Source organism: Neofelis nebulosa, chromosome 13 (assembly GCF_028018385.1).
Source record: "Neofelis nebulosa isolate mNeoNeb1 chromosome 13, mNeoNeb1.pri, whole genome shotgun sequence".
Taxonomy (NCBI): Eukaryota; Metazoa; Chordata; class Mammalia; order Carnivora; family Felidae; genus Neofelis; species Neofelis nebulosa.
In genome coordinates this window covers 72573028-72633975 of record NC_080794.1, presented here as the reverse complement: position 1 = coordinate 72633975, position 60948 = coordinate 72573028, and the positions used below count along the sequence as shown (strand labels likewise).

Genomic DNA, 60948 nt, shown 5'->3' with positions numbered 1-60948 from the left:
ATATGGGGCTCAATCTCACAAACCATGAGATCATGACCTGAGCTGAAATCAAGAGTCCAACACCTAATGGACTGAGCCATCCATGTGCCCCTTACATAACCCTTTTGAATGGGGACCTACACAGAATATTTCTTACACCCAATTCTGTCAAGGAAGATCAATTATATCATAGCAAAACTATAAACAATATACTGAACATTTAAACTCTAGATTAAGCTAGTCAAAATGAAAACTCAAAGTGAATGTAGATTTTTAATTTAAATTTACAAAACTACTTCCTCATTTTAAAAATGCCTCTTTAGGGGGCACCTGAGTGGCTCAGTTGGTTAAGTGTCTGACTTTGGCTCAGGCCATGATCTCACGGTTTGTGTGTTTGAGCCCCGCATCAGGCTTTGTGCTGCCAGTTCAGAGCCCGGAGCTTGCTTCGGATTCTGTATCTCTCTCTGTCTCTGCCCCTCCCCGCTCACACTCCGTCTCTGTATCTCAAAAAATGAATAAACGCTAAAAAAGAAAAATTAAAAATGCCTCTTTAGGGATTTCTGGCTTCCACTAATGGGAGGAGTAGCTCCTAACAAACCAGCCCTCCTGCAGATGACTATAAACTCTAAGGGGAAAAAAAATCAGCAAGGAAAAATACAAGGTATATATATTGAAGAAGAAGAAATAAAACTGTCTCTATTTACTGATAACATGATTTGTCCATGTAGAAAACCCCAAAGAATCTACCAAAAAAACCCTACTAGAATAATGGGAGATTTTCAAGGTCATAGGAATAGCCTTGACCGAACTCGAGTGGGGCAGGAGCAGAGAAAAAAGGAGACACAGAATCTGAAGCAGGCTCCAGGCTCTGAGCTGTCAGCACAGAGCCTGAGGTGGGGCTCGAAGTCATGAACCACGAGATCATGACTTGAGCCGAAGTTGGATACTTAACTGACTGAGCCACCCAGGTGACCCTCAAGGTCATAGGAATATCCTAATGTGGACTGCACTTAGTGAATTGCTTCCAAAGAATAGAGTTAAATAGAAAAAAAAAATGTGACTTTACAGGGAAGAAACTGGCAAATGATCTTAGGAAGGTGATTAAGGTAAACATCAAGGTAAAACATGTTAATAATAGGCACCACTGATATGATGTGTTGGGAACACTTCACCCCTGTTGTATTATTTAACACCAGTCTATCTAGGAGAAAAATAATCACAGAAATCCCAAATGGGAGACATTCTATAAAATACATGAAAAGTACTCCTCAAAACTGTCAAGGTGGGAAAAACACACGAGAAACTGTCACAGACCAGAGGAGATATGACAACTAAATGTAATGTACTGTAAATCCCCCTGAGGAATCAGAGAAAAAGGGCATTAGTGGAAAAACTGGCGCAATCTGAATATAATCTGGAGCTTAGATGATAAACTAAATGCACCCATGCTGAGTGACAAATGCACCATGGTAATTGTTATGGGCTGAACTGTGCCCACCCCCCCCTCCATTCATATGTTTAAGTCCTAACCCCCAGTACTGCTGAACTAATGGATGGATAAAACATGGCATATATTCCTAAATGCGATTTCATTCAGCAATAAAAAGGAACAAATTATGGATATGTGCTACAACATGGATGAACCTTAAAAACACGCTAAGTGATGAGGCACCTGGGTGGCTCAGTTAGTTAAGTGACCAACTTTAGCTCAGGTCATGATCTTGCCGTTTGTGAGTTCAAGCCCCGCATTGGGCTCTGTGCTGACAGCTCAGAGCCTGGAGCCTGCTTTGGATTCTGTGTCTCCCTCTCTTCCCCTTCTGTCTCACAGTCTCTCTCTCAAAAATAAATAAACCTGTAAAAACAAAACAAAAACACATGCTAAGTGAAACAAGTCAGTCACAAAAAGGCCCCACACTATAGGATTCTATTTATATGAAATGCCCAAAACAGGCAAATCCATAGTATCAGACAGAAACTCGATTTATGGTTGCCAGGGAATGCAGGGAGGGGGAGGTACAGAGTGAGTACTAATACGTATAGAGTTTCTTTTTAGGGTAATGAAAATGTTCTAAAATTAGACTGTAGAGATGGGTGCCCAATTTTGTGAATATACTAAGAAGTATTCCATCACACAATTTTAACAGGTGGACTTTATAATGTATGAATCTTAGCTCAACAAAGCAGTTTAAAAAACATAATAAAAAAAAAAAAAGACCTCATCTGAGGGGGGAAAAAAAAAGTTTCAAAAATAAAGTTTCCCAAACTTTTACTTAATCAGTAAAACAAGGACATTTTATGGCTCAATGTTTTGGCTTTAGTGTTCTTAGCTACTCTTAACACTATGTTCCCAAATTCTAGTAAATACATTTTCCTCTTAAATTTAAAGTAATTTTTAAAGGACTGTTACCATGAGTTAAAGCAACTATTCTAATCCTCACCAAAGGTCATAATCACCTGGGAGAACTTTAGAACCAACAATGACCAGAATCCCACTCCATAAAGATTTCGATTCAACTGGTCTAGGGAAAGATGTCAGTCAGCAGTGTTACTCCAGCAGTTTAAAGCTCTCCCATGGATTTAAGCATGCAGCCAGGATTGGGAATCGCCGATGTATTTTAACAGAATATGAAGCCATGTTTAAAAAATCTTTTAGGTGAGGGCAGACCTTTTCTTAGGCAAAATAAAAAGCAGATATTTAAGAAAAATTCGTTTCTAGTCACATAACTATAAATAAAAAGCCACATAAAATACTAAATTAGTCATAAAACCAATTTAATTGAAGCTATAAAAAAAGAGGCAATATAATTGATAAAATAATTAGCAAAGAATATTTAGCATGTTTCAAAAGATTTAAAACGGGAGCAGGACACTTTACAAAAAGTTGTGTGGGAAATAAAATTCTTAAACTATAAGTAGAAATGTAACATTACAGAGTATCTTATAAAATACAAGGACAGAAATATAAAAGGGCTGTATATGCTCTAAATCTGAAAACTATTAATAGTGACTAGATATTTAGGTTTAAATGTACAGTTCCTGGGAATCAGAATCATATTACTATACACATCTTCCAAACCAGTAGGCAATATTTTCCAATTAACCATGAGTAGTATCATCTTCTACAAAGTCTTTGGCCATCTCTGCTGTGATCACATCAATATGACTAACCTGAAGAATAAATGTTAAAAACAAAGTCTGTTAAATCTTCAAGACAAAATCAATGTTCTCACTGTATAGAGTAATATTTAAAACACATGGCCTATCACCTATAAATTTTATAAATCTGGACAAATGATTCTAAAACACTGACGGTAAGACTTTTTATAATGGTGTTTGTTCAGTACATTTGTTTATAAAATATTCTTCATTTTAATACTCTGAAGATCCAGGTAAGTACTAAGTACTATTGAGCCACATTTTTTCAGTTTTTATTGTTTTGCTATTTCAAAGAATCTTGAGGCTGAAGAGATCAAGAAGAGCTACAGGGACAAAATATAAAGGAGTGTATCTAACTGTTAAAAGCTGTGCACTAAATAGACAAGACAGGAAAATATTGTCTCTTAATGCCAATGAAAATAAAATCAATGCAATGGATGCTATAAAACTAATTGCTAAACTTCGTAGGCATTTGAAGGAAAAGCTTTTTCTTTACAAACTCATTGTAAGAGAAGCAACAACCTTCTAGGTTTTCTTTCATGATTTAAGTAACATAAAACAAGAATTTGACAAATATGAACTTAAATTTCATGTAAAAAAAATTTACCTTATTTCTAAACTTTACACCATAGAATTTGTCAGCTGACTCAAGCAGTTCAGGCCTAAAAGTAGTTGTAATAAATTGTGCATGTACGGCAAGTTCCATAATCATATCTGTAAAAAAGAAATAGTAACTTAATAAAACCCTTTTCCCAGATCTGAACATTTAAATATTATTTGATTTTATTTTATGAAAGAGAGAGAGAGAGGGAGGGAGGGAGGGAGAGGGTAGGAGCACATGCGTAAGGGGGGAAGGGGGGCAGAGGGGGAGAGAGGGAGAGAATCCCAAACAGGCTCTATGCTCAGCGTTGATCTTGATGCTTGGATCATGACCTGAACCAAAATCAAGAGTCGGATGCTCAATCCACTAAGCCATCCAGGTGGCCTTAAGCAGATCTGAACATTTAAAAAACTATCTTTACTCTTTACCTAAAATCCAAAACAGCCTGTGATTTTATTTTTCATGCATACATCTGCAAACGTTACCAACTTAATCTTTTAAATTAGGGGTAAATCTTTAGTCCACGAACTTACAGAATATGAAGTAGCAGCTACTTACCAACACAGTATTAAAAACGTCAGAGCAAAACAAGCTTTCTCACAAAAAAAGAACAACCAGGGCACCTGTGTGGCTCAGTCCGTTGGGTATCTGACTTTGGCTCAGGTCGTGATCTCGTGGCTTGTGAGTTTGAGCCCGGAGACGGGCTCTGTGCTGACAGCTCGGAGCCTGGAGCCTGCTTTGGATTCTGTCTCACTCTCTCTGCCCCTCCCCTGCTCATGCACTGTCTCTAAGATGAACAACAATAACAACAACAACAAAAGAACAACCTTCCCCTGCTGCCCACTTCTCCAAAGAGGTTTTGAGTTTACTAAAGATTAAATTTAGGTTTTTAAAATACAGAATCAACACTTTATGCCAGGAGCTATTCAAACATTAAGAAAAGCAAGTTTTAATATAAGAGACTTCTGTGTAAAGTTTAATGAAGTTAGGATTTTCAACAGACTCCAAGAAACACGTTGGCTTTTCACAAAACTAAGCTTTGTAAACTAGTCTAAAACTAAATTTTTAAAAACTTTTAGAAGAAATTTTATTTACTGAATATATACCCTGTCTAGTCCCAAGTATGTTAGGCAACAAGAAGTCACAATCAAAAGAGGCAAGCTATCATTGTTAAGTTCTTGTCCAGTATAACCCAAAATTACCTGACACAGCCTTTCTGTGCTGGGCATCCAGAGCCTGGTCAATCTCATCAAACAGGTAAAAAGGAGCTGGGTCACATTTCTGAATGGCAAAAATCAGAGCAAGAGCTACCAAGGATTTCTGTCCACCGGAAAGCTGTTGCATTTCTCTCATTTCGCCTTGTTTTCCTGTAAATGATACCTAAAAAAACCATTTAATTAGTAACCAAAAGGGGTAAAATCATAATCTCCTCCTAAAATTAAGTCACATACAACAATGCACCAATTTAATCTATAAAACATTCTACAAATCCCACTATGGTAGTACTGAGGGAAACTGGATATAAAGGTTTGTTACCCTAATTCCAACTCCAGTGAACTGGTCGACTGATGGGACACTGCTTTGTGACCCAGAACCCCTCTCACTTTCACCGCTTCCTTCTCCTTCATCCTGAGACTGACTGCCCTCCACGTCTCCTTTCTTCATCACCAAAGTAGCTTTGCCACCAGGTACCAATTTCTGGAATACTTCACTGAAGTTCTTAGATACCTTAAAATGAAGGAAGGAATGAATGAATAAGTGTCAATTCAAATATAAATTTTGCTTAGGTGGAACTGCACATATTATTTCTTAAAGCAAAGACAAATATTTAAAAACAATCATAAATACTGTTTAATCTTAAAAACAAGAGTAACAAACTAAATTCTTTTAAGAGCTGTGCAGGATATTCTAGTTACTGTGTTAGAAAACTGTATGCGGGGATTTGTTCATGTGTATTAGATCCACCTATCAGTGGAAAAAAAACCTTTAAAACCTTTGCAAACTGAATAATAAACTAAAAGCTGAAGTTTTTGTCTTGTGTACATATTAACTACAAAATAGAAACATACCTGTTTGAAAGTTAACTGAATAGCTTCATATTTTCGAAGTTCAAGTACATTCATCAGTTCCATGATTGATTTGTATCCCCTATCCAATTCTTCTTGTCGTTTTATTAACTTTTCTTTTTGCTCAGAGAAATTTACAAACTGATCTAAAGCTTTTTTGTTAACATGGCTGTACTTCTTCAATTCTGTGTTGCACTGTTCAAGTTTTCGAAACAGCTATAAAGAGGAAAAATGTATAAATAAATTCACATGCAGAGAAATCTGCAACAAGACTTCACATTTAAAACCAAGAAGATTTACCTGTTTGAGGCTCAGCGTCTGGTACTTTTCAAATGCTTCCTGGGGAAGTGACCCAAGTTCACGAATTTTCTTCATGCACTCTTCTTTCTTCTTCAGCAGCATGCCTTGTCGATTTGTCATCTTTTCCAGTTCCTTAGTATCATGATTTATAGCATCCATGTGTTCTTTTTCCATATTTTTCCAGCGTTCCATACTCTTCTGAAGCTCCTTAATTCCAGCTTCTGTTTTATCAATGGAATTGTCCAAATCTAAAATGGGGGAAAAAACCAAATTAGGCCATAATACCTATTTTAAAGCTAGATTGTTATTTAACCAAAGATTTTAATGGCCAAATTTATCAAAATAAGTAGATTTTAGTTTTTCATAATGTTTGTTTAAATTTTACTGTGTAAATCTATGAAACACTTAATTCAGGACAAAATAGGAGTATACATTAGTCACTCAAGTATATTATTTCACATTATTGAATGTTTATGTTTATAAAAAACTAAAAAAATAATTTTCTTCTCAGCAACTAGGTGATAAGAAACTAGTTCGGCTATTTCACACTTCTGGCAATAAAATTAATAATTAGAGTCTCTCATAAAATTGTCACAAACATTTTCCAACAAAACAGAGATTACAATTTATAACCAACCCACTAAATTCCATCCACTATAAATTATTTATGCTGATGGAAAACAGAAAAAAATATTAGTATATGCTTTTGCCTATTTGGGTATTTCATTGTGTAGTAAACAATTTTATCAAATAACCTAAATTTAACAAACTACAAAAAAATTTAATTTTTTAAAATGTTTACTTATTTTGAGAAAGAGCATGTAAGCAGGGAGGGGCAGAGAGAGAGAGAGGAAGAGAGAGAATCTGAAGCAGGCTATGTGCTGTCAGTGCAGAGCCCGATAAGGGGCTCAAACTCATGAACCATGAGATCATGACCTGAGCTGAAATCAAGAGCTGGATGCTTAACCAGCTGAACCACCCAGGCACCCCCCCAAAAATCTTTCTACTAAATAAAAATTCACCTTCTGATCGTGCCATAGTATCTTTTACTCTTTTATTGATTGCTTCAAGTTCTGAAGTTGTAGCAGTGAGAACAGTACCCCCTTCTGTCTCTCTCAGTTCATTAAGTTCCTGTAACATAAAAGGAACTTAAAACCATTAAACCACAAAATATGAATTCTGTTAGTTTCAAAATGTTATGACTTCAACAGTTTCTGATAGCGGTTATGTTGAATAAACATTCAGGAGAACTAGAAAGTACACTCTGTATAACTATAAATATTTACAGTATTCATTAAAAGGGGGGAAAAAGTAATATAATTAGAAAATTTCTCAGCATGGGACTACTACTGAGAAAACATTAATAACTAACATTTACTGATCACCTAGAATGTGCCAGGATAATCATACACAACAGGCATTACTGTTATGCTTATTTTTCACAAGAGGAAACTGAGGCTTAGTAATATTAAAGTACTTGCTTGCACAAGATCATACATTAGATGGCAGTGCTAGAACTCCAACCCAGGGTAGGGGGGTCTTTCTGTCCCCAAAGCACATGCTCTCAATCAGAGCCACTTGTGTGTAAGTACTTTCAAAAGGTTACGGTCATCAAAGAACCCTCAAAAAAGAACATACCTGTTCCACTTGGTCCAAGCGTTTTCTCAAATTCTCATTCAGGTATGTCTCCACTCGAGTAATAATACCTTCTAATTTAATTCTTTCATTCAGCAACTGTCTGTTTTCCTAGAAAAAAAAAGTATTATCTGTCTACATAGGAATTCACATTTCCCACACAGGAATGCTGTTTATTTGCTGTCCTCTCCACTACTTGTGTTCAAATGAGCTGCAATCGAGTTTTACATCCTTCTAAAAAGCCCTATATTTTCTTCATTTTTCTCTCTTATCTATTCAGAATGCTAAGTTTGTGTGCTTGGTTCATTTTTTTTTTCTTTTTAAAGATTTTGTTTTTAAGTTATCTTTATACCTAACATGGAGCTTGAACTCCCAACTCCAAGATCAAGAGTTATATGCTCTACTGACTGAGCCAGCCAGGCACCCCAGCTTGGTTCTTTTTATAAGACATCTGCAAAAAATACTTTACCTACTTTTCATTTTTTGGACTTAGTGTTTACATCTCCATATTCAAAAATCAAATGCTATTAAAATGTTTAATCAAAACAATATTATTACATGCGTAAAAGTGGTCACATCAATAAAGACAGCAAAACTAACAAGTCAATCTTACTAATAATAAATGTACATTAAATAAGATGGAAGAAAATGAAGATTTCTTGCATAATCCTAACATACCCAGAATGCTTCAGAAAAACCTATTTACTCTTATGGATATTAGAAGTCCAAGTCTCACATACCTATTTTCTCAAGGTTCCCTTTTTTACAATCCCTTAGTAGCAAGAAAATTTTCACAATAGCCAATTATTAATTAGAATTTCGTCAGTTGTACTTGCCTGCTGAAGTTGACGAATTTCATCATTGAGTGCATCTACTCTCTTCTGATCTTCCAGACTAAGTTGAGAAAGCAAGTCCGTTCCTAGTTCTGCTTTCAATGATTCTCTGGTGGACTCCATAGCATGCAAACTTGCCTCCAAACTTTGTAAGCTACGTTGCTATGTGACAGATCATACATTTATTAATAAAGGTATTAGTCTGTATTACTTACAATAGTGAAAAACTGAGAACAATCTATATTTGATGTTAAAGTGAACTAAATCATATCAACTCAAGTAACTATTAGGTATCCACTAAATTTGAATAGAACTAAATAGCAGTAAGAAAAATATTTATGATACAATACTATCAGGGTATGTGGAATAAATCATATTCCATGACCAAATTGTATAAAAATCTTCTTGAATATTAATAAGAACAAAAAGAAAAGACTGCTAGAATGTGTTAGGGTGGTATAGTTGGAAAATTTTTTTAAAAAACTGTTTAGTACTAGTGATCATCTAAACAGTTTTTGTCAAAACTGCCTCAAGTTTCTGAGACATACGTATTATCACTTGTAATTCAACAGTAATAGTTTAGTTTCTACCCTGTTTTAATATAATCTGGATAAAATGCAACCACATATTCAACTTCATAAGCAGTGCTTAATAGACAAAAATGATTACTGACAGGACAACCAATATAACACGTGGTCCACCCCAATTCTAAGTAATTAAATCTGTAGTGAATGGGACATACTTACGAACCTTTGGCATAAAGGTTTTCTCTGACTGCTGCCTCTTCTCTTTGAGCATCTTCATTTCTGATAATATGCTATCTCGAGATGCTTTAAATTTCCTTTGCTGCGTCTCTATCTGCTGCATTTGGTTCATCAACTGATCAATTTCATTATTAATCCATATACAAGGCTAAGGAAAATGCGCTCTAAAAACATCTCTTAAAAACACTGTGTATCCCCTTCCTTTTCTTTACCTCCAAATAAAAGTTATTTCCTCAGATTTATGGACCATAACAATGCTGAATTAAATACTACACCAAATGTGTTTAATCATAAAGAAGCTTAAAACATTTCACCCCACCATTTCTCTCTCAAAATAACTTACAGATTTTCCTTAAAGTTACATATAAAATATATATATAAATATATACAAATTTATATATAATTTTACTTACATAATGTTTATAAATTTTATATATTACATGTATGTATTTTATATATATTACATATATATATTATATATATTACATATATACAATAAATATATAAATTCTTGGGAAATCCAAGGAGAATCTAAATATTATCTTTTACATCTCTCATTCAAAAAATATTTACTGTGTAATCTATTATGTTTAAATCACCACATAAGGTAGTTATGTATGAAGAGGAGGCCTTGCCCAATGTAGACAAATAATACCACCTCACTGGATTATTAAATACAGAAGGTAGTGGATGTATGCTGTCAATATCCTCCTTTCTTAGTGTTTCCCCATGTTTTCTTTGTGCCAACATCTTACCAAATTTGGGCAGTTCTAAAGATGCTCTACAGACCCTTGCAGAGTCCAGACTAACATGTTTATTTACCTTTTTCTCTGTGCTGCTGCTTGCACTGATGACACAGAAGCTATAAAATCACTTAAAAAAACTGCCAGTTTCATTGAAGAATATCCCAATGATTCACTCACTCAGTAAAAATGATTGTTCTTGATGCTGAATACCTATATATATATTTTTAAGTAATCTCTGCACTCAATGTGGGTCTTCAACTCATGACCCAGAGATGAAGAGTTGGATGTTTTACTGACTGAGCAAGCCAGACACCCATCAAGTACCTATATTTTTCAAATTGTGTGACATAATGTGAAGTACATACTGAGCACTTTTGCCTTACACCAAAGTAGCATGGTTATCTTAAGAAAATGCACAAGTACAACGCTCCTGCTGTGAGCTAAACTAGCCACTCGTTATGGAACACCAGCTTTATTTAAAAGAACGGAGAATACTGTTTACTAAGACTTGGACTTTGACAGCCATTTCCTCCACTAATACTAAATCTGTATCAAATGACTCTGAAGTAGTAAAATCGAATGCACGTTTTCAACCCCTATATTTAACTTCTTTGCAGTATAATGGTATTACTGATGCCCCCAACCCTTCTTCCTTGAAGCAATAACCTGGTTTTCTTTCTACAATTCTGATTGATCTTCTTCAGTTTCCTCTGTCCCCTTAAATTTTAGTGTACCTCAGGTTCTTTGCTCTCATAAACAGACTCACTGCTATCACCTATTTAATAGCTAATCAAAGAATCAATGTTAAAATAGTTTTTTCCCCGTCTTCAGGAGTTAATAAGTTTTGACAAATAAGCTTCTATGCTTAAAGAAAAGTCAAATATGAAGAATCTTTTTCTCACTGTATGTCTGTAAGAAAACACACCTAACATGCAAAAGATTATATATTCTAACCCAAACACAGTTCTCCACAGCAACACAGGACAAAAAGATATTTTCAATATTTCTGCGAAGGTTTTCATTGAGCTTTGCTTCAAGCTCACCTAGTTCTTCTTCTGCTTTTCTAACATCTTTCTGCAGTTCAAGTCTAGATTTCCTTGTGTCGTAATAACCTCCAGTGAGAGCACCCCGATGACTGACTTGGTCACCTACAAACAAAGCATAAGAAAGGTAGATATTCTGTATAACAACTTCTTGATTCAATGATAAATTGATTTATAATCAAACAACTATTCTAAAGCTTTGTTTATTTAATGAGAATTAGAAGGGATTTAAGTCAGCCTGAAAAACTTTTCCTTTCCAACTGTTAAAATCTTTGTTTAAAAAATGTGCCTTCTAGGGGCACCTGGGTGGCTCGGTTGGTTAAGCATCTGACTTTAGCTCAGGTCATTATCTATAAGCAGTTCAAGGATGTAGGCCCTGTCTCCGGTTCTGGGCTGACAGCTCAGAGCCTTGGGCCTGCTTCTAATTCTGTGTCTCCTTCTCTCTCTGCCCTTCCCCCACTCATGCTCTGTTTTTCTCTCTCTCTCAAAAATAAACATTAAAAAAAAAGAAGTGTGCCTTTTAGATGAGTCTGAACATCTGCCAGAAAGGAAAGAAGTGCTAATAAAAACTAATGGGGACATGTCAACAGGACACAGGACTTGGGAGCTTGGAATTCCCACTGGCCATATTTGGGAAAATTTGAACAGCAAACAATAATGGCAATGCAGTAACACAATAAAAAAAAAAGTCACGAATCACAGTGCTACTTAAAAAATAAAAAAAAAAGGGAAGAGGTTCTTCTTTACAGAAGAGTGACAGTTAGTAAATACAGAAACCTTGACAGAATTTAAGAATCCCGATTTGGAATCCCCTGGTGTATTAACTGAGTCAGGCAAGGGCTAGCAAAGGAAGCTAAACCATTGGAAAAAAAGTTGTCAAGGAACCTGATATTCATGTTTTCTTAAAGGATAGTCCCACATATCACTTACTAATTATGAAGAAGAAACGGTACCTTTATAACTCAGAGATTGCTACTGGTCAAACTTAGCATGATTAACAGTGGGACGGACATTGTGTGATGCAAGAAGTATACACCTTGAATGTTTAAATTGAATCTAATGATGAGGAAGCAATAAGACAAATCCAGAAAATGGAAGATTCTATGAAAAAGTCAATTTCCTGAGGGTATGAGAGAACAGGAGGAGCTGTCCTATATTGAAAGAATCCAAACAGAAGACATTCCATGCATCCTTGATTAGATCCTGGACAGAAAAATATTTTGGGACAACTGGGGAAAATTTTACTGTAGATACTTTTTAGATGATATTATTGGGTTAATGTTAAATTTCTTAGGTGTAACAGTTACGATACCTGTGGCCATTAAGGAGAATATCCTTACTCTTAGAAGATACACATACTTAACTTTAGAAATAAAGTATCATAACTGTATTTATTTTATAACTTATTCTCAGAGGTAGTTCAAAACGAAAAAAAATTGTCTATAGAGATAAAGCGGAGGGGGGGGGTTACTTTCTTTCATTAACATATAAATTATAAAGAGAAGGAAAAAAATTAAAAAATGAAGGCAGGTAAACTTATACACCAGAGGTTCGTAACCTAGACCCTAGACTTCATGGATAAAATTCAGGAAATCCATGACTTGGTAGGAAAAAAAACTTACTTGTTTATTTTTATACTAACTTCAAAATGAAATTTACCAATTCCCTCTGTAACAAGAACTATAGTGCTAGTATCAGTACTTGTAACTTTGTTACCAGGAGAAATAACAGCTATTTTCTATATAACAGCTATAAGATTATACTTGCTGGAAATCTCAAAATATTGTTTACATGTATCAGTACTTCAAAATTATATTAGATTCACTGCTAAATCTTGTTTCTGAATACCTTCAAGAATAAATTACTATGTCATATTTGAAAAAATACTGTGATTACCATGCCAATACAGTTTCTTTAGTGATCCAAAGTATTTTATGCACTTAAAAACATTTTGAGAAAGGGTACACAGACTTTACTCAAGAGCCAAAGAAGTCCACAGTGCAAAAAAGGTTAAGAACCCCTACTATAGACCAAATGATTATACTTAAGACAGACATCAACTAAATAAAATTGTGGAACCTGTTTGGACTCTGACTTAAACCAACTATTTAAAAATGACAAAGGCACATGAATTTTGAAATACTTAAAACTAAAACTGAATTTATTTGTTCAAAGCCAAGAATTACTATTACAAACCTTCCAGGGTAATGCAGTCCATAGTGAAAGCACGTGCTAGCTGGGTTGAAACTTCCATGCTACGACAAATAAGTGTTTTCCCAAACACGTGTTTGAAAGCTTTGTCAAATCTGGGATTGTACCTCAGTTTACTTATCATAGGAATAGCATCCTAAAATGAATATTTTGGTCAGCAAAAAGATCACAACACAGTTAATTAAAACATGCTAACAGAATTACGAATTACATCTTTATGAAATACAAAGAAACATAAATGCCTATTTCAAAACTATTTTTACTCCGAAGGAGTTAGAAAAATCATTCTACTGAAATATCTGGGAAACTGTATTCATGTACAGATTTTCAAGATCAGGGCATAGTGACAAAGAATTCAGTGGTTCCACAGTCAGTGGCACAAGTTCAAATCCTAGTTCTGACACTCACTAGATGTATACTTTGGACAAGCTGCTTAACTTCTCCATTTAATAGTTATTTCACCTACAAAACTGTGATAATAGTACCTTCTTAAGTTGTTAAGACCAGACAAACTAATAATATGTAAAACACACAGGACAGCATCTGTCACATAGAAAGGCCAAATAAATGTAAACTAATAGTATTTCCTCAAAATGTTTTCATTATATATATGTCTTAGATTTTCAGAAAAATATTTTTTCATATAAAATTTTCTTTTATACTCTTCTAAACTGTTAGAAAAAGACTTATAATTTTCACATTAGGAAATATATCCTATACACAGAACAATGCAACAAATATGTTAGGCTTAAATCAGTAATTATAAAGAGAACACCAATATAGCTACCATGGAAAACAAGAAATAAAACGCCGCGGACACTTAGTAGTGTGGACCCTTTAAGAGAAGAAAAAAGAAGAAGAAAAAGCTGGACCCTTTAAGTAGCTTATAAGATTCTCACTGTTCCACCTAAGTTGTTATCATTCTCATAGACTTTCAGCTTTAACCTTAGAGGATAGAACCGTTGCTAATACATCAACATTCCGAAACCAAATACCCTCAAAGCAATTACATTTTTTTTAAGAATTGTATCTGAGGAATATTTTGAATCCATTTATAAATGTATGCTAGCAAGTAACAAAAGCAACATTATGCTTTCAGGTCCTATCATCTTGGTAGACATTTTTATTTATAAGTCATTTAAAAAGCATATTCAGAAAACTTAGAATATATTCACTTCAAATGATAGTTCCTCAGGAGTTTCTTCTTAATTTTGTCACCTGGGATACTCTCTCAAAGTACCCTGTGCTTATGTATTTTAACATTTTACACATTTGCAATGATTTGTTTCATGTCTTGGCTGTGACCTGTCTCCCTTCCCATCCCTATGCTACATGGGAAGAAACCATGCTTATCTCACAGATCAGTGAATCCTAATGCACAGTGCCCGTGCACTAGCATGGACTAACCATGAGAAAAAATGACTTATTGAAAGGTAGACCTTCACACACACCAACTCACATTGGTCTCAGGATAGGCAGTATCCCTGACATCTAACTTGTTAAGAGGCAGAAAAGTGACCTCTCCAGGAAGATTCATTTTATTGAACTCCATCAAAATCTTCGTGCTGACTTCATCCGAATCAACAATGTGATAAAATAACCTTACAGGTAAACAAAACAAAACACATTTGTATTGCTAGACTTTAAAGTGCTATAAACATTTAAGCAAACAACTCAGTTTTTTTCTATGCAACCCAATTTGAACTGGGGTAGGGTGGGAGGGAAACTACTTAGAAAATTCCAATGGGGGTAGGGAGAGAACTACATTAGGAACACTTAACGCCTACATCTTTAACCAGAAAGTTAAATAAGCAACTAGGATAAAAGGCAATGGGAGATATATTGTACTAAAACTCCAAAAAGCTTTTTATTCTTATTCCTTCTTTCCTTTAAAAATTCAAAATACCAAACAAAAACCTCACCTGTTGCCCGCAGTGACTTCCACGCATGTGTAGAAAGCAGGCTCACATTCGAAGTTATTCATCACAATGCCGTGATAGCCATTTTGAACATGCTGGTTTATTCCTTTCCTACGAAAGTGGTCCAGTACTTTGTTTATGCTGTCTATTCCATTTAAAATAGCCTGTTAAATTGTCAGAGGTAAAGATTTTTTAAGTAATACTGCCAATGGCACCCCTCTGGTAAGAAATAAACCCATTACTCTACACGTTAAAAAATATTCCAGAGATTAAACTGAACACCCTCCCCAACAATACCTCACCCCCTTGAAAAATGCCAACTACATGAAATACTTTTATATTATGGGTTCTAGTCTATGATACTAATATTAAAAATAGGCTCTTCATCTAAACATCAAAAGTGCTAGAATTAACAGTATGGGTGGTAGTAAGGCTGCTTAAACAAGACCCATCATTTCAAATTTATAGGACAAGTGATTTGTACTCTTATTTACTACCTGGAACCAATGACTTACAGCTTGAAAACTAATATTCTTGTGTAATTAACTGGCTCATTGTAAAGTGAAGTAATGAAAAGAACCTGCCCACCTTTCCTGTTGCTGCTCTAAGAAGTTGCTGTTTCTTTTCAAGATCTTCTCTTTTAGCAGCAAGCGCTTGCTGTTCTGCATTCTCCTCTCTCCACAAATAACTGATCAATAAAAATTAGACTGTCTTTAATTACAAAAGCATTAAGAATAGGCACCAACAGTATATAATTGAGGATAAAATACTGAAAAAAAAAATCAAACTTGAATAGTTCATTTATAACTATTTTTTAGATTTTAAGTAATCTCTATACCCAACATGGGGCTTGAACTCACAACCCCGAGATTAAGAGTCGCATGCTCCACCGACTGAACCAGCCAAGGGCTGCCAGTTCATTTATGACTTAACGACCATTTAACACCCAGTAACTTGCATTACTCAAAAAAATTAAGGCATATTTTAGTCTATACTAACTTTCTTTCACTTTGTAATTCATCTTTCTTATTTTTTACTTCATAGTATTTTCTGTCCAGTTCTTCTACTCGAGCTTTGACTTCATTAAGATCCTGATCCAGTTTCTATGGAAATAAAAATAATTCAAATTTAAAAACCAATTTCATGCAAACTAATCCACAGCGACAGCAAGATCAGTCATTGTTGCTAGGGGATAACACAGGAGAGAGGAATGGGAGACATGTTGGGGTGATGAACAGGCTTGTTATCTTAATTGTCGTGACGATTTCATAGATGTAAACACATATCAAAACTTATCAAGTGGTACATTTTAAACACATGCAATTTATTGTATGCCAACTGTACCTTAATGAAGTTGTTAAAAAATCCAACTCTATTTTTTTAAAAATGTGTTTAGACAAGTGCACATCAAGAGAAAACATAAACCGCAGAATGAATTACTCTGTAAAATACTGCTAAAATAAAATTAACTTGCTCACTAATGATCTAAACCTTTCTACTTGATAGTATACACCGCAGAATTTCAGAAGAAAAAATACATTCACAAATTCTCAAAATACCGCAGTCAATACTTTTCACACCACTCCCTCTACACATATACAATAGAACACAAGAGTTAGGATTATACTAAGAAGCAAAAAGTTATTCTGCATAATGCAATCAGCACTATAATATTATCTCTATCCAGTATAAAGGTCAGACTTCATCAGTGGAAGGAGTGGCTGAAATACTGGAAAATAATGAAGTTCAAGCTTGAGAAAGAATGAATAAAAACTGAAAAATCTTCGCTCATCACCAGGCTGTTTCAAAAAGGCATTTGTTGAGGTTGTTTCCATGAACTCAAGAATAATACATTTTCTTCATTCCAAGAAAGGACATGTAGCTATCACAGCTAAAAACTATACTAATCAATTTCCAAATAACTAACTACTGGGATCAACTTGTGCTTTCCATTCCCTCCATAAAGTATCCTGACACTGGAATTTTGAGCCTAGGAGATATTTTCTATTACCCCTGATCACTTTTCTACCAGTTATTTGAAGTTTGTTTATTTATTTGGAGATAATGTGCATGTAAGCAGGGGAGGGGCAGAGACAGAGAGGAAGAGAGAGAATCCCAGGCAGGCTCTGCACTCTCAGCACAGAGCCCGAAGTGGGGCTCAATCTCACAAATCCATGAATCCAGAGATCAGGAGCTGAAATCAAGAGTCGGACGCTCAACCTATTGAGCCTCCAGGGGCCCCACTACAGTAATTTATGATTACAGAACCAGTCGTGTTTGCTCCCACTATGTTTTCATTTTGTTGTTTATGCTGTGATTACATTAAATATTAAACTGAGAATATGAAGACAAAGGAAAGAGCTGTTTCTTTAAAAACCTGATTCAGTTTTGGATATACTTAAAGATGACTCCCTAAAAACTGAATTAAATGGGGAAATTAACTCTAAAAGACCAGGGTAAATAACTATATAACACATAAATGCATGTATTAACGTGTAATATAGAATACATAGCAAAAATAAGACTAGGAAACTGATCCAGATTAAAAAAGAGAACAGAAACATGACAACTAAATGTAATGTATGATCCTAGACTGAACCCTGAATTCTGTTCTCATCCAACTTTAAGGAGAACTATATTTACATGTGTGGCTCATAACAAAAAAGTCCCTGGCAACTCCAATCACTACTCATACTCAAACATTGTGGACTCTACATCAAAAGACTGGTACGTACTCTGGTGGGGTGTGTTGATAATGGGAGAAGCTATGCATGTGTGGGGCAGAAGGTACATGGTAAATCTCTGTACCTTCCTCTCAGTTTTGCTGTGAACCCAAAAATGCTCTAAGAAAGTAGTCTTAAAAAAAGAAAGATTGGAAAAAAAAAAGATTAGTACATGAGCATACATTTGCCTGTTTAAACAAAATACTTAAGATATATATAAATATATGTATGTTTTACATGTGCATAAATATATGTATTACTCATAAAATATAAATATACATATGTATTAAAATTTTATGCATTTATGGCTTTTCTGAAAAATCAAAAACCAATTGGGTACAGATCTCATGGGTAAGAGGGTTCTTCTGTGTATGTACATATATACCTACCTCACCCTACACTTACTTGTCCTAAACACTCCCTTCTCATCACTTCTATCACCCTCAAGTTATCTATATATAGCCACACATAACACTTACCTAAGCATTTTCCCCCTTTCTCATTTTGAATGTCACATCTTTTTTACTCTAGAAATGGTTTTATCTTCTACTTCAATTTTTAAGGAAATACTAAGTAAATATGTAAATAATGTTTAATTCATTTAGAAAATGTTGTAAAATCACCATTACTTTAACAAAAAATATATTCTGTAGTAATTTTTAAATTGAAAGAGAACTGTGAAAGAATATAAAAATGGAAAAAAAAATTTAAATAAGTTATTCTGAAGTTGCATTTTAGATTTACCATGTTAAAATTAAGGGTAGTTCAGGTACATTCTACCAATTCATAAAAATGTATTTTAAAATACGCTCTATCTACATGAATACTCACGGATATGGAAAAAAAAAAACTTCCTTGAAAAGGAAAATTACCATATAAATATTAATTTATATGTATAAATATTGTTATATGTATAAATGTTAAAAAGTGCTGGTCTTTTTTTTTTTAATGTTTATTTTTGAGATACAGACAGAATGCGAGAGGGGGAGGGCAGAGAGACAGGGACACACTATCGGGGCAGATTCCAGGTTCTGAGCTGTCAGCACAGAGCTGCATGTGGGGCTTGAACTCAGGAGCTGAGAGATTATGCCCTGAGCCAAAGTCAGATGCTCAACCAACTGAGCCACCCAGGCGCCCCTGTGCTGGTCTTTTCTAAGTAAGTACCTGTGTCTTGTATATTTTAAGAATAGCAATGTAAACTGAAAATAAAACTTAACTAGATGCAACTGTACACGTTTAGGTCTTCTGAAAGATTGTCACAGAGCAGCTATAAAAGTTCTTACATTGTATTGCTCCAGGTTTTTCTCTTTATTTGCCTCAGTGTCTTCCAGATCCTTATGGATAGCAGCAATCTGTCTTTTCTTGTCATTAATAGCCTGATCTAACGACTTGAGTTCCTTTTTAATCCATTTATCCCTTTCTTCTTTTGATGTAAACTGGCTTCCTCGACCTTGCTTTGCATAAAGATCTGTTCTTTCCTGGGTAGCTTGGGCCAATCTATACAAGACAGAAGAAAAGAATGATTAAAAAGAAAAATAGGAAATAAGCTAGTTTAACTGCAATCGATATGTCAAGAATACGTAGAGACAATAACCATTTTTTTAAATTCTATAAAAAAAATATAAAAAGGAACTGGTATCTAATAGAGCTCCTCGAACTAGTACTATATAATATACATTTTATTTTGAAAAGTCACAGTTAAAGGTGAAATAGCCCATATCCTAAGGATTTCAGGCAGACAATGTATTTACTCCAGGTCTGAGTTAGTCACTAAATCTAGACACAGGTTCTAATAGCCTATCTCAGGAATTTTAAAAAATGCTCCAACTATATGTAACTATATAAACACTTCCAACTCCTTACAATAAGACACTATCCAAGGTTAAGAGGCAAGGGAAAAAAAAGGTTAAAAGGCAAGAGAAAGACAAAGAAAACATTTAAAACAAGTAGAATACAAATGTCTAGATTACATACAATCCTACCAAACAGCAGGGGGATGCGGGGATCAGAAAAAAATGGGCAAAAGAAATAAATAATTCAACAAAATATAGGTGGCATAAAAACATACTAATGCCCTAAACCATGAAATGAGCAAAAGCTGGCATGTCCAACCTACAGCTAGATATGAAAATGTCTAGCTACTAAAACAACAGTGAAAAAAGGAAATAGGATGAAACACAGAATAAGATGTTGAGTGGGTAGAAAAACAGAAACGAAAACAAACATCATTCATGTTTTAAAAAGCCCAACAATATCTCACTATGTTGTCTCAGGTAAGTTAACTTCTCAGAGCCTCAAGTTTGTCAAACCTACAGTGATCTCCTAAAGTTTCCGAATAGAAAAAAAATGTATGCAATATGTATACAATAACGCTTGGCCCACAATAGTTTTTTAATATAGCCTATTACTTTGAAATGGAGTTTAACTTTTGCCCTCACTGTCTTAACTCATAAGTATTTTTTTATAGAGGAACTATGTAGAAAGTTAGAAATGCTGGTGAAAGAAATCCCATACCGAGCAATTCCTCGCTCTTCTTTTTCTTTCACACTGTTGAATTTAGGTTCTGTTTCTGCCAGTTCTTTCTGCTTTTCTTCTATTTTTTCAAGCAGCTTCTGCCTCTCTTTTAATAAGCGTTTCTGTAAATAAAGGAGAAGTACAAATGTAATCTTTTTTTTAATTAAAAAAATTGTTAAGGTTTATTTTTGAGAGAGAGAGAGCGAGCGAGCGAGTGGAGGAGGGGCAGAGGGAGAGGGAGACACAGAATCCAAAGCAGGTTCCAGGCTCTGAGCTGTCAGCACAGAGCCCAACATGGGCGCAAACTCACAAACCGCGAGATCATGACCTGAGCCCAAGTCAGATGCTTAACCAACTGAGCCACCCAGGCGCCCCAGTAAAAATGCAATCTTAAATTTTTTAAGATTTTGTGCTTAAGTCTAGCATAAAATATTTTCTCGTGAAAAGAAATCATCAGAAAACTGATCCTTCAACACAAAACTAATATTTATTTGCCTATTTATTTACTTTATTAAGTAATCTCCATACCCAACATGGGGCTAGAACTCACAACCCTGAGATCAAGAGTTGCATGCTCCACCAACTGAGCCAGACTGGCCTCCCACAAAGCTAATTTTTAAATGAAAGAAACAAGGAGACAGTACAGAGTTGCCACTTGAGTAGAAATTATTTTAATGTGCCAGATCTTTTACAAAAATTCAAGCATGCATCCTTGTCACAGAAAGGATGGTCTTCTGTAATTCCTATTCAACTGAATGTTTATGTCTTTCATGTTTAGTATTTTAACTCACCCTTTGTTCACTATTGCCAGCCAATTCATCTTGTAAGTCCTTGGCTTTAAGCTCCAACTTCGTCCTCTGCTTAATTTGTTCTTGTCTTTCAGCGCTGAGCTGCTCCTTTTCTTCTTTCATAGCTGAAATTTTTGTTTTCAGCTCTCTAACTTGACGTTCAATATCCTGATCAAAAAGTATCAAATAGAAATGAGTCAGACAATTGAAAGTACAACAGCAGAGTTTGGACACCACTAGTTCTATCCCTTCTTTTTCTTTCAATTACACTTTCAGTACTATTCTGTCTTTCCAATACTCAATCTCAATGACATTCACTTCAAGTTACCATTTCATAATTGTTAATTTTGTTTAATGTTTAGAGAGACAGACTTGAGCGGGGGAGGGGCAGAGAGAGAGGGAGAGACAGAATCTGAAGCAGGCTCCAGGCTGTCAGCACAGAACTTGATGTGGAGCTCAAACTCATGAGCCATGAGATCATGACCTGAGCTGAAGTTAGATGCTTAACCAACTGAGCCACCCACGTACCCCTTTAGCTTTTTGTTTTTGTTTTTTTTTAAACCATTCCATAATTCTGGTACAAAAGGGGGTTTACTGTGGTCGAAAAATATAAGCTAACCTAAGCCTTGTTTATAATCTTACCTCCATTTTATCTCTCGCATCCTGCTGCGCATCTCTTAATTGTCTGGATTTTTCCCCACTAGTCTCTCGCTTAGCAGAAAGCTGGGGGAAGAAAAAAAAGCTATAATTTCTAACTCATTTTATATTTGTTTCATACTTCACAACATAATAGTAAAATTTTAAAATATCTTCTAAAATAAAAATCATTCACTTAAAGAGTTTTTATAAAACAATTTTTAGTGGTTTTAAGTAAAAAGTCCTTTAAGTATTACCTAAAGCAATTTTTGGACAAAGTATCAGCAATATTTACAAAATACATTTTAAAAAGCCAACAGAAAAATTCATGAGGCTTTTTCTTTTTATTATCAAGTAAATTCTACCCACAACATGGGGCTCGAACTCACAACTTGAACTCCAAGATCAGGAGTCCCATGCTCCCCACTGACTGAGCCAGCTAGGCACCCCTTCTTCATGAAGCTTTTAAAGGTGGCTGCCCTCATTTTGGTTTGTCTTGCATCACCACCTGATTATATTTCAGATACAACTACAGCAAGGACCACACAGACCTAGGCATTTTCCTTGGAATAATTAAAAGAACAAATTCACTGACCAATGAATTTATTAAGATTAAAAAATTTTTAAGGTCCTATTTAAAAACCATTGAAAAGTATAAATATAGCATGAGCTTAACTTACTCATTCAAATAAAATCACTCATGAATTTAAGTGACAAAAGTATTTTACCTCATCAAGTTTAGCACGAGTCTCATTAAGTTCCTGATTGTAAATGGTATATTCCAGGGCTCGTCTCATTTTATCCCACTTCTGATATTGAGCCAGTTCTTCCTTTTCTTCTTCTAAGGTATGTAATCTCTCTTCAATGTATTTTAACAACTCATTGATTTTTTCGCGTTTGCCCTCTTAAAAAATGAGAGAGGAGTGAAGAAGTTGAATGAAATTTTGATGTAATATCTTCTCAAATATACCATGAGTTAAAATTAACCTTAAGAACTATAGCATTATTTGAAAGTATGTGGTAACCAAATCTAAAACTAAAATGACACGATGCTTCATTATGAAAAGCATCAGAGAACAGTTACACATGGTGACACTTTAAAACTTTTTATTTTAGTTGACATACAATGTTATATTAATTTCAAGTGCACAATAGTGATTTCATAATTTTATACATTACACAATGCTCACCGTGATAAGTCTAGTTACCATCTGTCACCATAGAACATTATTACAATATCATGGACTATATTCCCTATACTATACTTTTCATCTCTGTGACTTATTTTATAACTGGAAGTTTTTCCTCCTAATCCCTTTCATCTGTTTCACCCATCTTCCCCCTGCACCACCACCTTGGCAACCACCAGTTTGTTCTCTATATTTATGAGTCTGTTTCTATTTTGTTTGCTGTTTTTTTTAGATCCTGTATATATGTGAAATCATGTGGCATATGCCTTTCTGTCCGACTCATTTCACTCAGTATGATACCCTCTAAGTTCATCCATGTTGTCACAAATGGTAAGATCTCATTTTTTAAAAAATGGAGTAATATTCCCTTGTATGCATATACCACATCTTTAAACATTCATCTGGGGGCGCCTGGGTGGCGCAGTCGGTTAAGCGTCCGACTTCAGCCAGGTCATGATCTCGCGGTCCGTGAGTTCGAGCCCCGCATCAGGCTCTGGGCTGATGGCTCGGAGCCTGGAGCCTGTTTCCGATTCTGTGTCTCCCTCTCTCTCTGCCCCTCCCCTGTTCATGCTCTGTCTCTCTCTGTCCCAAAAATAAATAAAAAAATAAAATAAAATAAAAATAAACATTCATCTGATGGACACTTATCTGCTTCCGCATCTTGGCTACTGTAAATAATGCTGCAATGCACATACATATGGGGGCATATATCTTTCCAAACTAGTGTTTACTAATTCTTACAATACATGTAGTAAGGCCTCTGTTTAAACATCCTTTAAAGGCAACTATGCCTTCCCACAACATTACAAAATTAAAAACCATAACATCATTGGTGTCACTGATTCTCAACTTTTACTACAATAGCATTATCCACAGCTGCCGTATATTGAACACCTACTATATTCTAATCATGGTACTACTTTGCTCCTCTATTTATCACCATAAACTATGAAAAAGAATTTTACAGATGGAGAAGCTTTAGACCAGAGAGATCAAGTCTAAAGTCACATCGTCAGTTAATTATTAGTCAGATTTTGAACTCAGGACTATCTATGGAATGACAAACCATAGCAATTGAAAAGCAAAGAAGGGTTTCCATCATAATGTACTAAGGAAAATTCTTAGTTTAAAGTTTTCCATTTACTTGCTCCTGAACAACTTAAAACCTAATGCCAGCTGATACTTCCAGAAATGCTTTTTGAGGTTTGCATCCAAATCTGTTATCCTCACTAACAATGAGGACGTTAGAGGCACAAAACAGTTGACCTATAAAGGCATCATTATCTAACAGTAATTCTTTATTTAAAGAGAGAAATCACTGGAAATCTCAAACCTTAAAATGTCTCAAACTAATTTTCTCTCCATTCAGTACACAGGCAAACTATCAAACAGTATACTCTTGAGAACAGATTGAACTCCCCTCAACCATCATAGCACAATGAATATGTAATTCACAACAAAAATAAGGCAGAATCACATTCATTTTACCTGTTTCTTTCATTAAAGATATGCTTTCTTCTTTTCGTTCATCATACACTCTAGTACCAGCTACTTCTCTTAATAGTTTTAGTCTCTGAGAATCTGGTGCTGTGGCCATCTGGTTGATCTAAAAATTTTAGAAAAATAATTATTACGTAGCTATAGACTGTTCTTTAAGAACTCTACTTTGAAAGAGTACTCACATGCTAGGTTTTAAGTAGAGCATGACTTCAATAATGCAATTCGTACAGTGCATTTACTTACAGACCTCTATCTCATTTAAATAAAATTTATTAAATAAAAATCCAAATAGGATTGATACATTCATAAGTCTAATTTATGAATAAGACTCTCTAAATTAAAAATAAAGGAAAAATGTGGCTCCTGGGTGGCTCAGTCAGTTAAGGATCCGACTCTTGATTTTGGCTCAGGTTCTGATCTCGCAGTTTTGTGGGTTTGAGCCCCACTTTGGGCTCTGAGTGCTAGCTTCCTGAAGCCTGTTTGGGATTCTCCCTCTGTCCTTCTCTCTCTGCCCCTCCCCTACTTGCGCTGCCGCTCTCAAAATAAACTTTGTAAAAACAAAACAACAAAAACAAAAACGAAGAACATTACATCACCATTTTTCCTCAGTCAATATGATAAAATATAAAAGATGAACTCCAGGGGTGCCCAGATGGCTCAGTTGGTTAGGAGTCCAACTTTGGCTTAGGTCATGATTTCAAGGTTTACGAGTTCGAGCCCTGCATCGGGCTCTCTTGGCTGTCAGCACAGAGCTCGCTTCCAATCCTCTGTTCCCCTCTCCTCCTGACCCTACTTCGCTTGCATGCATTCTCTCAAAAATAAATAAATATTAAAAAAAAAAAAAAAAAAGATGAACTCTGTTCTAAAAGAACAGTATTTTTACAAGGGGAAACTATCACTCTACATTTTAAAAAAGTTATGATACTATTAAAAGTATAGCAAAAATGGTATGCTTTATTATTACTATTTAAAAAAAATGTTTAATGTTTATTCATTTTTGAGAGACAGAAACAGCGTGAGTTGGGGGAGGGGCAGAGAGAGAGGGAGACAGAATCTGAAGCAGGCTCCAGAATCCGAGCTGTCAGCACAGAGCCCAATGTGGGGCTCAAACCCACAAACTGTGAGTTCATGACCTGAGCTGAAGTCACATGCTTAACTGACTGAGCCACCGAGGTGCCCCATTATTACTATTATTTTTTAAGTAAGCTCTATGCCCCCAAGATCAGGAGTTGAATGGTCTACCAACTGAGCCAGATAAGTGCCCCCAAAATGGTATTCTTTAAATATAGATAGGTAAAAATAACTGTCTATCACAGGTAGTAACTAACATTAAATAAAACAAGCAAAAGCATTTTAAAAATCTTATTTAAAAATATATGGTGGGGCACCTGGGTGGCTTAGTCGGTTGAGCATCCAACTTCAGCTGAGGTCATGATATCTCTCAGTTTATGAGTTCGAGCCCCACATCGGACTCACTGCTGTCGGCACAGAGCCTGCTTTGGATCCTCTGTCCCCTTCTCTCAGACCCTGCCCTGCTTATGCTCTCTTTCTCTCTCTCAAAAACAAACAAACATCAAAAAAAAATTTTTAAATATACGGCAAAAAAACACAGAGTGGTACAAACTATGTGCCATGCAACTTTAAACAACAAGCGTGAGTTTAACATATTCATAAAAATAAAGTTAGCCACTAAATGCAAAAAATGCTGTCATAGCATTAAAAAAGTGAAGTTACTCTAACACTTTCACATAAAGACAGAAATCAACTCTGGGAAAAATGTGGTCTATCAAAAGTATAGACATCAAAGAATCTCCTTTCAGATCCTTATCACTGGTTACCCCAATTATGCATGTTCATTCAAGTTACTCACTTCAAAAATATTGAATAAATGTTTACAACATATATGCCACTCTGCTGGGCACTGGGAAAAGAGCAATGAACAAAACAAAGTCTTGCCCTCATGGAACTTACATTCTAATGGAAGAAGAAATAAGTATACCAATACAGTATAACTATTATGAAAAAAATCAAATTAGAAAAAAGTGAAGTGCCTTCACTGGGGTGAAGGCAACATTCTTTTAGATGAAGTAACTTATGGATGGCTTAATATGAAATGACATGAATAGAAACTGAGAGTCTAGGGGCCTATGCTGTATGTTTGCAGGTAAGACTCAGATTAATTAGTCTTTCGTAATCAGCCTCTTTAAATTTTTTGTTTATTTTTGGAGTAGAGACAGAATGTGAGCGGGCGAGGGGAAGAGACAGAAGGAGACACAGAATCCAAAGCAGGCTCCAGGCGCTGAGCTGTCAGCACAGACCCCAATGCGAGGCTTGAACCCACGAGCTATGAGATCTTGACCTGAGCCGCAGACACTTAACCTACTGCGCCACCCAGTCACCCCGTAATCAGCCTCCTTTTTTTTTTTTCTTTTTTAATTTTTTTTTAACGTTTTATTTATTTTTGAGACAGAGAGAGACAGAGCATGAGCAGGGGAGGGGCAGAGAGAGAGGGAGACACAGAATCGGAAGCAGGCTCCAGGCTCTGAGCCATCAGCCCAGAGCCCGACGCGGGGCTCGAACTCACGGACCGCAAGATCGTGACCTGAGCTGAAGTCGGCCGCTTAACCGACTGAGCCACCCAGGCGCCCCTCAGCCTCCTTTTAAAAAAACTCCTTGCTTCTAAAGATGGTCTTCAAAAACTTGTTCTGCATTTCCCAAATGTGAAACACCATACGTACTCTTCCTAATCAGTTCGGAATGCTAAGTTTTCAACACATATCTAAAAATGTCTCCAATATGAAATAAGAAGTGGACATTTAAAAAGAACTTTCCCCTAGTCCAAAAAAACACTACAGCAAACTATGTGAACAATGCAGGGTATGTTCTAAGAAAAAGAAGTTATCTTAGATAAAATTTAAAGTATATGAGGAAACAGAATAATCAGCTGAAGTATGCAACTACTAAAAACTATAAAGAATATAATCTCTACAAGCAAAAACAATATACAGCATTATGGTAGATTTCTGGCAATGTAAGCTTTCCACCATTTTAACTCTGTGATATATTAAATAACAGAGTATTACTTTTAGGAAGTAATTTTTTTCAAATGCTATTTTTAAAGAATTTCTACAATATTCTTAAATATTTCCATTGTGACTTTCACAAACCAAAATGTCTTCCAGTATAGGACACCTTATTAAGTGATACAGGTCACAACGAAAACAACATCCACTAACTGCTGAAAAAATTGAATCCCATTACACAGTGGATCTACTTTGTAATTTTATGGCCACATAAAAGGTAATACTAATATCTATACAAAATAAATCAATGAAAACAAGAGACAGTAAGGTCCATTTTTGCTTCAACTTAACCACTAGAATCTATAAGCAAATTCATCATTCAAGTGAATATACTCAGAAAACATTCTATAAAAAAAGGACATACAATATTTTTACCTTTCCTTGTTTTACAATATAATAAGGATTGCTTCGAGAAAAACCAGCACTTTCAAGGAGATTCATCACATCATTTTTCCTGTTAATAAACATTGAAAATATTTTTTCAGATTAATCGCCCAATAATAAGCAAAAAAATGAAGGGTAACTGCTGGGTTAAGGAACATGAGGGAGTATAGAATAGTCATGAAACCATTTATTCTACTGGCCTCAAGAATCTTGATTCTTCTGTTAATGCTCTAAATATTGGTTTGCTGAACACGAGGCATATATAACCCATACAGGAGTTAAGTAAAATACTTTTACTCTTTCATAAAGAAATTATAAATGTAAAGAAATTGCTTACGTGACCATTTTCTTGTCTAAGAAATACTGATCCTTTTTGGCACCAATAACTCTTCGAAGTGAAACTTCTTCTTTATCAATCTAAGAAAGAATGTAAAAGCCTGAAGTTAATTTCATAGTAAAAATGGAGAACTTTTCAGTTAATAAGGTCATTCTAGAGTCTGTAACCATAACACTTATTTTGAAATTTCAATTCTCACTAAAGATTTGCTATGAATATCAATTCTTATGACAAAGATATTTTTTCACAACAACTTACACACCCTATTTGCTAGAATGTTCATTACAATTTTAGGACAAAATGAATATGTAAACCGTATAGCTATTTTAACATAAACTAAATTATAAGAACTGTATTTAATACAGTTATGAATGTTTCAAAGGTTGGGAAAAAAATCAGCTGCATCAATAAAATTCTCAAAATTGTGACTAGAAAAAAAAAAAGCCATTACTCACTGGCAACCGGTTGTCCGAATTATCAAAAATAATCTCCACAAAAGCAGAAATAACACGAGGACCAGTACCCTCCTAAAACGTGTAAAAAATAAAATTGTCATTTAAGTGGTATTTTCACATTCTTTTTTTTGTTTTTTCTTTAAACACCTTTAAAGTTTAGTGCATGGCAATAAGCCTAATTCAATGGAAAACAATTTCTATTGGGCTAGTATATATCCTAGAGCAAAGACACTGGATGAGGATAACAATACTTGTCAACCAAATGGCTTTAGATTCTGACTAAAAAAATGAAAACTATGCAAGAGATATCAAAGTCAGATGTACTTAGGTCTTGTTCTGAAGACCACTTTATTAGAACATAAGACCCCATGCCCACCTAATTCTACTTATTTGCTAATATCAACACCACTTTGAGGCTTTTCTCTTACAGACTCACTTAATGCTGGAAAGGAACCCTAACAAATCATATAATTACTGGAACTCGGCTTTTTTTAATTTTTAAGTTTATTTATTTATTGTTGAGAGAGACAAAAAGCGCAGGTGTACAAGAGAGCAGGGGAGGGGCAGAGAGGAGAGAGAATCCCAAGTAGACTCCACACTGCCAGCGTGGAGCCCAACGGAGGGCTCGATCTCACAAACCAAAGATCATGACCTAAGCTGAAATCCAAGGTTGGATGCTTACCGACTCAGCCACCCAGCTGCCCTGGCTTTTAAAACTAATTATCTATTTTTATTTACTTGTTTAAATTTGCTATATCCTATATAATTTTAAATCTGCTATGAAAACACACACAGTTAATATGTCACATATACACCAATTTATGACGCTGCCACTCCTTTACCAAGTTCAGATAATTTCCAGATTCTAGAAACTGTTACTACACAGTGATTCAATATAATAAAGAATGATACCTAAAGAAGTTATTCTTTCAATGCCTATCTCAGAAATCTAAAAAAAATTTTTTCTATAGGCAACCAGTTGATAATGGTAAGAAAACAAACAAAATAAACCACCTTCCTAAGTGTGAGAGACTCTGTTAAGATATACTAAGGAATCTCACTTTCTCATTTTAAAACTAATTATGTCATATTCAAACCGACAATAAATTTATTATTTTGTTATAGCCTTTTATCATTTTTTATCCTAAAATTTCTTTAGTTCATTATTCATAATGATCCAATGAAAAATTCTAATAATTTTCATTACTATAAATATACTTATCTTTCATATTGGGAAATGATGTGACCATTTGAGTTACAAATATGGATAAAATTATAACATGTTATGCTGTTTAGTTTGCAATGGTTCCTTCTCTATGCTCCCAATTAACTTCTGGTTCTGAGTCTCAAAGTTCCTAATTCCCAATTTCAAACTCTTTTCTCTTCAGCAAGCCTGTTTCCAGAGCATCACCAGACCATACTCTTAATAAAGAATCTGTATTTATGGGGTGCCTGGGTGGCTCAGTCAGTTTAGTGTCCGACATCAGCTCAGGTCATGATCTCATGGTTTTTGGGTCCGAGCCCTGTGCTCTGCGCTGACAGCTCAGAGCCTGGAACCTGCTTCAGATTTTGGGTCTCCCTCTTTCTCTGCCCCTCCCCTGCTCATGCTCTGTCTCTCTCTCTCAAAAATAAACACTAAAAAAATTTTTTAAAAAGAATTTCTATTTATATGGAAGACACACCCATTTATAGGAAAGTCCTACAATTTTATTGCCATTTACATAAAAATTAGGCCCTTATCATGCATTAATATAGTAGGCTAAATTCCATAGAATTAACACACTTAAGAGAGACTGTACCATGTTTACTAAGAGAGATTATATCATGTTTACAAAAGATCTGAAACTTGAACAAGTGATTTTATTTACCAGAATCAACAATATAGTTTTTAAAATACATAATGTCAACACGTATTGACAATCTCAAAGCAATCTCACTCACGTGCAACAAAGCCAATCGCTGTTCCGGACGAAGATGACTGAACTCATCACTAAGAACAAACTGAATTGCTAAAAATACAAAAACATTAACTATTACTATAGTCTCAAAGAAGCTTTATGCCTTAATTTATAACTTCCCATACCTCTATCAGGTAATGAACAAGGCAGATAAAAACAGATTATCTATTTCATATATGCAAAAAATTGCTTGTATTTTAGACTAATCAGCTTAGAAATGACAAGAAAAATACTAAGAAGTTTGCACTGAAACATTTAAGGGAAGAAAAAGAGAACATTGAGGTAACAAAAAGAGGTAAGCAGAACTAAAATCTACCTCTTGATCAAAGTATACACTGAGTGATTAACACTTTGCTTTTATCCACTAGAAGTAAATAATATACATCAAAATATTTATTAACAAAATAGGACATATTCTTACCATATCCTTAGCAGGATAGTTTTGTCAAAAGAAATTAAACTAAGTGGGAAACACAGGGAAACAGTTCAGATTCCCACATTCTACTGCACTGTTTGCACTGCTCTTATCTTCTGTAAGAAGTCACTGCTGCTTCCATATAAAGTACCTAACTGGACCACCCTGCCCTAGAAATGAAACTCTACTCAGCTGTCCTGTTACCAGTTCACCCAAGAGACCTTTGACATTCCAAGAGTTGAGTACGCATGTATGAATGTGTATGTTGAGGGGAGAGTGTTTATCTTTCATAATCACATAATCACCTTAGGGGAACAGATTCAAACTGCCTTTATCCGCCTGGAGATCATGCAATACTTCTACTCCAATCCCACTCACTTATCATCACCAAATTACAACCACTAAAGGGCTATAGATTTGTAAGCACAGAGGGATAGAACCTTTGCTCCTGCTAAGCCCCACCCCCTTTCCCTCAAGCACTACTCAAACAAGAGGTTCAAAATTTTTTCAATCTACTTCTGGTATAGTTCAAACCTGTTCAGATGTTTTCTCTCTCCAAAGGATTTGTTAACAGAGGCATTATACTTAAATGTATTTTATCTTTAGAATTTTCAAAGCTATTTACTATCTTCAAACTGACAATAATCTTTGTTGAGTCTCTAATTTTTTACACCCATCTTTCATAAAAGTGATTTAGAAAACACTTTTTTAAAAGACGAAACAGAGGGATGCCTGGCTGGCTCAGTCAGTAGAGCATGCAGTTCTTGATCTTGGTTGGGATTATGAGTTCAAGCCCCATGTTGGGTGAAAGGCTTATTTACTTACATACATACATAATGAAACAACAAGATGAGTCATTTTCCAAAACAATATTAACTATGTTGTTGCATTTACACTTGTATAAATATGCATCTGCAACATTTACATACAGCATTCAAGTTTAAAAAGCACTTCCATTAGTATTATCTCATGATTCCCATAACCCATCAAAGTAGACAGGTCAAGTACACTTTTAAATTGCAAAGAGTACCCTGAAAGATTGTTTTGCCCAACCTCTCAGCTACTTAATCACTAGGTGTAGAGTAGAACTCAGATCATTATACTCTACACTCCCTACACTAAACTGCAACCCTGTACGAAAAAGTATTTCTTGAGTTTCATACAGACATAATCTCAGAAAACCAATCTTTAAAATAAACTACGCGAAGATACCCAGGTCTTAATATATTTAGAATTGAAAAAACAACACTTACCGTAAAAAAAGTTACTTTTTCCAGATCCATTTCTGCCCACTATAAAATTTCAAAAAGTACATGTTACTTTCTATAAAAACCAATAAAATTAAAACTTTACCGTAAGTATTAAAAAATTTATATTCAATTTTCTAACTTAACATCTTAATATCTGAAATTAAATACAAAAAACAGTGAACAAAAGAAATCCATAAACAAAACAGCTTTAATCACCAAATGAATGCGATTTTTGTAGAGACTTGAGGTATTTTTTTTTTCTTAAATTTACTTCATTGTTTATTCTTTTGCTTTTTCCTAACAAATAATATTTGGAATAACTAATATGTTACTAGGTTTTCATAATTTACAATCATTACTATGGACACGCAATTTTTTTTTTAATTTTTAATGTTTGTTTATTTTTGAGACAGAGACAGAGCACGAGCAGGGGAGGGGCAGAGAGAGAAGGAGACAGAATTCAACGCAGGTTCCAGGCTCTGAGCTGCAGAGCCCGACAAGGGGCTTGAACTCACTGACTGAGATCATGACCCGAGCCAAAGTTGGACACTCAACCAACCAAGCCACCCTCCCACTACTTGTACATGCTCTCTCAAAAGAAGTAAATTAAACAACAACAAAAAAAGGAGACATCATTCACTTCCAGATATAATATATTCAGAAGGACACGTCATTTATGTAGTATTTTTTAAAAACAATGTTAAAAAAGACAAAGAAAGGCTATGGAAATGATCCAGATTAAAGAGACTAAATAGATATGACCACCAAAAGCAATACCTGACCCTAAATTAGGCCCTGTACTGGAGGAAAAAATACTATAAAGAAAATTTGGGGGTCAATCAGTACAACTGGAAAACAGATTATCGTATTAATGTCAAATTTACGGAAATTTACAAACTCTACTGTGATTATGTAAGAGAATATCCCTATTCTTAGAAAGCATACATTGAAGTCAATGGTAAAGGACAAAGACCTACATAACTTACTCTAAGAAAAAAAGTGTGAGAGTGGGTACAAATGATAAAGCAAAAGAGGAAAAAGTTAACAGGTAGATTTGGGTAAAGGAGATCAGCGTATTCTCTGTACTGTTCCTATTTATACAACTTTTCTGTAAATTTGAAATCATCTCTAAATAAAAGTTTAAAAAGAGAATTTAGCATTCAAAGAATTACATATAGTTAAAACTGTAATCTATTCATAAATAACTTAAAACTTTAAATTTCCCTTTAATTACTCCTACCCATCAGTGGAATACTGTAAAGCAATTTCAAGGATGTTGACTATTTAATAAGGAAAGAGATTCAAGACTTATTCTTTTTAAAAAAAAATTTTTTTTAACATTTATTTATTTTTGAGACAGAGAGAGACAGAGCATGAACAGGGGAGGGGCAGAGAGAGAGGGAGACACAGAATCGGAAGCAGGCTCCAGGCTCCGAGCCATCAGCCCAGAGCCTGATGCGGGGCTCGAACTCACGGACCGCGAGATCGTGACCTGAGTCGAAGTCGGACGCTCAACCGACTGAGCCACCTAGGCGCCCCAATTCAAGACTTATTCTTTAAAAAAAATTTTTTTTTTAACGTTTATTTATTTTTGAGAGAGAGAGAGAGAGACAGAGCATGAACGGGGGAGGGTCAGAGAGAGAGGGAGACACAGAATCTGAAACAGGCTCCAGGCTCTGAGCCATCAGCACAGAGCCTGACGCGGGGCTTGAACTCACGAACCACGAGATCATGACCTGAGCCGAAGTCGGACACTTAACCGAATGATCCACCCAGGCACCCCAAGACTTATTCTTAAGTAGAAAAAAACAAATTACCAAAAGATTATACTACAAGCCCACTTTTATTTTATTTTAAAAGGCTTATTGTGGGGCACCTGGGTAGCTCAGCTGGTTGAGTGTCCAACTCCAGCTCAGGTCAGGATCATCCTCATGGTTCAATTTGGGGATTCCAGTCACCGGGCTCCCTGCTGTCAGCACAGAGCCCACTTCACATCCTCGGTCTCCCTCTCTCTCTGCCCTTCCCTGTTCTTGTGTGCACACTCTCAAAAATAAATAAAAATTTTTAAAAATTAAATAGGGGCGCCTGGCTGGCTCAGTTGGTTAAGTGTCTGACTTTGGCTCAGGTCACGACCTCACTGTTCTTGACCTCTAGCTCCACGTTGGGCTCTTGTGCTGAGAGCTCAGAGCCTGGAGCCTGCTTTGGATTCTGTGTCTCCCTCTCTCTCTGTCCCTCCTCCATGCATGCTCTGTCTCTCAAAAATAATAAATGAAAAATATTTTAAAAATTAAAAAAATAATTAAAAATTAAATTAAAATGCTTAGGGGGAGCCTGGGTGGCTCAGTCCGTTAAGCGCCTGACTCTTGATTTTGGCTCAGGTCATGATCTTACTGTTCATGGGAATAAGCCCCACGTTGGGCTCTGTGCTGACAGCTCAGGGACTGCTTGGGATTTTCTCTTCCTCCCTGCCCCTCCCTCACTTGTGCTTTCTCTCAAAATAAACTTATAAAAAAAAAAAAAAAGGCTTATTTATGTAGATGTACACAAAGACTGGAGGCATATGGGGGTAGATCCAGTTTATATGTGCCCCAGAATCACCTGCCCCAACCCAAGCCTTAGCTGCCTGTCAATGGAGAGATTCAGTATTCCATCACCTTTAGGTTGTTTCAGCCTACCCTGGGTGTGCACTCAGGTCAGACCTGTGAAAATCCAAAAGACACTATATAGTTCCCTGACTACTTTAGGGGGTTAGTCCCCAGAGTAACACAATCCAAAAGCATGGAGGAATTAATTAATGCCCTGTGTGGTAAACTCTGACCAATCAGAGAACAGGAACTAGCAGACAAAGCCGTCTCCATTCCTTTCCAATCTGATCTTTCCCAGGCGTGGTGGGTTCACAAAGTCTGTCTGGAAGTTATCCAATATGACCACAAACCAGCTGAACCTTCTTTATAAAGCTATGACCAACTTTCCGTTTTACTCTTGCCCTCAGACTGAACCTTCCCATTAAAGTCTTATTAGTTGCTGAGTGGGCCTTGGATTCTGTTTTCTAGGAAACCAAGGCTAATACAAGCATAGGTTGTTAATATTAAGAATGGCTATTGCTGGGCAGGATTACAGTTTAGTTTTCTCCTTTCAGCTTTTAAACTCTTCCATAACGTTCTACAATTAACATATTTCTTTTGTTAAAAAGCTAGAGACAAAGTAACCTTAAAAAGGTGTATGTTTGGTAATTCAAACATCATTCAACTGTTCAAGCAAGAGATTAAAACACTGAAGATCACCAGAAGATATAGTTGCCTTCAAATCTTTTTTTAAGGGTCAAATCATTAAATAATCAAAGTACTATGCTTTCACAGGATATTTTTAATGTCAATCTCAGTCTACACTACTTTGGGTCTTTCCTGTCTTTAAAACATGTTTAAGCAGTGGGGTGCCTGGGTGGCCTACTTGGTTAAGTGTCCAACTCCTGAGTTCAGCTCAGGGCATGATCTCACAGTTCCTGAGATAGAGCTCTGAGTCAGGCTCTGCATTGACAGTGAGGAGCCTGCTTGGGATCTTCCCTCTCCCTCTCTCTGCCCCTCCCCTGCTCATGTGGGTATTCTCCCTCTCTCTCACTCAAAAAATAATAAATTTTTTAAAAAAGCTTAAAAACCTTAAAAAAAAAACATGTTTAAGCAGTAAAATCATATTAGGTTTGTTAAAACAAAAGAAAAAACACTTAGACAATTTACTCTGTAACTGTTACTATTAACAATACTAATGTAAACAAAGTAGTAAAACAGTGGTCTCTTAATAGCTAAAACAAAAATACTTGATAGATTCTACAAACATAATCTAATCATCATAATAAAAAGTCATCATTTTACAGCTCATAAAATTATACCACTGATCTAATTAAGATATTCATCTAGTTTAACCTGTAATATAAATCTAGCAATTATATTTTAATAGAATATATAATTTTTAAATAATTTATATCTAGTAATTATTCATTTTTTTCCATTTCCAAAGATTTTCTGATTGATGAAAATCAGAAGGCACTTGTGATCAAAATATAAATAAAATACCAGAACAATCAGGCTATCCTTGTGGCACTTTAATTAAATTAACTATTCAACAGGTACAGCAGAGGGTAAATAGTGTTTTTTTTTTATAAGTTTATTTTGCACATGTGCACGGGGGTGGGAGGGACAGAGAGAGAGGGAGAGAGGATCCCAAACAGGTTCTGCACCATTAGCTCACAGCCCGATGCGGGGCTTGAAACCTCGAACCGTGAGATCATGACATGATCCAAAACCAAGGGTCAGATGCTTAACTGACTGAGCCACCTAGGCGCCCCCAAAGTGTTTTCTTTATTCTCAACTACAAGGCTGCAACTAATGTACTGAGGGCAGGTTTTGTTTTTGCCTCAATTTTTATTTATTTTTTATTTTTTTAACATGAAATTTATTGTCAAATTGGTTTCCATACAACACCCAGTGCTCATCCCAACAGGTGCCCTCCTCAATACCCATCACCCACCCCCCATCAACCCTCAGTTTGTTCTCAGTTTTTAAGAGTCTCTTAAAAACTCCTCCTCCTTTTTTTTTTTCCTTCCCCTCCCCCATGGTCTTCTGTTAAGTTTCTCAGGATCCACCTAAGAGTGAAAACATATGGTATCTGTCTTTCTCTGTATGACTTATTTCACTTAGCATGACACTCTCCAGTTCCACCCACGTTGCTACAAAAGGCCGTATTTTATTCTTTCTCATGGCCACGTAGTATTCCATTGTGTATATAAACCACAATTTTTTTATCCATTCATCAGTTGATGGACATTTAGGCTCTTTCCATAATTTGGCTATTGTTGAGAGTGCTGCTGTAAACACTGGGGTACAATTGCCCCTATGCATCAGCACTCCTGTATCCCTTGGGTCAATTCCTAGCAGTGCTATTGCTGGGTGGTAGGGTAGATCTATTTCTAATTTTTTGAGGAACCTCCACACTGTTTTCCAGAGCGGCTACACCAGTTTGCATTCCCATGCCTCAATTTTTAAATTTTATTTCAAAGTACAGTTGACACTTTTGCTCTCAATTTTTAAAATTTATTATTTATTTCAAAATAAAGTAGATTCTCTGGGAACATTAGCATTTAGTGTTTGCCTATTACTGATCTCTATATAAATCTCACCTTATCCCATGCTACAGAATGAACTGTGTCACCCTCTCATTCATATGTTGAAGCCCTAACCCCAAATGTTATGGTATTTGGTGGGGGGGGGGGGGAGCTTTCGGAGGTAATCAGGATTAATGAGGTTGTGAGGGTGGGGCCTTCATAATGGAATTTGTGCTCTAATGAAGAAGAGGGAAAGAGAATCAAACAGTCACACGAGCCTGATGACAAAGATGGTGACTTTCAGGGGATGCCTGGGTGGCTCAGTTGAGCGTCTGACTTTGGCTCAGGTGATGATCTCACGTATCACGGGTTCGAGCCCCACGTCAGGCTCTGAGCTGTCAGCAAAGAGCCTGAAGCCTGCTTTGGATTCTGTGTCTCCCTCTCTCTCTGCTCTTCCCCCACTCACACTCTGTGTCTCTGTCTCAAAAATGAACATTAAAACATTAAAAACAAACAAACAAAAAAGATGGCGACTTCCAGAATGTGACTATGCTGGCAGCCCGATCGTGGATTTGAGCTACCAGAGCAGTGAGAAGATAAATTCCTGCTCTTTAAGCTACCCAATCTATATTTTATGGTGGACTCAGCAGTCTAATATACCAATATACCCCTCAAGGAAGACAATGTATAGCTTAAGTCCATTTATAGCACATTGTTTCATCTAGCCTTTAAAAATTCAGCAGAATGCCAGAAAACACTTTTGCTGGCTGTATCAGCAAAAAATGGACACTATCCTATCAACTGAAGAGTCTTTAGACTAAATACTGTACTGCAGGACAATAATCGTTTTAGTCCTTTATCCTCATACGTATACTTTCTCATTTAATTTTCCCAACAGCCCCTATAAGATAGGTATCATTAGCTCTTCACTACAAATCAGAAAACTAAAGCCCCTCAAGGAGTCAAGTTTGAAAAAGAGTATGTGTCAGAACTGGGACGTGAAACCCATTCTGTTATGCTCCAAAGTTTATGCTCTGCCCACCAAGCTGCATGGTCTGACCTTAAATATTAGGACAGGAAAGAAAAAACCCAAGAACAATCAAATTTGTGAATAAAGAATGGTCATCTCTGAAATTAGACAACAGTGGGCGTTTTAACCAGGAAATGACATATCAAGAAGAGTACAGCTCAAATGCTAATTTTAGTGTCATTCACTATAAACGTAAAGCTATTAAAAGACACCTTCACACCTACCAGGCTACCCAAATAAAAATGAGTAAGTTGTGCAAACATTTTAAATGTATAAAGTAAGCAATTCATCAGTGCAGATTAAAAAAAAAAAAACATGTTATTTCATATAGAAGAAACATTATAAATTCATAGAATATTCAAAGCCAATTCCCATCTCAAGCCTAAATACAGACCGAATTTAAATGGCTCTATAAATATAAATCTGATCTTGGAAACCATGAACACTTACCAATAACATTATGCTTTGAACTGAAGGGATCTACAATTGTTTGATCTCTGTAACTCCGAAAACCCTGGATGATAACCTAATAAATAAAAGATACTTTTCAGAGAACACACACTACCAGAAGAAACTCCTAAACATTCTTCCTTGGCACTTCTCTCTCTGGTTTCTCATTTAATGCAAGATAGAGAACTTTCCATTTCATAGAAGAAAAATTCATTTTGGAAAGTGGCGATTAAAAAATCTTCTAAAACGTCCGCGTTTATCGGTAGCCACTGCCAGTGTTGTAAGTCACCTGTTAAGGAACTCTCAAGAGCAAGTACACTGTGTAAGTAAGGTTCGCTGGAACGCTGAACATCCCCGAGCTACAGCGAAAAAGTGTGTCAAGCAGGCCGGTCGGCCCCAAGCTTTCCTGACTCCAGGAGCAGTGGGCGCTTCTCTCGGACACGCCGACCGGCCAGAAGGAGCAGACGTTCCAAGAAAGGGGTGCTGAGAGTCCAACACATCCAACAGAGAAACTTTTCCAAGAGTGCGGATGGGTTCATCTTTGGGGTGGACTCTTGCGCGGGAAGACCATTTTGACAGAAGTAAACAAGTGAACGAGGCGGCGCTACATACTCTGCAAGGAGGAGGGTCCCTTTCCCGTCTCCTGTAATTCGGGGACAAAGACCCCGGGCTAAGCTGACACCCCAACCTGAGCCCCCCCCAGGGATGCCCCCGGGCCCGGGGGACCACCTTTCCACACACCCCGCGCAAAGGGCCCGCGCGGGGCTGGCCCCGGCAGGACGACACAGCTTGCCCGCCCCGCCGCTGCCGCCCCCAGCCCGCCCCCGACCCACTGGGAAGGCCCGGTCCCTCCAAACCTCTCGGAGATGCTATTCCCGCGGACCGGCGCCCGGCGGGGAGGCCCGCGCCGCGGACCCGCGCTGGCGGGGCGGGGCCTCTCCCCTCCCCCGCAGCCCGCGTCTTGGGTCCACCCTGCCGGGAGGCGGGAGGCCACGGGTCGCGCCGAGACACCCCCGCAAGACGGAGCTGTCCTCACAGGCCCGCGAGGGAGTGGGCGAGACGCACAGGCCTCACCTGTTTTATGTACATGATTCCGCGCCCCTCGCCGGGGAGAAGGCCTCCCCACCGAGAAGCGACAGCGCTGCCGTGGGGTCCAATGAGGCGCCTACGAGACCCCTCCCCCAAAGCGCCGCTCGCTCCCGTCCAGCCAAACAAAATGGCGGCGCCCGCGGAGGCGGAGTCCGCGCCTTGAACGGAACCATACTCGCGGTCCCCTCAGAGCGTAGGGGGAGCCGGGGTCCCGTCTTCTCTTTACTTTTGGCAAAAGAAGCCTTCTAAGGCTCTATTGAGTGGACTTCATTTGGTTGTTGAATTTTTAGCTGAACATTTCCGGAGAATCAGTCTGAAGCTTCACTCGAAAAAGCCTTGATCGTGAGATTTGCGCAGAGTCCCTCCGAGCGCGGAGCCAATGGTTGTGCCCACATGGGGGGAAAGGTTCGGCGCCAAAGCCAAGTGTTAGAGTCGGGGGGCCAATAGCGGAGCTTGCCGGTGGCCACGTGGTCTCGGGCTTTTTAAAAGTGGGCACCCCCGTGCTGCCGCAAGGGTCCCGAACTGGTGGAGTATAGGATTCGGTGGTCCGAATCCCGGTTGCTCTATTATTCTCCGTCGCCTTGGGAACTTGTGTAAATTTAGAATGGCTCCTCTTAGCTCTCGACTGGACACTCGTAGGACAGCCCATAAGGAACTTGGCGCAAAGTTTGCTTTAATAATGTGATCATTAATAATCCTGGAGCTCTTACTATGCCATTTGCTGTAAATCTAGGCCGACTTGAACAATTGCAACAAAAAGAGGTTTAGTTAAGGGGCGCCTGGGTGGCGCAGTCGGTTAAGCGGCCGACTTCAGCCAGGTCACGATCTCGCGTCTGTGAGTTCGAGCCCCGCGTCGGGCTCTGTGCTGACAGCTCGGAGCCTGGAGCCTGTTTCCAATTCTGTGTCTCCCTCTCTCTCTGCCCCTCCCCCGTTCATGCTCTGTCTCTCTCTGTCCCAAAAATAAATAAAAAACATTGAAAAAAAAAATTTTAAAAAAATAAAAAAAAAATAAAAAAAAAAAAGAGGTTTAGTTAAAATTAAAAGCTCTTTTTTTAAAAAACAGCCTGAAAGAGGTGCTAGTAGCCCCCTAGATGATTCTAATCTAATCAATATTAGGGGAAAAATATTTGTTAGAAATTGGTAATTAAAATTTGTTAGAAATTGGTAATTAAAATTACCTGCCATTTAAGTCGGTAGGTCCTTGCTTCCCCTCCTGCTGCCGCGAGCTGTTCAGCCCTAATTATTTCTAGATTGAACTTTTTAATAGTCTGCTAACTTCATCCTTGTCAGTACCCCTTGGTGCTGGCAGAGTCAAATCCTTTCCAACCCTTGGTGTAAACAAAAAATCCCAAAACTTTTTAAAAACTTTTTTCTTTTTAATGTTTACTTATTTTTGAGAAAGCGAGGCAGAGTGGGGGGGGGGGGCGGGGTGGAGCAGAGAGAAGGAAACAGAATCGAAGCAGGCTCCAGGCTCTGAGCTGTCAGCACAGAGCCCAATGCAGGGCTCGAAATCACTGACCATGAGATCGTAACCTGAGCCAAGGTCAGACGCTTTACCGACGGAGCCACCCAGGCGCCCCCAAAAAACCCCAAACTCTTAAACATTTCTCTGGGAGTAGTGTCTCTACTCTGGATTTCTAGCTGTGGGCTTATAGGCATAATAATATTGAACGTTTGAAGCCCCTACTTCCTATTCTATAAAATGAGGATAATAAAAATCATGTTTAGAATTAAAAACAGGATGCATAAAATCTATTTGCCCAAATTATAGAGATGGATGCCCCTTAGGCTAAAATAAAATTGCAGCCTGACTGACATCTTGATTTTAGCTACATGAGACCTGAGGAGAGGACCCAGTTATGCTGTGCTGACTGCTGACCATATTTCTAAGAATTCTGAGGCTGTAGACTTTCTCACAAAAATTCAGCCTGGTGTACAGTACCTGAAGTAGTAAAGACTCTAAGGACAATGCAAGTGAAGTACAGGACAAGGGCCAAGTTACCATGTAAGACCCCGGATGTTATAGTTTCTCATTCTCCTCCTTATACCCCTCTATTGTTAAGACATTCCAAAATAAAGCTTTGTCTCTAAGCTATTTTCAGTTCACAATCTTTTACCATCCCAGGAAGGGATCACAGACTGATTTTTATCTATTTCTAAGTTATTCCTCCCTATCTCTTAAAAAGATTCTTTTTTAATGTATGCCCTATCTATCTTCATTCTTAGGCTAGGCAGATTTTCTGTGGGTATCTCCCAGTCCAGTGATTAGGAAGGAGATTTCTCATTATCACTCAGTTCATATTCTTTAAGTTTGTTATTTTGAGAGAGAGCACTCACACAGAACGTTAGGAGGGGCAGAGAGAGGGAAAGTGAGAATCCCAAGTAGGCCCCGCACTGTCAGTACTGAGCCTGATGTGGGACTTGATCTCGTGAACCCTGAGATCATGACCTGAGCCAAAATCAAGGGCAGACACTTAACCAACTGAGCCACTCAGGTACCCCTCATATTCAATTCTTATCGTCCCTAAGAGATAGAACTGGCACAATAGGGATGATCCCAAATTATAGTTTTCTCTTGGTGACTCCTGGGACTTTCAAATGCCAAATCACTTAAGAGGAAACCTAGAAAATTCTCATCCAAGCAGGATAGAACCATAGCACTGTGGGAAGATGAGGCTCACAAAAGACAAAATCTTTTATTGCTTCCCTCATGGATATAAAGGAGACATCGCAAAACTTTTATTAGGGAAGCTTAGGGAAAAAACTTGGGAAGAAGCCTTTTCAGGTACCAAGCCCTAAGAGCTAAGACTAAAACCCTTAGTCTCTCAGGAAGTAAAGATGCTCATCCCTCTACTGGATGATGTTGGGGAAATTGTTATTATTGGAAAACCCATTCAAAAAACAACTGCCTGAAAAACTACCAATAACCTTCACTTTGCTTCCCTATTTTTATTATATTTATGCCACCATACTCTTCATGTTATTTTTAAAAAAACTCTAATTCTCACGTAAGCTTGTGTCAACATTGTATTTAATTCATTAAGGAGAGATTTGGTAAAATGACAAAGCTGGCTTAAAAGATACGAGAAATTGAAATTTAGATAGTCATTGGGGGAAAAATGCTAAAATATTATTCCTAAACTAGACACAAAACTGATAAATACTCTACCAGCTGATAAACTATAACCTTTAAGATGATCTAGTCTAGGGGTACCTGGGTGGGTCAGTCAGTTAAGCGGCCGACTTCAGCTCAGGTCATGATCTCACGGTCTGTGGGTTCGAACCCACGTCAGGGTCTGTACTGACCGCTCGGAGCCTAGAGCCTGTTTTGCGTTTTGTGTCTCCCTCTCTCTCTGTTCCTCCCCTGCTTGCATTCTGTCTCTGTCTCTTTCTCTCAAAAATGAATAAACATTAAGATTTTTTTTAAAAGATGATCTATTCTATTAGTCAAAAGAGATTCATCACATATCAGTTTTCTTCCAGTTTTTACAGAATAGTCAACTGTTTGGGCCCTAATCAATTGTGAATACCAAGTTGTTAGTAACATTAAAAGGTCCTGCAAACTTGTAGCTACAAGTTTGGGGGCATTTTTCTGAATAAGGACTCTGAGAATAAAAATAAGAGATTAGCTTTCTTGGGTACCTTAAATATTCCCAACAAGTTGAACTCTTACACCTTAGAAGAGGTACAGTCACTGTCCCTCCATAGAATCAATCATGCTGGGGAAATTGGACCTGTTATGAAAAACCTGATCAGTGGAAAAATAACTTCCTGACTAAGCCTTGGTACACCTCCGTAAGCTGTTTCTACACTTGCACCAAATCCCCACGGCCTCCATATTCCGTATAAATTGAATTACAAAATATGTGGCCTTTTGTGTCTGGCTTCTTTCATTTAGCATAATGTTTTCGAGGTTCATCCATGTAGCATATAGTAATGGTGCAGGCTACATTCTCTTTTATGGTTGAATAATATTCCATCGTACGGGCAGATCACATCCTGTTTGTCCATTCATCAGTTGATGGACATGTGGGTTGTTTCCACTTTCTGGCTATTAGGAACAAAGTTGCTATGAGCATTCATGTTCAAGTTTTTGTGTGGATGTGTTTCCAGTTCTTCTGAGTATATTCCTAGGTGCTGAAGGGCTGGGTCATATGGTAACCTTCTTTCACTTTTTTTTTTTAATATGAAACTTACTGTCAAATTGGTTTCCATACAACACCCAGTGCTCATCCCAACAGGTGCCCTCCTCAATACCCATCACCCACCCTCCCCTCCCTCCCATCCCCCATCAACCCTCAGATTGTTCTCAGTTTTTAAGAGTCTCTTATGGTTTGGCTCCCTCCCTCTCTAACTTTTTTCCCTCTTTGACTTTTTGAGAGAGTGCCAAAGTGATATCCAAAGGGGCTGAACCATTTTATCTTCACATCAGCAGTGTGAAAGTTCCAGTTCTCCTTGGCAAAGCTTGCTATTGTCTTTCTTATTTTAGCCACCTAGTAGGTATGAAGTGGTATCTCCTTGTGGTTTTGATTTTCATTTCCCCAATGACTAATGATATTGAGCATCTTTTCATGTCTTTCATGTTAATTTTTTTTAAGCTTATTTATTTTGAGAAAGAGAGAGAGATAATGAACTGGGGAGGAGTAGAGAGAGAGAAAGAGAGAATTCCAAGCAGGCCCTGCGCTTGCCCAATGCGGGGCTCTATCTGATGAACTAAGAGATCATGACCTGAGCTGAAATCCAGAGTCAGACACTTAACTGACTGTGTCACCCAGGCCCCCCCTTTCATTTTAATTTATATATTTTATTTGGAGAAAACACTTTGTCCATTCTTAGACTTGTCTTATAGTTGCATTGTAACAGTTGTTTATATATTCTGGACACTCGACCTTTAGATCGAATATATGATTTGCAAATATTTTCTATTTCTTTGGGTTGTCTTTTTACTTTCTTGATAATCTTCTTTGAAGTACACAAGTTCTATATTTTAAGGTCATCTGATTTATCTATTTTTTTATTTGGCTGCTCGTAGTTTCGGGGTCATATCTAACAAATCATTGCCTAACTTTTAGAAGTTAGGCAAATTTGAGAAGTGGAATCTATGAAAGGAGTCACATGACTACTTCACACTGCTTGGAAAACACTTCCATCAGAAATCTCCAAAACTCACCCCTCATCTCATGTAGGCCTTTGCTCAATTGTCAACTTTCCAGGAAGTTCTCCTTTGACCACCTTACCTAAAACAACACTACCCCTTGGTCGCTTACCATACTTTATACTGCTTTATTTTTCTTAAAGTACTTCCTGACATTCTTTCTCTCTCTCTCTCTGTCCCTCCTCTTGTTTATTTTCATTTATTGTATGCCCCTGCTCTCACATTGGAATGTATGCTCCTGGAAGAAAGGAATTTTTGTTTGTCAACTGCTGGTCACTCAGTGTCCAGCATAGACTTGTTATAGGTGCTCAATAATAATTTGTTAAGTTAATGACTCCCCAAATCTCCGACAGAATATTCACAAATTTTTTATCTTTGCCAATTTGAAATATGAAAAATGACATTCCAACATTTTTAAAGTTGCATTTTTATACCTGTGAGTGAGGTTTAGCACTTTCTCATACATTAAAAAAATCACTGGGGTGCCTGGCTGGCTCAGAGGGTAGAGCATGTAACTCTTAATCTTTTTTTTAAGGAAAAAAACCTCAATAAAAGAATTAAACAAAGATAAACGATATGCCAGATAAAGAATTTAAAGTAATGATTATAAAGATATTCACTGGGCTGGAGAAAAGAGTGGAAGAATTCAGTGAGAACTTCAATAAAGAGATAGAAAATATTTAAAAGAACCAATATTAAAAGAACCAGTTTGTTGAAAAATACAATAACTGAAATAAAAAATACACTAAAGGGAATAAATAGTAGATCAGAGAATGCAGAAGAACGTATCAGCAATGTGGAACACAGATTAATGGAAAATACATAAGTTGAACAGCAAAAAGAGAACAGGATTTTTAATTTTTTTTAAATTGTTTGTTTATTTCTGAGACAGAGAGAGAGGCAGAACATGAGCAGGGGAGGGGCAGAGAGAGAGGGAGACACAGATTCCGAAGCAGGCTCCAGGCTCTGAGCTGTCAGCACAGAGCCCGATGCAGGGTTTGAACTCACGGACCGCAAGATCATGACCTGAGCTGAAGTCGGACGCTTAACTGACTGAGCCACCCGCATGCCCCAAGAACAGGATTTTAAAAAATGAGGATAGATTAGGCTTAATCTGTTACGTCTTTGACTCTTGGTTTCAGCTCAGGTCATGGTCTCAAGGTTTTGTGGGTTCAAGCCTTCTGTATCAAGCTCTGCAGTGACAGTGTGGAATCTGCTTGGGATTCTGGCTCTCCCTCTCTCTCTGCCCCTCTCCAACTCACCCTGTCTCTGCCTTTCTCAAAATAAATAAAATTTAAAATAATTTTTTAAAAAGAAAGAAAAAATATACTTTTCCTACCATGCAAGCAGCAGCAATAACAAAACAAATGATGACAAATGAAAGTGGTTCTGAAGAAATTAAAACCAAAAGAATTTGTACTAGTTTTACTTGGGAGTATGATTCCTCATGTGTTGAGCTCTGTTTTGTTTTATTTTTTTTTTAACTTTTAAATGTTCATTTATTTTTGAGAGAGAGAGCATACGTGCGATTGGGAGAGGGGCAGAGAGAGAAGAGACAGAATCTGAATCAGGCTCTAGGCTCAGAGCTGTCAGCACAGGGTCTGATGTGGGGCTAGAACCCAAGAAGCCGTGAGATCATGACCTGAGCCAAAGTGGACACTTAACCGACTGAGCCACCCAGGCTCCCCTTGAGCTCAGTTTTGTAGCCATAATTCATACTGAAGTACTAAAACCATAGTGTGTTATTTGCAGAGATGTGCTAGCTGATCAAGCTCATAAATAAAGCCATCAAACTTAGGTAGCACTTACATAGAAAACAAAAGAAGTAAGTTCAAAATCTCTTCACTTTAACAGAAATACCATTGAATTAGAAAAAATTATAGAAACAGAGGTTCACTATTTCACAGGTAAACATTGGAAATTTGTGTCTTACAAAGTAGCGTTTTTAGATGTGAAAATTAAAAAAATAACAGACGTTAGTGAAGACCATATTAAAGATCTTGGAAATTATGGCTGAATCTGTGGCAAAAAAGGTAATGCAAATATCATTTTTTCATAACTAGACAAATTCATCAATTAGCTAATGACATGGAAGATTAACTTACAAAAGAAATACAGCCGTCAAAACCACAATGAGATACCACCTTACACCTGTCAGAATGGCTAACCTTAACAACTCAGGCAACAACAGATGTTGGCGAGGAGGCCCAGAAAGAGGATCTCTTTTGCATTGTTGGTGGGAACGCAAACTGGTACAGCCACTCTGGAGAACAGTATGGAGGTTCCTCAAAAAACTAAAACCAGAACTACCCTACGACCCAGCAATTGCACTACTAGGCATTTATCCAAGGGATACAGGTGTGCTGTTTCGAAGGGACACATGCACCCCCATGTTTATAGCAGCACTCTCAACGATAGCCAAAGTATGGAAAGAGCCCGAATGTCCATCGATGGATGAATGGATAAAGAAGATGTGGTATATATATACAATGGAGTATTACTCAGCAATCAAAAAGAATGAAATCTTGCCATTTGCAACTACGTGGATGAAACTGGAGGGTATTATGGTAAGTGAAATTAGTCACAGAAAGACAAATATGCTATGACTTCACTCATATGAGGACTTTAAGAGACAAAACAGATGAACATAAGGGAAGGGAAACAAAAATAATATAAAAACAGGGAGGGGGACAAAACAAAAGAGACTCATAAATATGGAGAACAAACTGAGGGTTGCTGGAGGGTTTGTGGGAGGGGGGATGGGCTAAATGGGTAAGGGCCCTTAAGGAATCTACTGAAATCATTGCTTCACTATATACTAACTAATTTGGATGTAAATTTTAAAAAATAAAAAATAAAGTTAAATTAAAAACAAAAAAGAAATACAGCCAGTAAAGTGTTTTTCATTGCAAGCTTTGAATGCACACATATTACTAACATGACAATTAATTTGGTATATATGCAATTTGAACATGGTGGAGAGATGAGGAAGATTTTTTTTTTTCAGTTTCACTGATGACAAACACAACGAGCTCTGAACTGTAGACAACTATGAAGAATTACGTTGTTAGTGAATGTGGTTTCAGTTTAAGTTTGGTGTAGGAATACGCTCTAATGGTGCAGCTGCATTGACAGAAAAACATCCTGAAATTATTACCCAAATTAAAGAGCTTGCACGAGAATGTAAATCAACACGCCACTTCGTTCATCAAGAAAGGTTTGCAATGAAAACATTTCAGCCGAATTACAGTGTCTAGCTCATAGTAAAAAATTATGAATTATGCAAAAGCTAATGTACTAAATTTGAGATTATTCTCTTTATTACGTGATAACATGGAAGCTGATGCTCAACCACTGTGGTTGCATAATGAGATGAAAGTTTTGTTAGGAAAGTTTGAATATAAAACAAACTTTTAGTGTTTCTGGAAAGTAAAAAAAATCCACCTTCATAAGGGCCCGACATTTTGAAAATGTGGTTTGAATAACAGACTCGTTTATCTGTGTGATTTTTGGGGGTGTTTTTGATGATGTTACCACTTCTAATTACGGAAAGAATACAATATGATTTTCAATGGCAGATAAGATCAAAGAGTAAAAATGAAAGTTAGCAGCTTGGAAGAACGGAGCTTCTGTAGACCATTATAGCGTGCTCCATCACTTAACAGTCATGACCAAACAGTAGGTGATGATCTTGATATTGCACATCTGGAAAGTGGTATAGCCAAACGCCTTACAGATTTGACAAAACTGTTTACATTTTATGTCCGTCAAAAAAAGATCCATGCGTGGGAAATTCAAAAATCCTGAAACCACTGTTTTCATTGAAAGATAATTTGATTTAACTGTACAATTGGCCCTTGAGCAATATGGGTTTCAACGGTGCAGGTCCACTGATATGCAGATTTTTTTTTTCAATAAATAGAATGCTGTAAATGTATTTTCTCTTCCTTATGATTTTCTTACTGACATTTTCTCTTCTCTAGCTTATTTCATTGTAATAATACGGTACACACTTCCTTTCCCATCACCAAACCTCTGTGAGTCTGGTTTTTCCACTAAAGCTCTTACTGAAACAAAATATAAAAGCAGTTTTGACAGTCACTGTATCTGGTGAGTAGTATATTCCATTCTGCCTGGATTAGATGGGCTAACAAGTCATAAGCATGTGCATTTGTCCATTAAAGAATCCATAATATTGATATACTTTCTATTTGAAGTAGGGAAACACCGTATTTTACTTATAATTTTCTATTTAGTTATGACCGCAGAACAAAAATTTATTAGCATAATAGCAGTTCTCTATATTAATCATATAAAATATGCCCATTGAATGAATAACACGTATGGATTTTACATTTATTTTACTCTTTCTGTGTTTTGATTATATTTATTGAAATGTAATTTTGTCTGTTGTATCTGATAATAAAAATTAGTTTTTAAATTTTGTATGTTACTATAATTTATCTGGTAATTCATTTTTTTAATGTTTTTTAATTTACTTTTGAGAGACAGAGAGAGCACAAGCAGAGGAGCGGCAGAGAAAGAGGGTGACACAGAATCCCAAACAGGCTCCAGGCTCTGAGGTGGGGTGACTCGGGGCTCAAACCCATCAACTGTGAGATCATGACCTGAGCCAAAGTTGATGCTCAACGACTGAGCCACCCCGGTGCCCCTGGATACATTTCTTTTAAATACTGGTTCTTCACCATAGTTAGTTTGAGAAGCTCTATGTGTTAACTTTGTCTGTAAGGTGAGGATAAATTGCCAATTTGGATCGATCACAATTTTGGATGGTGTAAAGTCCAGTCAGTTAGGAAAAAAAGGACCATACCACTTCATTCCCGGCAGGAAAGGGAAGCAATTTGGAGTTTCACCTTTTCATCTTTCCCACTAGAGGGCAGTCAAGAAACACAACCGTTGGCGCATCATAAAGCCACAATTGCTCTTAAACCAAAAGATTGAAGCATGTAGGATATAATAAAGCAGAGCAAGATCAATTACTCAGTGATCATTTCTTGAGTATAGTTAACACTACTGAACTGTATGTTTTAAAATGGTTAGGATGGTAAAATCTCTATTATGTGTATTTCACTACAATTGAGAGACAGAGAGAGAGAGAGAGAGAGAGAGAGAGAGAGAGAGAGAGACTCTTCAGGCCAGAAGACTGGAGTAGGCAGAAACCATCCACATTGACAGCTCCAGTTCACAAAATGTGGAGAGAAGTGGAGGGATGCAGGCTGGTGCATCACAGGGGTTGTTGAGCCTCGGCTCTGGGGCATGTGAGTGCTCAATTCGGTATTGCTTTATTCCACTTTTCCAGCTGACTACTTCATTCAAGATTTCCTGACCACCTCCTTGTTCCAGGCACCTTGGAAGGTGCTGGAACACAGCTGTGAATGTGCTTCTCGTCTCAAGGCGTTTAGGTAAGAGCTCTTTCTGTTTGGGGCCTTGAGGTTCCTGCATGTCCTTCAATCATTGACAAGTGGGCCACTTGGAGCTGTTCCTCAAGCATTCTCTTGAAAAGGTGGGGAGACAAGGAAGCAAGAGGGAGAAGAGCTACAGGACCACAGAGTGATCTAGGGTGGCCTTGACAAGAAGATCAAAGAAAATGGCCAACTCCTTGAGGTGCCAGGGCTGGACTCGGCCTTGGCCAACTGTCCGTGGAAGGATGTCACCTTCGGACTCTAACAGAATTTCACTGAAGTGAGTCTTTGAAATCCAAAGGAAGAGGGGCCCACGCTTCGAGGAACTCATCCCACGTCTATTCCAGCCTTGTGCTGATTCTGTATTAACACAGGATGTCCTCCCTCCAAAGGCTGGCTGAGGACTCTGGAGGCAGTATAGGATATGGGTAAGAGTTTGGCTTAAGAATCAAACAAGCCTGAGTTAAAACTTAGGCTGTGCCTCCTGGTAGCTCTGTAACCTTGCGCAGTATCTGTATGTCTGAGCCCCAGTATCTTCATTTTTAAAGTGGAAATAGAAAAATAAATAAATAAATAAAGCGGAAATAGGGGCACCTGGGTGGTCAGTTAAATGTCCGTCTTCAGCTCAGGTCATGATCTCACGGCTTGGGGGCTCAAGTCCCCAACCAGGCTCTCTGCTGTCAGCACAGAGCCTGCTTCGGATCCTCTGTCCCCCCTCTCTCTCTGCCCGTCCCCTGCTTGTGCACACCCACACTCTCTCTTTCTCTCAAAAAATTAATACACATTTTAAAAAATAACATGGAAAAATCATAGTAGTAGCATCTCAAAGGGTGTTGTAAGGATAAAATTATAAAATGTGAAGATCTTAACACAGTGCTTGGCATGCAAATAAGCACGCGATTAACGCTGGCTTAAAAAAATAAGCTGAACCGGAGCTCAGAGTGCATCTTATCCAACTCCATTCTACAGATGGGAGAACTGAGGCACAGCAGCTTAGTAATGGTGGAAAGATGATAGATTTTCTAGTTAGACAGATCTGGTTTGAATCCTGGCTCTACCACTGGACTTTAAGAAGTTCACTTAGGGGCGCCTGGGTGGCTCAGTCGGTTAAGCGTCCGACTTCAGCTCAGGTCATGATTTCGCGGCCCGTGAGTTTGAGCCCCAAGTCGGGCTCTGTGCTGACAGCTCAGAGCCTGGAGCCTGTTTCAGATTCTGTGTCTCCCTCTCTCTCTCTGACCCTCCCCCATTCATGCTCTGTCTCTCCCTGTCTCAAAAATAAACGTTAAAAAAAAATTAAAAAAAAAAAAGAAGTTCACTTAATCTCTCTAAACCTCAGTTTCCTCATCTGTAAAATGGGACAATCAGATTGTTCTGAGGACTAAATGGGATATATTCTGTAAAGCTCCTGGTACCAGGGCCTGGCATATAGGCCAGTTGCCCAATAAAATGTTCCTTTGTGCTTTTTCTTCTCTTTAGTTTCCAGAGTCATATTTGGTCCTAATTTTAAAAATGTAGGCCTCAGGGAATTCATGCTGACATTCATGACGCGAACAAGGAAGTTAAGCATATCTCACCTCAAATCCAATTCTTGACTGTGGGCAAGTTACTGATTTTCTTTCTGCTACATTTAACTTGTCTGTAAAATGAGGATAATAATAGTACCCAGCTTCTAGTGCTAGTGTAGGATCAAGCTTTTTTGAAATGCCCCATAAATGTTTCTTATTATGTCCTGCAACCATGGCTATGATCTATAAGAGACTCTCAGGTAGATATAGCTAGATAAGTAGTAATGCCTATATTCATTCATTCATTTGTTCTTTTTTTTTTTTTTTTTTTTGGTTATTCATTTATGTGTGCCAGGCTATTATCAGACCTGGGATTCACAGAATTAGACGAGGCTCCTGCTGTTGAGTCGCTCACAGTCTACAAAATTTAAGCAACGGCTGCCTGACTGTGTGTCACAGACTTTGAGAAGAGGCGGAGCACAAGCTGTTGAAAGTACAGCCTCCGCAGTCAGACCACTGAGATTTGACTTCAGGCCTGCCACTCTGTGATCTTACCCAAACTACTTAACCTCTCTGTGCCTCTATAAAGTAACATAAAATAGGTATTATCAGTCCATTCCGTTCCTGGTGTTTTTATGAAGGTTGGATGGTTTCGTAGCCGCAAAGAACTTAGAACAGAGCCTCACAACATAGCAAGATACTATGTGGGCTCGTTCCAACAATGCAAGCATAAGCAAAAATGACATCAGTAGCATTCAGGGGTGAGGGTGGAATCCGAGAGGAAGAAACAGGGAAACCCAAAAGAAATTCGGTGCAGTTCCTATACTTCAGCCCCCCTACATCTCACATTTCAAAATATTCCCACCAGCCAAACCTGGCGGAGACCTTGGAGAGCGTTTTGTCAAAGACTCACAGTTTGCAGATGAGAAAACGCAGGTCAGGTGAGGTGAACAGAATAATGGCCCCCAAATATGTCCAAGTCCTAATCCCCAGAACCTATGATTATGTGACCTTACATGGGAAAAGGGACTTTGCTTGTGTGATTAAATTTAAGATTTTGAGTTGGGGAGATTATCCTGGATTATCTGGGTAGGCCCAACGTAATCACAAGGGTCCTTGTAAGGGAAAGAAGGAAGCAGGAGAGTCAAAGTCGGTGTGATGACAGAAGCAGAGGATGGATTGATGTGGGGCCAATGAGTCAAGGAACCCGTGCATGTGCGAACAGGGACGTGTGCTTTCCCCACTCCCCTTTCCCTTTCCCCCATGGGTGCCCTTCCATTGATCTGAGCCCTCATTTCCTGCTGATTGTCCCAGAAACCAAATTTGCTACTTTCAGCTTTGATAAAGTGCCCTCCTCCCCACCCCTGCCTTTAGAGACAAAGCCAGAGCTCTACTCTTGGAAGTGGAAACTAGGAGTGCCAACAGGAAATGAGTGATATTAGCTATCTGGAAATCTTTTCTTTTTTTTTTTTTATTTTTTTTTCAACGTTTTTTATTTTTATTTTTGGGACAGAGAGAGACAGAGCATGAACGGGGGAGGGGCAGAGAGAGAGGGAGACACAGAATCGGAAACAGGCTCCAGGCTCTGAGCCATCAGCCCAGAGCCTGACGCGGGGCTCGAACTCACGGACCGCGAGATCGTGACCTGGCTGAAGTCGGACGCTCAACCGACTGCGCCACCCAGGCGCCCCTGGAAATCTTTTCAAGAAAGAACTCACCCTAGATGAGCTTTGTGAACAAGACTGATGAGATTTGAGAAGTGTAGCCAATAGCAGATAGGCAGTCATCTAATGATCATGGGTCCTCTGTGAGAAAGATGTGGTGGTGGGGATGGAAAATTGGTAGGAGACGATAGTCAGAGCTTGGTGCCTCCAGAACTGGACAGGGCAGAGGAGGCCTTTTGAGGCTGGGAAACCAGATTTATATATTTGGGCAAGAACATCCCTGGAGCAGAGAAGAGAAAGTAGTTAAGCTACCACTGCTGGAGAGAAGAAAAGGGTTCATCAGTGATCAAGATAATTTATGGGCACTACTGGACTTGGTAGGTGGGAACATAAACCGACATGAAGTGTTTGGAAGGCTGTTTGTTAGTATGCACCAACAATTCTCCTGCAGGAAATTGATCATAGGGGGTTGATAAAAGACGTTCAGCTGCTAAGATGTTCATTTTAGCATTGTTTAGAATGGTGAAAATGCTGAACAATATGGGATTGGTTAAATAAACGATGGTATGGCCATGTAGTAGGAAACAATGCCAGATATTAAAAAAACACAAACAAACAAACATTAAAAGACATGAGATGGGGATGCCTGGATGGCTCAGCCATTAAGCATCAGACTTCAGCTCAGGTTGTGGTCTCATGGTTGGTTTATGAGTTCGAGTCCCGCATCGGGTTCTCTGCTCTCAGCACAGAGCCTCCTTCAGATCCTCTGTCTCCCTCTCTCTGCTCCTCTCTCTCTCAAAAATAAATAAGCATTTAAAAATTCTTCTTTTAAATAATAAAGACATGAGATGTTAGGGGTGCCTGAGTGGCTCCGTAGGTTAAGGGTCCGACTTCGGCTCAGGTCATGATCTCACAGTTTGTGAGTTCAAGCCCTACGTTGGGCTTGCTGCTGTCACCACAGAGCCAGCTTCAGATCCTCTGTCCCTTCTCTCTCTCTGCCCCTCCCCCACTTGCACTCTCTCTCTCTCTCTCTCTTAAAAATTAATAAACATTAAAAAAAGACATGTGAGTACACACCTATAATTGAAAACAGTGGATTGTAAGATGGCATGGGAGTAGGATCCCATATTTGTTAAAAAAATTTTTTTTTCATTTTATTTATTATAGAGAGAGAAAGAGAGAGAATATCTTAATCAGGCTCCACGCTCAGCATGGAACCCCACCTGGGGCTTGATCCCACAACTCTGGGATCATGACCTGAGCTGAAACCAAGAGTCGGATGTTTAACTGACTGAGCCACCCAGGCGCCCCCCCACCCCATCTTTGTTTTTTTAAAACAAAGGCTGGAAGGACAAATACTAAAATACTACTGATAGTTCCCTCTGGATGAAGGAATTATGGGAAGTTTTAGTACTTTAACTTTTAGTTTAGAGTATTTTCGATATTCAGTAATGATCATGTATTATCTTTGCAAATTAAAGTTATCTATAAAAAATTTAAAGTGACCACTTGGTTATATCTAGTTTGTGCCTAGATCTCCCCTTATGTTATCTTACTTATACATTAAAACACCATGACTTAGGTGTTATTGTGCCCATTTTACTTACAGGAAAACTGACACAAGTACTTTAAGCAACTTGTTCAATGGCACACAGTTAATATGTGCTGGACCCATGATTTCAAATCAACTCCTTTGGACTCTAAGGCCGCCCTCTTTCTATGACACTACTTGCTTTCCTGTAAAGAATTGCCAGTAGCCAGTTGATTGCAGTCAATTGCCAGTTGATTTCAAATCAACTCCTTTGGACTCTAAGGCCGCCCTCTTTCTATGACACTACTTGCTTTCCTGTAAAGAATTGCCAGGTCCCTCTGTGCTCTTTCTATGCTCTGAGCAAACTTCTGCTTATGTAGTAGCCTTGGTTTGCCTTATTCTCAGGAGAGGGAACAATAGTGCCACTGTTGGACTCAAGGAATTTCCTTATAAATGAATACATTCATTTCCTGTTTCATTATTCCTACTCTTGTTATGGCTTAGAGTAAATTGGTCCCTCCAGACCTGATTAAGGCTGGGGAAACCAGTGGGTCAAGGCCCAGGGTCCACGCTGGCAGGCTCTGCTACCCTGGCTGCTCTCCTGCTCAGCCTTTCATTCTAGCTCCCAGTGGGCCATTTGAAATAAGCTGTGACTTCTATAAATACCAGAAGTTGGGCAGTTCCCCCCACCCTACCCCCCCCACATACCCAGGACATTGAAATAAATGCTCAGTTTCCTTTGTGCAAGTCAACCTGGGGAGGGATGTGTCTGAATGGACTCAGTATCCCAACCACTTAGCACAGTGCTTGGCATGGAGAAGACACTCTGTCACTACAGAATGTGTCCATGGCTGTAGGAAACCAGCCAGGTCTCTCTCCCTGCCAGCAGCTGCCTTTTTTCCTCCCCTTAGGTCAGACATTGTCCAAGTGTCAGAGAACTGAGCGAGCCACTAGTATTTTCGGAAGACCTCCACTATGTCCTACTATATAAAATGACTAAAGGGAGGGTGACAGAATCGAACAACTCTTGAGTGTCTGCCTGAGATCAGCACTCTGCTCTTTCCAATATTCATTCATTCGACAAATATACCACCTGTTGAATGTCTATGAGCTAAGCCTTGTATTGGATGCCACAGAGAATAGATGGGTAAACGAGGATATGTAAGGAGCTTCTTACATGAAGCACAGGATTTAAAAAAAAATATTTAAAAATTATCATACAGTAAAATTGACTTCTTTTCTTCTGTTGTATGTTCTATGCATTTTAGCACAGCTTCACGTATCTAGCATCACATTCAGGATGCAGAACAAAGTGTCAGAATTTTATTTCCATTTTTTATTTCCTGCTGAGGAAATTGAGGTCCAGGGAGTCTAAGTGACACCCCAAGGTCAAGCAGCCTGGTCTTAACAAAGATGACAGAGGGAAATATGGATTTTTCTGTGGAGTCAGAGAGAGAGGCTAAGGAAGGGCTCTGATTCCAGTATTGGTCCTTAAAGTGGAAATTCCTTCTCTTTCATGGATGGTCACAAACTTCTTGGTATCTGTGAAGTCTACTCTGAAGACTGAGGAAACCTTCTAGGAATTTAGAATTTAGTTGGGTCCAGTGGTTTACTCTCTCTGATACCTGCCCAGTCTCCAGGGATATATCTTGTCTGGAATAGCTGACTTTAATTATGAAACATTCTGACTCATTTTCTTAAAAACATATGAATACGTGGTAATCTTTTGCCAAAAACTCCTGGTCATATTCATGACTGTCAATTGACGTACCCAAAATGAAACAATCATTTTTTCTGACTCCTCTCTTGGGGAAAGTGTGTTTGCCTGCCCTTATCACAAGCCCACTTTTAACCTGATGTGTTTAATGAGTGCATACTGGAAAATAAACATTTCAGTGTTGTGAAAATTGTAAATTGAAAGCCAATAAAGTTGAGTAAAAGGTTTGAGAGTTTCTTCTAAAGAGCGTCATGCACTTATAACATCTAATACTTCTATTCCACCACTTAAATCACACACTGTGGCTGCTGAAAGCACTTTGGAAGGTTTTTAGTGCAGCGTTTTAATTTTAGTTTATGTAATTAATAAATACAAATGGTTAAAAATGATATTGGGGTGCCTGGGTGGCTCAGTTGGTTAAGCATCAAACTCTTTATTTCTGCTCAAGTTATGATCTCACGTTTGTGAGATCAAGCCCCGCGTTGGGCTCTGTGCTGGAGCCCCTCTCTCTTTACCCTTCCTCCCCTCCCCCCAAAAGATATTAAGTGACAAATAATCTCCCTCCCACCCTCAGGCCCTAGTCCCTTGCTCTCCCTTTCCAGACCAGTTAACTGTGTATCCTTTTGGAAAGTCACTAAGCAATCAAAGGCATTTTATGCATTATCTAGAGAATATGTATTTATGTACTGCCTACAAGAAATATGCCATCCCATTTTTCCTGATTCTCTTAATTCAAGTCATTCAACTGAAGGTGGGCATTAGGGGGTCAAGGACTAATAAAGCAGTTGTGACTTTCAAAGAGCTCATAGTAGAGCAGAGGGGAGCTTATGTGTAAACAGGACTGAACACAGAACTCTTGGATTTGTGGCCCAGATGCCCCCTTAGTCTCATACATTTGGTCTGGAACCATCTATCACTGGTGCCATCTTGTGGCAGTGGCTGGTTTCCCAGATGTAGTTACAGGGCTAGTCTAAGGCTTTCAGGGTAGTACTCAGCTTGCCTTCCCAGTGGAAAGGAAAATTCTTCTCTTCAAAATCCTCAACAGGACCCCAGACACCCACTCACACAGCTGGTGACCCCACGCCTCATGAACACTTTCCTTCCAAAGTGCTTGGAATTCCCACCTAGCACCATTGAATTAGAAGGGACTTTAGAGAGTGACCCACTGCCATTCCAGACGCTCTCTCCCATACATCCTACCCCCATCATAGGGTCTTCTGGCCTTGGTGAAGGTGGAAACAAACCAGTGAACAAATACTCCCTCCCTGGGGCAGCTCACTCAGTGGTCACCCCACACAAATGCCTGGAACGATCTTCCCTATATTAGCTGACACATGTAGCCCATTGACATCCATCCGCTGTTCCCATTGCAGGGTTTTCCAACAGGTAGACCAAACACTGCTTATGGAATCAGCAAAGTGGAAGCCCCTGAAAAAGAATAATTTTTTTCAAAGAATATTGACTATTGATAGGATCAAAAAAAAAAAAAAAAAGGAAAGAAAAAGAAAAAAGGGGTGCGGAAAGCATAGAACTTTACTGGACTTCCTTATACTTGTTTTTAGGATTTACATTGTTTTATTTTGTATTACCTATGGGGATAAGAGTGGGCAAGAAATACCAGTCTTTAGAGGTTTAAGACATCTAAAGATCTTAAAAGGGCTCCATGGTCCTAGATACTTTGCATTTACCCAAAGGAAGTCTCCTCCTCTGATAGCCTTTCAAATATCTGATGACTCCCTCAACTCTCACATTCAACTTCATTGTAGTTTGTCAGCCTCCAGGAAGCCCTTTCTGAGCAACTGGGAGAGAACTGGGGTTTCCCCCAAGGCACACAACCCCATCTGTATTTGTCTTACTCGGTGTCCTGACCCCTGTACAGGGAGACAACAATACCCCCTGAGTGGGTGCCCATGTAGCACCCACAGAGTCAGTGACTACTCCTTCACTTCATGACTGAAGCTTAAACATCCACCCACCTGTCCCCAACAGGCTTACATCACCAGTCTGGAGGGATGGGGATCATCCCTTCGCCTCCTTGCACAGCCCCAGGACAGCCAGGCTCTCCCACGAGGCTCTCTATAGCAGGGCTGTGGAATGAAGTTGAAGTTGAGAGTTGGTGCCCCTCAGCCTGGTAGGAGGAGGGTATAGGAAGGGGTGACTAAGCCTCTCTAGCAACCTTGGGGGGGGGGTAGGTTGTAAGTATCATGGCTCTTATTACTAAGCAGGACATGGCAGAAAGAGGGCTCTGGAGAACAGGGGACCCTGAATGGAACAGGAAGTGGTCACCGTGATTCAACCACAGAGTTTTTCCCTGAATGCCATCTGTTAAGAGTGACACAGCTTTTGGGGAAAGTCACTGTGCTGAGGTGGGGGTGTGGGTGGGCGGGGGGATGTTCAAGTTATGGGCTGGTGCTGCCACAGAAACTGGGCAGTGAAACCAGAAAGGAGGGCAGCCTCCTGCAGCATTGGTATCTCCTGGCCAGGCCAGGTCCCAGCCATGTGGGAAAATGCTTCTCTGTAGAGGGGGACAGTCCCCAGGAGGCAGCATCTCTCTGCCTTCCGGGAGTTAGAGTCTCAACTTACTAGAGCTGCCATTAGGACAGGTTACTTTACTTCTCTGAGCCTCTATTTCTTGATCAATATAATGGAAATAATAATGGAGTCCACTAACAGGGTTGTTGTGAAAATCAAGTAAGATGCTGCATGATTATCACTTAGAAGAGGTTGGCATAAGGTAGGTGGTAAGAAACAGTAGCTTTTATTACTTTGTGTTTATTACAATCGGGGACTCTCAGAGGTGGAAATCTTAGCCTGAATAATCCACTTTAAAGAAAAGAAACCTGAAGTGTCAAGAGGGGCAGTGATGGCTCCGAGGTCTCACATAGCTAAGCTGGGGCATATCTGTGCCTAGAGCCAAGGTCTCCTGCTTCTCAGCCCCTTTGTCTCTTTCTCTTCCCCCTTCCCCCCAGTTATCACACCAGTCACTGTATCAACCATTTTATGTATGTGATATCAGTTAATTCCCGTAAAAGGTAGGCAAAATTGATCCATCTTTCAGATACCGTGTCATTCAGAATGCTTCTATCCATCTTTTCATCAACTTCTTTAGAACTCTGCCCTCACCCCTCCCGTTTCCAGGAAGTCCTCCTGGATTAAACCGCCCCCAGAACTCTAGTCCATTTTAGATACCGTGTCCTCTCAGCAATCAGTGGACAGCATGATGTAGCAAGTATTTCTGCAACCACCAATAATCAACACAAACATACGGGGGAAGAGGACGATGTTGGTCAAAGCGGGGTCTTGCAAATCATAACTAAAAAAAGTATTAAAAATAGTTTTATATTAGGGGTGTCTGGGTGGCACAGCTGGTTGAACATCTGATTCTGGATTTTGGCTCAGGTCGTGATCCCAGGGTCATTGGGATCCCGTGTTGGGCTCTGTGCTGTGGGTGGAGCCTACTTAAGATTCTCTCCCCTCTGCCCTTTCCCATATTGTGCTCACTCTCTCTATAAAAAAAAAAAATAATAAAATAAAATAAAAATACTTTTATAATAAACATAAAGTAATAACAGCCACCTGTTTTTTTGAGTATTTTATGCCAGGCTGTTTTTCTGGGTGATTTGCAGGGAATATCTTTTTTTTTTTTTTAAGTTTATTTCTTTTTATATTGAGAGAGACAGAGAGAGAGAGCCCGGGAGAGGGGCAGAGACAGAGGGAGAGAGAGAATCCTAAGCAGGCTCCGTACTGTCAACTCAGAGCTCGAACCCATGAACCGTGAGACTACGATTGGGGCCAAAATT

The 60948-nt window shown here is 38.2% G+C and overlaps 1 protein-coding gene across 2 annotated transcripts; it reads right to left on the bottom strand.

Annotated features, from left to right (window-relative positions):
* Positions 1 to 2734: 2734 nt before the first annotated feature.
* On the bottom strand, positions 2735 to 40294 carry SMC3 (structural maintenance of chromosomes 3). Of its 2 annotated transcripts, XM_058697743.1 has the most exons (29): positions 40139 to 40294; positions 39065 to 39140; positions 32490 to 32528; positions 30805 to 30872; positions 28864 to 28935; positions 28409 to 28488; positions 28063 to 28141; positions 24593 to 24710; positions 22643 to 22818; positions 21921 to 22001; positions 21282 to 21446; positions 20491 to 20612; positions 19260 to 19473; positions 16253 to 16356; positions 15842 to 15941; positions 15257 to 15417; positions 14794 to 14935; positions 13320 to 13470; positions 11076 to 11228; positions 9321 to 9472; positions 8574 to 8732; positions 7741 to 7848; positions 7125 to 7233; positions 6103 to 6350; positions 5806 to 6018; positions 5273 to 5464; positions 4939 to 5116; positions 3743 to 3849; positions 2735 to 3147 (listed from the first exon to the last, which is right to left on the bottom strand). In XM_058697743.1, exons 1-29 carry the CDS (start codon positions 40151 to 40153, stop codon positions 3076 to 3078), a joined length of 3654 nt encoding a protein of 1217 aa, XP_058553726.1. In that variant the 5' UTR covers positions 40154 to 40294; the 3' UTR covers positions 2735 to 3075. The 2 variants fall into 2 exon arrangements, with proteins under 2 accessions (XP_058553726.1, XP_058553727.1); XM_058697744.1 differs by lacking the exons at positions 28063 to 28141; positions 28409 to 28488; positions 28864 to 28935; ... (2 more) ...; positions 39065 to 39140; positions 40139 to 40294 and adding an exon at positions 25993 to 26136.
* Between the last annotated feature and the right edge of the window lie 20654 nt (positions 40295 to 60948).

What these genes read in the sequence shown, in the direction of transcription:
- SMC3 (XM_058697743.1), bottom strand. An exon ending in AGAAAACCTTTATGCCAAAG is followed by an intron (nt 8,733 to 9,320) that starts GTTCGTAAGTAT and finishes TCTGTCACATAG; the next exon opens with CAACGTAGCTTACAAAGTTT. An exon ending in TCACTGGAGTTGGAATTAGG is followed by an intron (nt 5,117 to 5,272) that starts GTAACAAACCTT and finishes TGGTTTTTTTAG; the next exon opens with GTATCATTTACAGGAAAACA.